Below are 67,888 nucleotides of genomic sequence, written 5' to 3' on the forward strand. Positions count from 1 at the left end.
TTTCTTAGTTGCTCCAGTAGTTGCCTAGGAGACTGGACTGAAACTCTGACTGTAGAAAGCTTAGGTTGCTTTATCCTCCCTCCTGCAGAAGAATTTGTGAGTAAATAGACCATGGAGTAGGGGCAAGGCTGGTTACAGAACCCTGTGGACTCTGGTGTGTGAGTTTGATTTCTTTTATCCCTGTTGGAGGGTAGAGAGACTCTGAGCCATTTGAATGGAAACTGCAACAAAGGATGTGAGATATTTTCCTCTCTCCTGGAGACCTGACCAATCTAGAGAAAAGACACGTCCTGAATACCACTGACACTGGTGGGCTGTTGCTAGGGCATGACCTTGTTGGCATCTCTGAAATTTTGCCTTGCCCTGCAGTTTGTGAAGAGAGGAAAAGAAGATGAGTCTTCTCTGTGTACTCCCTTTGTCTGTAATATACTTAGTAAGAGCCAAGCAGATTCGCAGCTTTGCAGATGGTCTTAACATAAAATGAGACTGCTGGTGGAGAAGCTGTGTGTTTGCGTGTAGGTTTGTATGTGTAGGTGCTCAATGCTTGCTTAGCTGCTGCAGAGATGAGATTTAGCTGAGTATAACCTGCGTGCGGTTAGGTGATGTGCACTGTGGAAACTCAGTTACTAGGATAGCTACAAATATCAACTAAAGTCAGTGTGGTTTTCTGCTTGCTGGCCTTTTGATAAAGCAGTTAGGTTACCACAAAGAATTAGCAGTAATTTTGTGAGCCTCTGAATTGTTTATTCCTCTAGCTCTTGTCTCAGAGTTCATTCGCTTTGTGTGTCAGCTCTGCAGAGTTCAGATTCTGTTGCGACCAAACAGCCATATGTGACAACAGGTGGATGGAATGGGGCTGTGTTTGTAAATGTGAAAGGAACAATTTCATGGTGCTGTGCCAGCAGAATCATTGTCTGCATCCTGCAGGTGCCATTCTGCAGAAATGGCCCCAGGCAGTGATTTACACCAGTTTATCTGTTGCACCAGGAAAGGGTGAGGGGCAGCAAAGTAGTGGTAGAAAAGCTGCAGTGACACGGCATTTCCTTTTCTGTATAAAGCTAGGTAACTATTCTATATGTTAGTGTGCTGAGACTGAAAAGCTTAGTTTTTTTATTGCTGAAGTTTAGGTGAGGTTTGCCCCTGGCTCCTTCAATAGCTGGTTCAGATGTGAAATAAGGCTCATAAAGCTTGAGACGTGGTCGGTCATGGGTAGAAGCAATGAACGAACAACAAAGATCAGGATCATGTTCCAGCGTTGTGGAAGCTGTGGAGTTCCCTGTTCTCTACTTTATCCTCTTCCCAGCACTTGTAATGCTATCTAACTGAGCCTTAGGCAGGTATTCTTTTGGCCTGAGGATCTGGGCAATTGCCCTATCTTATCAGTCTTAAACCTGGTCTGTGTGTGCAAGGCACTACAACAAAGCTAATAAATCTGGCTGAGATTCACTGATGCCTTCAAAACAGCTGAGGTTTGTGGACACTTGTGCAGACTTGCCCTTCTCAAATTGTCGCCAAAGCCCAGAGGAGTTTAGTACCTTGCCTTCGGTGTTTTACCTTCTCTTTAACATATTAATGCCTCAATTCTAAGCCCAGCTTGCTGCCTGAGAGCTAAAGATCTGTAACTGATACCCCCAAAAATTAAATGCTTGAATAGCTATGGCAAAAAAAGAAGAAGGAAAAAAAAAAGACTTAGTCTGGGATTGGAAGGGTTGTGAAGAGCATAGAAAGGCCTAAGAGCTCTGTAACCCGGGCATGTGAGATGCACAAACACAGGGTAGCATGCCTAGCAAAGATGCTCCTGCAGTACCTTCCCACTTCTGCCCTTAGGTAAGCCAACATCTCATAGGAACATCATTAACATCTCATTGCAGAGATTTAGGAAATTGAATGGCTGTAGCAAGTGGAAAAGGTCTCCAGATATATTACAGTTTGAAATAGAGTCTTCTGTACAGTAACAACAGTGAGACGTGGATTTCTGCTGAGCATGGAGGAGTGAGGCGGGTCTGAAATACCTGCATTTCCTTTGAAATTTTGGCTGCATAGTAATATTCAGCTCTAGTCATGTCTATTCAGAATAGAAGTTAAGAAATAGTGAAGAGGCACAGCTATGTTTAGAGGCTTAGTAGTGGCAGTATGTCATCGAATGAAAGATTAAACTCAAGGACTCCCTTGTGATAGGACCAGTAAGATGTTTTTAAAGATGTAATTTAAAGAAATTAAGACTAGAGAGCTGTGTGTTCTGTGGGCTGCAGCTCTCTGGGTTATGCAAAGAGGTAAATGAGTGTGAGGCTTAGATCTCAAGATTGTGAGAATTGCTGTGCTTCATGTAGCAATAACTACTCAAGCTCAAGCATTCTCTCTCTCTCCCTTTTTTCTAGCTGTTGGTGAAACACTTCAAAATTCTTATAGTGAAAATGAGAGTTGCTCAAATTTAGCTTCAGTCCTGTGTGATTATCCTGAGAAGGTTGCTGCTCATTAGTATGCAAGAAAATTTCTTCTGATTTATTTTATCCTACAAGACATGATACTTAAATACTAGAATACAATGTATTTGAAATGGAGTTACCTCATTTTATACAACATGAATTTCCTATTGCATATATGTTAGATTTGGTTTTATATAAAAAAAAATGATACTTGCATGAGTAATAAGAGCATCTATAGTTGCACTAGAGAGATAATGGAAGACAGAGCTGACAAGGCTCAGGTAGGATCTGCCCTGCATGCCATGTTTCTGCACAGTTACACCAGCTGCATTGCAGATATTTGCTTCTTTCTCCTGAACGCTTTGGTACTGGTAAGTCCCTGCTGCATGTCACATTGCTGACTGAGGCATACTGGGAGTTTCCTTCATCTCTGCTCAGGTGCTGAGTTAGAATTAGGCCCAGACAGCTCTGCAGATGGAAGATTCCTTGGCTTATACTGGCTTCTCATTGTTCTAGGAAACAAGACACGAATACTGTAAGTGTGAGGACAAGGCTGTTTGGGAATGCAATTTTGGGCTCTAGGAATGTAAGAACAGAATTCCTCCCCTTTATTTGGTAGAGAAACAAAAGAATGTAAGGCTTTATATCTGATCTCACATGAACATGACCAGAGCTGGCCGTGCTCCAGCCGGCACCAGACAGAGAGCTGCCAAGAGCCCCGGCAAAGCGTGAAGCTCAAGTGACTTGAACACAGTCGTTAGTTCTGCCTCTGTGGTGTTTGTACTGTAATTCTGGGCAGCAATTGCACCTTGTGACAGACAGGCTAGCTCAGATAGAGTAATCAGCCAAGCTGCCAGACTGCCGCCAGAACTCCTGAGCAGTTACAACAGCAGACCTGTTCTGCTCTCATGCAATACTTCCTGCATTTCTACATTGGCCCTGCCTTCCCTGGCTTCCTTTGAGTAGGAAAAAATGCACCAAAAGTCTGGCTCCAAGCTCAGAAAGTTATTTTGGTGCCTCTTTAATCTTCATAGCCTGGCAATCTTTGTTCATATCCCTCAACTGGGTGGAAAAAACTAACCATTCCCTTTGTAATTTTGCTTCTGAAAGTAGTATGACAGCAGGAAGGTCTCTAACACTCATGTATGGACTCCCTCCCCCTCTGCCCCAGCTGTGGTGTTATAGACCTCGGACAAACCTCCATGAACATGTGCTGAACTGGTGTGTTCATGACAGACTGAGGCGACCACACATGACATGAACTAGTATCAGAAGCCCTTCTAAACTTCCCCAGGACTGGCCAAAGGGGTTTGCGTGTATCATGTCCCATACATACCTGCTACCACAGAAGGTGTAGCAATGAAGTACAGCAAGCAGGAACAGGAGGCCGAGGAGACTAGCAAGGCTGACGACACAGTGGAGAATCCATGTACTATTACCTAGAGAAACAGTTGCTCTTCTAGGTATCTCGCAGACTGTTTACCCTGTGCCTCTGTCAGGATGGCATCTTCTAGACAATGTTCTCTTTGTGCTGTACTTTGGAGGTCGAGCTAAGTTAGCTGGAATACAGCGCCAGGCACAGAACTAGGACTAAACAACATGCCCCTGCGCCCTTGATGGAGGAACCTTGTCTTTTGCTGTATGGGCACTAATTAGATCCTCCTCCTCACCACTTACCATAGTCCAGCTGCAGGCCTTGCACATGTATCCCATCAAATTTCAGCTCTGATTCTCTTCCAACTGAGTACTTTGGTGAAGTACATACGATTGCACACAACTTCCCAGCTATGTCTTCAACTTCACCACCTAAAGCCTTCACCTACCAGCCACTCTTTGGAAGCTATAAATTGGCTTTCAGTCTTCCTGTCACAATATATCTGTAATCCAACAACTAGCAAGACATAATGGTACCACTGGATTACAATACATAGATCTGGGTGATCATACCATTGACATCTTTGTGTGTCATGAACTTCTGAATAAACCTGCCTTTCCATTCCCCCCTGTTGGTGGAAGGGAAGACCACTACATCCATCAGCTTTCCTAGAATTTCACAAAGGACTTTACAGTTCTGACAGCACTTTTGTTTATCCTTCCCCCTCCTGACAAATTTCCCACTCGAAACTTCAGCTCAGCTGCACAGTTCCTGCTGCAATCCTGCCAACGCTACTGATGTTTGTCTTAGTGCATGAACAGAGGGCTGAATGGGGTTTTGAACACCAAACACACAAAGGGAAGCTTACCTGGGGGATGACAGGCTATGGTCATGCTCTGGTTCCCAGCTGGGTGGGACACAATGCAGGTTGTATTAGTCACGTTGGTGCTGTATGCGGTGAACGTGCTGAGAACAGTCACTGTCCCGTTGTCATGGCCTTCTTCCTTGGGCGTGGAGTTGCTCTCTAGGACCCACAAGATCTGGGCAGCCGGCTTCCCCGCCATTGCCTTGCACATGGGGTTCCCGTGGTCATCACAGTACATGGTCAGCCTTGGGGGCACTGCACAGCGTCAGGAAGGGGAGATGCATGGAGTTAGTTGGCCACCGTTGGGATAGGATGTTTTTGTTCTCTACCCAGAATGAACACAGTGAAAAGAGGAGAATAAGGTTGGAGGTGCCGTCCCGTTACAGCGGCATGGGCGAGAGACACAAGAGGCAAAGATCGTGCCTCTTTTTTCCTTTTGGACAACTCTCCCCCATTCAGGCGAGTTACCACAGCCGTGTACCATTAGAGGAGGTTTCCCTGGAGATGGCAGTAGGGAATTATCCCAAATACAGGGCTGAATTAGGCTTTTGTCCTAAGCAGCCATCACACGCATGGTTTAAAATGTACTGGAATGCCAGCGTAAGAGGAAATGGGTCCATTCCTACTGTCTGGATAAGAACATCCCATGTTTGACAGAGTATCTCAGCACTTGGAAGTGTTACTCTCACATGCTTTAGTTCTCTTAAATTAGGGTATTAATGATTGATTCTGCAGGATAACCGGAAGCATATGCAGAATCCTCTGTTGGTATACTGGAAATTGCTTCACACCTGTTGTTTCTAACTAGACAGTGGAAAAGGGGGCAGCAGCAGGGAGAAGAGTTTTGGGAAATAAGGAGAAGGGAGAAATGGAGCTACTATCAATGAAATGCATGACAGTTTATCCCAGCAAGAAAGCTCCTCTTCTTTCTGCGTACTTCCTCCGGTACATGGGGCGAGGAGCTTTGTATGTCCAAGCCCAGATGTGGTCCTTTGGAGAACTGTAAAATGAGGAAGGAGTCCCTTACCTAGCACGGTCAGGTGGTACGTCGTGTGGAAACTCCCTTCTGTTGCTACTACTTCACAGGTGTAGTTTCCGTCATGGTCTATTCCTACTTGCCATATCTCTAGGGCAGGATCCCAATCTGGTCTGAATTTCCAGTTCATGCTGTCACTGCAGTTTGTTCTGTCTGTCTTGTTCTGATCAGCCCTGTAGCCCAAGGTGCAGGGGCCTCCAACCTTGGGGCTTATTTTCCATGTTACCATAGTTATATTTGGTTTGGAAGGACAGGTGAGCACACAGCTGTTACCTACTGTCGCTGACACGCTGTTGTTCCCTGAAGGAGAGAAAGAAGAAGGATGTGTCAGAAGGTGCCCAGGGATGTCACTCATAGCCTTGGAGTTCTGGTCTGTGCTTCACAGAGAAACGTCTGCACTGTTACACGCCAGCGTGAGGCCCTGTCTGTGGCAGCCCAAGAGCTGTGTCTCTCTTCTTAGGTGGGAACAGATCTCCAGGTTCGTGGATGTGTTCGCATACATTGGTCCTTGTTTTCACTCCCTCTGTGAGGTCCTCTCCCTAGGACACTGGATAAATAGCATGACCGGGAAGCAGAGTCTGAATGAGCTGCAGAGCCCATCTATATGGGGAGATCTCTCAGGTTGCTTTTCCCTCAGTATCACTGCCCAGTACAGCAGAAAAATGAATGTTTGAAGACATTCGCCCCACTTTTGTGCTGGATATAAGCAGCCCTCCTAATCAGGGTAAGTACAGGTGGCAATTTCTGCCCTGCCACTCCAAAGCTTAGATGAACCAATTTCCCTGATTATAGTGGTGGCAGATGAAATAGTAGAGTATGACATTTATCTGGAAAGAAAACATATTTCTGTTTGCTGTTAGATGCAGAGATCCCTGATAGATTCAAGATCACTACCTTGTGACCTGCCTCACCTGTCCTAACAAAAACAAACAAGAAAAACAAACAAGAATTTGCATAATTCATGTAGAGTAGGGAAGAGAAGGATTACAGCTGCATTTTCAGATCCTGCATTTTTGGAATTAGCTTTTCTAAGTGTTTAACTGAGTTTGGAAAGGGGAAAGAACCTTCCCATTAGGTCTTATTAAAACTTCCAACTGAATCAAGTGTCGTAAAATCCCAGTATACTTCATTTGTCAGGCCAAGTCACTGATACCTAAGAGTAAGGCTTGATGGGGTGCTCAGACTGATCAGAAAACCTCCCATCAAACATATTTAATAAATCTGTTAATTATCACCAAAAGTATCATACTCCAAGGGAATCATTACCAGTTGTCATCAAGTCATTGAAGAGCCCAAGTTCAACATCTTATTGGTTGACTATGGAAAAGATACAGTTGCAGCTAGTAATGTTCTGATTTTCAGGTTCCTAGTTTTCCATCAAAAAGGCCTTTCAGCAATTTGTAAAGATCCCTTCTCCTAGATTTTTTTCTGTCCCAAAGAAGAACTGAGTAAACATCACTCTGATACATTGTCTTTTCCTTCTCTGCCCTTAACAAAGAGTTGGTACTCAGAAGTACCTGTAGCTCCTGCGACTGCAGTGATGGTGAGCAGAACGATGGTGTACGTGGTCTTCCTGACAACTTTCAAAGTAGCTCTTGCGTCTGTGCATGATGTGGGTTTCTTGCACCATCCAGCTTGCTGTGAGCTCCCTGTCATCCCCTGCCAGTGATCCTCAGCAGCCAGAGTCACTGCTCTTTCTGTGCTCCTGGAAGCCCTGCAGTGCAGCTACAAAGAGGTCGTTGTTCTTCTAGCACCTGTTCTCCTAGCACAAAGCTTCCTGTGCTGAGAATTGGTGAACGGAGAGGAAACGGTTTTGGTATTTGCTTTCTGACCATTGGCCTTCTGCATAGTGTTACCGTGGGAAGACAAACTCTGCGGAAGAACTTGCACGAAGTCTAAGCAGTGTGATTTTTCATGTCTGATTCTGATCTTGCAATAAGAATTTTATCATTGGGAACTGGGGGAAGGATATTCTTAGCTTACCACTTAAAGGATGCTCAACATCTTAAAATTCCTTTTTCTCCCCACTCTACCCTTCCCCACATACCTAACAGCCTAAGACCTTTTCTCTAAAAGGCACTGGCAATCACTTCTCCCCTGCAGGGAGGGAAGGTAGATAGGTACATTGTACATTTATGTTACAGCTCTATTTCTCTGATAATAGTACATCTACAGACAGTTAGGCCAAGGTGGCTTTTTTTTTTGCACCACTGTTTTGTTTGTTTTTCAAATTCTTCTGGTACTATATGCCCCCCATACATACACAAGTGAAGACTGAAGGTTGTTCCAGTGGTGAGCTGCAGGATTTTGTTTAGAACCAGAAGAGTCCCTTAATTTTTACAAGGTCCTTAAAGACCTTTCCCCAAGCTACTACTGTCCATCTTCTCATGTGATTAAGACTGCTGTCTTATACCAGCAAAGACAGATTCCCTAGATATAAGATGAACCTCCCTGGAAATTAATGCACTGAATTTAATTTTATCAGAAAAATGTTAGCCTCCCCAAACTTTGAAGCCACCCAGCTGAAATGAATTGGTGACTATTTGCCTGTTCTAAGAACAGAACTCTCCCCCACAACTGCTGTCACAGCAGATTTATGTGTTTCCATGGCTGTGCTGAAATGTGCCTGGAAGGGCTTCAGTTCTGTGGTCAAATAGATGCAAGGCATCCACAAATGGAGGGAATCACTGGTCTGCAGGCAACCATGTGTCTTCCCCTCCCGCCAAATAGTGGGTGCCATTTAACTGAGAAGAGGCATAGCACCCATTAGTGACTTGAAGGAAAAGCTGGGTAAGTTCAAAAAGAAAGTCAGGCAACCTGTGTTCACAGTTCGTATATTCAGAAAAGCCAACAGCAGCAATATAATGAATCTTCATCTCTGCTGGCTGTTGTTGCTGCAATTACACTTCCTGCAAGTCACTTTGTCAAACAGTTTCAGACAGCTAGCTGCATCTTGGTCAATGCAGCTTCTGCTTCAGTGCTGTGTGGCTTGGCAGTTCAGTGCAACAACCATTTCTCATGTTTAGCGGCAGGTCCAAGATGCAAAGATCACATTTAGATCCCTGCAGCGCGAGACATACCATAGTTTCAGCCACAGAATCTGTGGGTGACGTAGCTCAGCACTAAATGGCAGACGCAGCAAGAAATAATGGTCCAAGTAATGAAAATCAGAAGCTAATCAGGGTCCTAATTACTTGGGGTTTAATTGGGAGCAATGCAGCCAGGCACCTGGAAGAATCTAGGGTCATTTTAGAAACTAAGACAGGAAAACTCATGATAAATGGAAAGGGATAATTCCCTACAGCATGTGATGCAATCTAGTCCAGTTATCTTTGGGGTGAGGCCTGATGTTTTGGGGCTTGGGGTTTTTTTTTGCTAAAGATTCCACTTGCTCTCTGATAGAGAAATGATGACTGAAAATCATGTTTGTATTTCTTTACTTAGCCTTTGGGGTTTTGAGTCTTTGGATTATGGTCTGGCCACAGCACAGCAACTTACTGCAGGACTATGAAGAGTAGAAAGGTTGTATGTGAGCGATTTGACAGGGGCACGGTTGATGGGTGTTTTTATTTTTGGAAGCTCAAACTCTTAGTCTGACACTAGAGCTGGATCCGAACAGCATGGTGATATTGTGGCAAGAGCACCACTGTGTGCCCCAGGCAGCTGATCCAAACAGCTGAGCTGTTGGACCTGGATGTTCTCCATCCACCTCCAGCACAGCCCTGGAGCTGGTTTTAAGCGTCCTTCAGTGTTCGATTGTTTCCTCCTCAGCTCAGAAGACTTCTGTGTTTTGAGACCCTGTTTTACTTGAAGCGGTAGAGTGCCATGAACGACTGCATGATATCCTGTTTCCTTTGTGTCATTTCTCACTTGCTACCTGCCTTTTTTTTAGCCATTCTGCAAGAGCTCTTGTAAGAGGCTCTGTATGTACATCATACCTCTAGCAGAGGGCCTTATCCTCCCCCCTCGTTCCCCCCAGTTACCGATGTACCAGACGCTGGTTTTAGCTACCCTCGTGGGTGTTTCAGAGCATGCTGCTCAGTAGTTGCTCAATGGTTATTTATGGCTCAGCCCCCGGGAGAGCAGGGCTTTGCAAACGTTGGCTTCATGCTGCTGCTGCTGTGCAGCCCCTCCGTGAGGGCTTTGGTCAGGGTCCAGGCTCCAGCTGCGCTTTCCTCTCCACCTCGTGGCCAAAGCAAGCAACAACGCTCACCCGCCACCACCACCTTTTTTTTTTTTTTTTTTTTCTTTCTTTTCCCAATGATCACCTCTATCCCGTTCAAAAGAAAGCACTTCATTTTGTTTTTAGGGATGTTCTTTGTTGCTTTCTAGTATTGATGTGGTAAGTTTTGGTTAACTTCTAAATGGAGCGTTTTTAATTCTTGAACTACGGCATTTCCTTTTGGGAGCGGAGAGAAAGGCATTTGCTGAAGCTATTGCTGGATTTATAAATGATCACACAAATACTTTGCCTGCATCAGAAATACTTTTGGGCCAGATCATTAGAGAATATTGTAATCTGAGCAAACATGTGGTAGATCTGCAAGGACAGAATGAGACCATCCCCACCAGCTCTTACAACATAAAACTCAGAACTGTGGGCTACGTGAGCCACCAGTACCCCTGAATTATGTCACACGACAGCCTTTGGATGCTATGCCCACAAAAACTAAAGTATGCTAAAAGGGGGCAATCTCAAACAGGTGAGGTAATAAGATTACATTTCTTGATGATTATTATAAACAAAACAAAGATAATTTGTGGGATCTCAGCCATGCAACACTAGGTTCTTGCAAAAGCTGGTACTTTGCTTGGAAATTTGTCACACGATTGATATAGTTTGAGCCTTTTTTTTCAAGCCACTGAACTGTTTTAGCACAGATATGAATTGTATGAAGGCAGGAGCTCTGCTGATAAACCTGGTTAAGGATGTGGAGTACACAAGTGTCCTCACATAGCTTTGTCTGACATTCTGAATGTCTCTGCAATAAAATCACTGTATGATGTGAGGCACAGCACGACTGGGAGGAAACACATGACATTGTCCTCCTTCTTTACCAATTCCTTTATCTCAAGATTTACCTGCTGCTACCATGGTCCTGGTCATGGCCATAGCAACCGGCGTTAAGGAAACAAAAGTTTATCTCAAATCAGTTCTTGATTATATGGTTCTCCATCCCACCTGGACCGATCACGGGGAGCCTTTCCGTTTGTCAGCATGTTCACCAGTCAGTGTTATTGGCACTACTATTTTTTCAGCCCAGATTCAAGGGGCTTCTAAGAGATTCAACGCCCTTAAGACACAGAATTTCCTCCTCTTCTGTGTATTCACAGCACTGATTCTTGTGCTAATGACCAAGGCCAACTCTGAGAAAATGGATGGAGTGTCTTCTGCTCTTTGCCTCTCCTCAAAGGCCAAAGTCAAAACCAAACTCTGCAGCAGAGGTCAGACCAGGTACAAATGGAGGAGATTCACCAAATTTGAGATGAATATCAAAACGAGAATTTCAGTTCTGTGAAGCCAGTGGAAACTACTCTTCAGCTAGGACTAGAAGTGTTTGCTGTCACATGAACAATGATGCCTCTCTTTTCCATTACTTTACTCAAGAACTTTTCAAAAACTTTCCCACTAATTAGTAATATTATTTTATTTTATTTTTACTTTTAAATTATTTTTGTCTTCGAATGTCCAGCCCTTAAGAGGTTTCTGGCTTTGAATTCCTTCTGGAGGCAAGAGACACTTCTCCCCGCCCCCTGCTAAATAGAATAGTTTGCATAGAGGAAAATGCAGAGCTTCTTTGTCCTTTATACAAGTAATTCAGCCTTTAAAACTGTCTATCCTACTAACTTTAGTTCCTAAACCACCTTCCAAGTGGAAAGAACATAGGCTGTATTTTAGGCGAGAGCACAGATTTGGACACGGTCGGTAGTGCTGTGTCACAAAAAAGCAGAAAGGTTGGTGCATGTGCTCTGTCCTTTCTGGCATGCTTCCTGGTGACAATATTTGGTCTCAGTTCCTCTTCCTGGAAATGAAGCTGAAAAGCCCAGTTGGCTTTGGCTTATGGGACCCAAACCCACTGCCCCAAATGCACAAGGAGCTCTCACTGCTCTCCCAGAATTCCACCTCCAGCTGGTCTTGCAGCTACTCTTCTTTGAGAGGTATCTGAAATGAATGATGGTTTGGCCTGTTGCACGATGCTGTGAAAGACAGGATCTGACCAGACAAGACAACTGATGTCGCTACTTCCTACTAGCTCCACACCATTCTTTGGGATTTAGGCCAGTGTCAATGGTTGTAGATCCCTCTTTCATACTCCAAAGGAATGATTGTCAGAGTTTTTAATGTGGACCAAATTACTTTTGTAGTCATTCCCTAATATCTGAGCTACATAACCTGCAACCGAAAAGAGACATCTGCTGCCACAGACATGAGCCATAGGCAATTTTAGTCCAAATGCCTAAAGTTTGGCAATAAAATGTGGAATAGAAAGTAGAGTCTTTCAGGGGAGATACAAAGCAGGCTTAAATGCTGGTATTTCACCAGCTCTGTCCACAGTAACCTGCCTCGTCCAGTCTCCATATGGTCTGTCCACAGAGAACCTAGACTGCAGTTTAGTCCAGGACACAAAAAAACCAAACCACCTTCCACTGAAATGCACAGGTCTGATCTTCAGGTTTTAGATGTGGGTCTACTGGATGCTCCTGTTGATCCAGCCCTTTGCTAAAATTAGAAGTATTCAGAAGGTTCTGTGCCATTTTAATTTGTTCCTGTTGCCTGTGTAGGCACATTAAAAAGGGAGACTTAATTAATGGTTAGGGCACTAGCCTGTGAGCTGGGCACCTCTGTTCACATCATCACGCCTGCAGATATACCGTTAAATGGGCCAGTTGGTTTCTCTGCCGCCTTCCCTCCTGTCTCTGGCCGGCTGTTCTGGGAGCGATGTGCTGGAGAACGTGTGCTTGGTAAGGGTAACTAATGTAATTGCGAGCAGGCAAGTCTGCTGCTAGCAGCAGTGAGCTGCAAGGGATGCTGAGGTGAAAATACCTAAGAGCATTTGCTCTGTTTTGCATGTCACGGTTTGGCATAAAAATGTGGAAATTGGCCAACTGGAGTGGTTAAGAGCATAACCTCTGGCCAGTGTGGTTTTTCTGTCGCTAGATTCACCACAGAGTTCAATGAAATCCGGTTGCTGCATTACCACACACACAAAAAAAAAAAAAATTAGTAGTGTTCCTGAGGTAGTTCTTGAACGGTTTATTGTTCTGCTTTATTTCTCTGCATGTACCTGTGGTTATTTTCACCTCTGGGGGTGACAGGAGAGGGGCCTGCTCTGTACGTTTCAAACTGGTTTGGAACCAAATAAAGGTCATTTGTAGATTTATTTGGGAGCACTCTTCTAAGTATGCACCTAGCAGCCAGTGATTGTGGTCTGTCTTGAGCTGTATGCATTTGAGCTCTGTCTTGCTGTGAGCCAAAGCAGATTTTCAGAGGACTTAATTTGCAGGACTAAGGTAGAATGCAGTTTTTTTTCCCCTAGGTTTACACCATTAGCCTAACTCTCACCAGTAACTGCTTTCACTGATCATAAATTTGAGAAAAAGCTCATGGATTTCAGTAGGAGCTTGTCTTGTTACAAAAGATTTGAAGGTATCTCTGAGAAATGTGTAGGTTGCTGGCTGGCCTTTTCTTAGGGGATAGAAGTTCCCTCCCCATAGCTTTGTAACTGAGCTCAAGACAGGGAAAGTAGGATATAGCCTGTGTCGTCTTCTAATGGTCCTTCCTGGCCTTAAATCTATTCATTGTAATGATTAAACCGACCAGGTTTACAGAGCTTTAAAGAGAGGACTGTGACTGCAGAAGAAAAGTGGGTCTCTTGTCTCCAAGAGGAAGCAGCGTTCCCCAGGACCCTCGGTCTTGCCTGGGCGTAAGGTCTAACCGACATCGGAACAGCCGCTGGAGAACCGACCGTGGCGGCAGGGGGACTGAGGGTGCCGAAGGCCGCCGCTGCTTTGCCCCAAACAGAGCCCGGAGCAGCTCGGCGACGTTCCTGGGTTTGGCTCGAGTCTCTAAAGGACCCGAGATGAGCAAGAACGAAAAGCAACGAGCCGAGGCTCTACTGAAAACCCGCCGCTCTCCAGGGGTCCCGTGAGGACCAACGAAGGCCTTCCAGACCGGCCACCGGCGCTCCCGGCCTTCGGCGAGCCCCGACCGCGCGGGGGCAGCCGGGGCCCGGCCGGGCCGCGCTCCGCCCTGCGCCAGCCGCCTGCCTTCCGGGGACGGGCCTGGGCCGGAACGGGCCGGGCCGTACCGTACCGTGCCGTACCGTGCCGGGATGCTGCTGCCGCGGGCGGGCGGGGCGGCGGGACGGTCCCCGCCGGCGCTGGCCGCCCTGTCCCAGGTGCTGCGGCTGGAGCGGAGCCGCCGCACCGGCGTCGTGTTCCCGCTGGAGAAGCTGGCGCGTTCCCTGGCTCCCGGCGCCGACACGGCGCGGTTCCGCCTCTTCCAGCCCGGCCTGGCCGCGCTGCAGCGCGCCGAGACGCTCTTCAGGGCCGGCCGCGACCACGCCATCGACTACGTGAGCTCCGCCGTCCGCATGGACCATGCCCCGCCGCCGGCCCTGCCCGAGGTCAGGACGAGCCCGGCGGGCCCCCCCCCCCGCCTCCGCCTCCCCGCCGTGCCCTTCAGCCCCGGGGCCGTGCTGGGAGAGCGGCTTCCCGGCGAGCCGCGGGAGATCAACGGGCCTTGGCGGCAGCCGCGGAGCTCCGGGGGCGGCAGCAGGACGCGGCTGTCCCGGGCGCTGGCCCCCAAAGGGTGAGGGCAGCGGGAGGGGAGCCCCCTGCCCAGGACGGCTGTGGAAAGGCTCTCTCTGCCTCTCCTGCCGCAGGTGTGCTTCATCGGCAGAAGCAACGTGGGGAAATCGTCTTTAATCCGGGCCTTGTTTTCGCTGTCTCCAGAAGTGGAGGTCAGAGTGTCAAAAACTCCGGTAAGCGATGTTTTTCACTTCCCTCCCTCTTGGTCCGAAGCTGGTGCCAGCCCAGAGGATAGGGCCGAGGAGGGCGGGAGGAAACCAGCTCTCGGGGAACTTGAAGCGGTAGGAGAGCGTGCCGGCCGCGGTGGCCGCCGGCTCATGGCTGGCACAGGCCTTGCTCTGGCAGAGGACGAGGTGGAAGGAGCCCACCTTAGCTCTTCGGCCAGGACTGGCACGTGTGCCAGACAGAAGAGCGGTACAAGCTGAGCAGACGCGATGCAAAGCTCTTTGAGAAGAACCAAGCACAGAGACCCGCGAAGGTATTTTTAGTCTATTTTAAGGACAGAGGCTCATAGGATTGCTACAAGGGTGGGAGACTAGACAGCTTAAAGCACCAGTAGCGTTTTTGCAGCCTTCTGGGGGTGGGGGGGTGGGGAGGCAGGTTACGATACAGAGATGGTTTGTGGGGCATCTCCTAGTCCACTGCTTAGGGCAACTTTTTAACCCCCCCTTTCCTCCATCTCTCCCCCCCCTTTTTAAAAAAAAAAAAAATGCTCTCCCCAGGGCCACACCAAGAAGATGAATTTCTTCAAAGTAGGGAAGAAGTTTACTCTGGTGGATATGCCAGGATACGGCTACCGTGCCCCACAAGACTTTGTGGAGATGGTGGAGGCCTATCTGCAGGAACGGCACAAGTAAGGGACTCAACTGTACCTCCACAGAGCAATGAAAGCCAGACACCTATATACGGTGTCATGTAATCAGGTGAAAAAAGGTAGGAGAGGTAGCTACTTCCAGTGGTAGTATTGATGAATTCTGAAGTTGTTTTCCTGGAAAACTCTGTGGTGTCACCACACTCAGATCAAAACAGCAGAACAGGTTGAGGTGCTGCTCTGGGCTGACCCTCAGCTCCCTGAGTGGCTTTTCTTGGCTCTTCCTGTCCCCAGATACCATGTTACTTGTTCTTGCTTATGAATTTGGAAATAGCAGAGCAGGCATGAAATAACGATGGTGATTACTGTTGCTTGTATTTCTGACAGCTTGAAGAGGACTTTTCTGTTAGTTGATGGTGTAGTAGGACTCCAGAAAACAGATCATATTGCAGTAGATATGCTGGAAGAGTTTGGGATTCCTTATGTGGTAGGTAATGCTTCATTCTTGTGTTGGTTATAAGCTACAGATAATCTATAAAGGTGTGTACCCTCTACCTGAGCTTACGCAAGTTGTCCTACCTAAGTTGTAACCCCCCCCCCCTTTACTGTTAGTAAAATAGGCCTAAAATGTGTTGAGGGGGGCAAAGGGGATTTAAGGGATTTTTTGCTTGATTTATTAAATGGACACTTTTTTCCCAGTGCTCAGCTTGAGGAGCTCGAAAAGCTCCACTCCATATGCATGCTATACAAGTGTTTTGGTGAATTGTATTATACAATTTTTCCCTCTAGATACGACCCAGACCTTTCAGCCTGCCTTGCAAGGTGGTTCAGGACTCTTAGAGATGTTCCGGGCTAGCAGCAAAATAATCTTTTCCTTTTTTAATCCTTCCTTTCTGGATCCATGCAGATGGTGTTAACAAAAATTGACCGAGCTTCCAGGGGAGTGTTGTTAAAGAACGTACTGGAGACCCAGGAGTTTGTAAAGGAGAAGACTCAGGGATGCTTTCCTCAGCTATTCCTGGTCAGGTAATGCTCTTCTCTGTTGCTGCCATTTCCTTTCAAGTGATGATTTCAATAGGGCAAATTACCTGAAACAGTCCATCAGCTCTAGAGGTGGCACTTCTCTGCACCCCAAGGATGGCGGGTGGGCTGCTGATGGGGAAATGCCCCTTTCCTTCTTCCCCTTCCTCTGCAAGTGAGTGGAGTTCAGTTTTCAGCTTTGGCCTTTCTCTGAGGGGGGCAGCAGTCCCTATGCTAGTGGGCTTTCCCCTTCTGTTTGGAGCTGTGTTAACAGTAGCAAGCTGTAATTGTTTGATTACATAGCTGAAGTGCTTAATCTACGACGGTTGTAGTGCACTGCGGGAGATGTTACTTAACACAGCCACTGGCTAAATTTGCTTGTATTACTCCAAGACACAGCAGCATCTGGCACTGAACATCCACACGTTTGTTTCCACAGTTCTCTGGAGTTTTCAGGGGTTCACTTGCTAAGGTGTTTTGTAGCCCATGTTACTGGAAACCTGCCTACTGTAGACGCCAGCTGAGAAGACTGACTCCTGATCTGCTCAGCTCATCCAGAACAAAAGGTACCAAAACCAGAGGTCTGGATTTTTGTTGTAAATAACCCAAGGTACTAGAATTTATTTAATTCAGGAAGTTTGCACTATGAATGAATCCAGGTTATTATAAAACTGTTTTATAAAACCTACATGATTGTGCTAAGGAGAAAAAAGCAAAGAGAACCTCCAAAGAGAAGCTAAGTCTTAATGCAGCATTTCCTCTCCTGCCAGAGAAACGTTCAAAAAGCTACCACTGCGTGCTTAAGCTCTGCTATATTTAGGATACTAGAGATAGTCTAGTAATTTCATTAATAAAAAGGCATTTAGTTTAGAAAAGAAAAACTATAGCCCTAACATGAAGCAACCTGTACTTGCCCAGTTGAATTGAATGATACACAGAGGTTTACTTCTCTCAGCTTATGTAGCAGGGACCAAAAACTAGCACCTGTGCAATCTGCCTGCTCTAAGGCGATCTGGAGTGGACATAGCCAACATGTTGTCTGTGCAGGTGTTTGGGACTTCTTGTGTAGTTTCCTTTTGTAACTCTTCTGCATTGTGTGTCCAATAGGTGCAGCGTGATAGCATGCCTTGCTTGCACACCTCGAATTGTCCCTGTTCCAGGTGGATGAAGGAAAGGACACATCTTTAATGGGATCTGCTTTTTGATTACTGTCGGCATGGAACAAAAGACTGGCATGTAGGGGAACTCCTTCTGCACTTTATCGTCAGTCAGTGCTGCAGCTACCTCCTGTTTTAGATCCAGCATGAAGTCCTGCAGCTGTACTCAGATGAATTGCCACAGATAGAGATGAGACACACTGTCTGTTATCTGCATCCTGTTCTACCCTGGCAGCTGAAGTAAAATACTGATGTCCCATAATCTTCAGGGGCACTGTAACAGCTGGCAGAACTGTGTCCTGCAGCAGCTAAAGAGCACCTGAAGTTGGCTCATTACAAGGCATAGAATTAGAGGGGGGGGCAGGGGGGAAGACTGCCATCAGTAGCAGTAGTTGTTAAAAGAGAATTTAACCCAAAGCTGTTAAGTGCCTATGTCAAACTCTGGCACTCAGTCTTCTCATGTCTTAACATTGTCAAATGTGTGTATGCAGTTGTCAAAAGTTGCTTAAATCAAGTGTTTAAACCTCAAGAAAAGGCAGGTCTTTTGTGAACCACTCTGAGGTATTTTTAGTGTTTTGTTTCATTATGGAATTTTTTGTAACTCTTAAGATTAAACATGAGGTGAGGTCTGTTTTCAGTATATATGTAAGGGGGGCAGGGGGATGCGGTAGAAAGATGCAGATCTCTAGTTTCCACAGCTTAGCAGAGATCAAACCTGTAATTCTCTAATATTTTACCCCTAATCCGTAAGTGTCCCTGAGCAAACCAGCCCATAGGATGCTTGATCCTAGGGGGAAGTGCAGTAGTATCTAGACAGATGGAACAGGTGCAAGTGAACACTTCAGGAATCTTTTTTTGGTATCTTAAACCCAGGATCTTCCAAAAGCATCAATCTTGCCAAGTCTGTCATTTTCAAGGCCTCAGCCTTGACTGAAGAGCCTCTGAAAATAAGTCTGTGTATGTAAAAGAAAGTGCAGTTCTGTTTTTAGTCCCTCTTCAGAACAAAACACCTTAACAGTGCCGGGAAGTCTTTTATTAACCACTTAAATACATTAAATATGTCTGGTAAATCCATTTATATAAAAATTGCTTTGAAATAGCAGCAGACTGTGAATTGGACCCCATGATCCTTGGGGGGGTGTATAGTTGCCACGAGGTGTCCTTAGTGGAAGCCACATGGCACTAGATCATAAGTTTTTTACAGCTGTACTAGAAACAGCAGGTACAGTCTTACCCTGAAGAACCAGTTTTACCTCTGGACATACCTGGATTTTCTGCTTTATTGGTCAAAAGATCTTCATTCACAAATGCTTCCAACACTGGAATTACTCTTGGATTTTCCTCAGCCATCTGCAGGAGGGAACATCACAGTTTTGTTACATGCAAGAACCAGTGCCCTGTGACAGGTAAGGTAGTAAATAAAATCGAGTCCTCTCCTTCACTTAAACTTTAAACCTTACATTTCAGTGCCTTCATGGGAACATGCTTTGGTTAAACGGGCATCTGACACAGGAGCAGACTTTCTTGCCAAGTTCTTGAGGAACATGCTATGTTGTGGAGTAAGGAACTGCACTTCCCCAGGCCAGGGACACAAAAGCTCTCCCTTTTTTCCCCCACTCATTGATCAAAGGAGGGACTGGCAGCATACTGAAGCAGTAGAGACCATTTCAATTTTAAATGCTTTTGATGTCTTAAATTGTTTGCAGGGTGTACACCACACTGCAAGCAGCCAGCATTACCTTGTAAAGCTTTGCCTCTTCTGCACCTGTTATGTACAGAAGTGATGTTGAGTACAGGCTTCTATGGAAAAGGAATTTACCTTGTGCATCTCTCTGGTCTTCCAGCAGTACTTCCTCCTTTTTCTTCCTCTACAGCATCTGGTCTAGTCTGTCACCATAACCCTGGCATTACACAGCCAGTATTTTGACCGTATTCTTGCAACAGTCCCCTAGAGTCACTGTAGTGTAGAATAATAGAATTTTAGTAGGGACCCTGACCAGATGCTACATCAATAAATCTATTAATATTAATGAAGTAACCTAAACAGGTTTCTTGGGTTATTTTAAAAAGCAGGGAGGGGGGCTCACAGACATTTTGGATTTTAGCTCTCTATGAGGCATTTACACAGAGAGGCAATGTGCACTAAGGCAGAAAGAGCTCTGGTTGACTGTCACTTTGAAGGTTGTTTTGGTGTTGCCTTTCACTCTTTTTCTTGTCTAGTCTTGCTCCTTGGGCTCAGCATCGTTTTCAGACTCTGCTCAGAACTAGGATGCACTGCAGTAGGAGCACTGGTAGGTACGAAACAAATTCTGGATGCCAAAGAGAACACGCCAAGTGTTGAATACAGACAATTCATTCTGCATTAAGTGGGGTGGCTGCCCATGAGAAGCAAGATACTGCTACCTCAACTATCAATGTTCCTGGCAAGAGAGGAAACAGAAATTTTAGCAGCTGCTAATGTTTCCAGTCTGTATCACTGGCTAATCCTACGCATGCTTGAGATTACTTTTAATACCTGCTCATCCCAGCTATAACATGATACTGTATTTTATGGAGGAATTGTAGCTGTTTCTGTGCAAACAGGGACAAACCCAGGGAGACATACAGCTTCTTAACATCACCCTCCTGCTTAAGTGTTTTGGAAACAGAGTAAAACCAGAACCCATTTACAGAAGAGGCAGAGGAGGGAGGAATAAGTTGTGGTTTTGTCCTGTGCTACAAACAGGACACAAGATGAGAGGAAAGGAATAGAACTAAGAAAAGCCAAACTGGTCTTGCATTACATCCCAAAATAAAGATGGTAAGTTAATAAATTGAGAGGCATCACAGGTGAATTATTAAGAGAAGTCATTATTGTGGGATCAACCAAAAGGTTTTATTAAACTGATTAAATGAGGATTAAATGATGATCAGACCGTGGTCAAACACTCTATTACTTACTACACTTCTAATAATTAAGCTAGTTTGTATACAATATGCTTTAGACCTAATACAGAATGTAATTTACCTTGCTGTAGCTATCGGATGTCAGGTAAGGAATCTCTCGACCTCAAGGACTAACCTTGAGAGGTGTCAAGGGGAGATCCCCACCATGCAGCCTGCTGCTGTGCAAGGGAGCTCAATAGGCTGTGGTGGCTGCAGATATTTATAGTGTAAAGTGATTGACTTCTCGTCAAACTTCCCTTTGGTCTACACGTAACTGTGCAAGCCCAACAGCTGTACTGGCCAGTCCCAGCTCAGGCTGGTACTGTTAGCTCCTGGTAAGACACAACCTAAATTCCTTAAGTTCCTGAGAAGATACGGCCTAGCACAGTTTCTCAAGGTTTGTACAGCAGGGCTGACTTCACTCAGGCCTACTTGTAAGTGATGCAATAACCAAAGTACTCTGAATTCAGAGTGGTTGACTTACCTCTATGGGCCTCTATATAAGAAGCCACCCTCTCCACAATATGCTATAGCCAGTCCTGTAACTTCCTTTTCTTCTCATCTGATGCATTCACAGCCAGTTCGTATCTAAAACCAACACCAATAAAAAGTAAAGTAAGCAGCCCTTCTTTACCTACACAAGTGATTTTAATACTGGGTTTGGTAACTGCAATTTAATCTGCTCTTAAGAACTAGCCACAGCATTAAGCCTGTATGCACAAATTAATTTTAACCTTAATTTAACACTGTCCAAGCACTTGTTAGAGATCAAGTATTTAAGTACTTCAGCTATAACTACTTACAAGCACCTCTTATAGAAGCACCGAAAACTGTTTTGCTCAATAAGGTAATTATTGAGCAGCTATCAACTGTTTAGGTAAATATAAAGCAGATTTTTTCCAGGGAAGGTAGTTCACATTTTTGTATTCTAATAATCTACAATGGTATTTGCACACTGTGTGGCACGTTTACGAAGTTTATACAAGACAATAAATCTACCACTTGCACAGATATAGCTACTTAAACGAGCATTTTCTTTGAAAAACATTGAGAACAATGGAAAACATACTATGCCAATAAGTAGTAAGGGGCAGGGGGGAATAAATCTTAGCCCTATTCCTGCTAATGCTGTTCCCCAATAAGTTACTCTCCACTGGTTCTCGTGTGATGAATACAGCACTGCTGGGCTGTTGCCCTCGCCCCTGGTGTAAGCGCCAGAATGTGGTGTCTTGGGATGGCACCAGCCCCGAGCTCCGCCAGGGAAGGCTGTTTAGACTCAAACACCGAAAGGCGCTGTACTCACTTCTTCTGAAGTCATTCCTTGGGATCCTTCCGTGCTTCATCTCTGGCTTCTACTCTCCAGTGTGTTTTTGTTTCTCCAGTGTCTGCACCTCAGCTGCATCTTTTCCTTCTTCCTCTTCAGTTTCCTAGAGAAAAACCTTCGTTCAAACTTCACTTTGCAAGGCATTTACTACACTAGAAGAGTGAGCCTCCTACTGGAGACATAACGGATTTTTCTTCATAAGGAAAAATATAACAAAATTTTTTTCTTAAGGCAAAACCTGACAAAGGCACAAGAAACTTGTATTTCTCAAGCATCAGCAAAACTAGCTAAACCACTCACAACGATTTGTAAAGGATATAAGCTATTGTACAGTTCAGAAGTATTATTTAAGAGGGCAAAACAAATGCACTCGGACCAAGGCCCATGTAGATTGGGTAAGACTTCAGAACCACAGCTGTCTTTGTGGTCAAAGACAATAAAAACCACTGCACTGATATTTAGATTCTTTTTCTTCCAAAAAAACAGAAGGTGTGGGAAATCTAGTACTCAGCCCCCAGTTACAAGAGACATTTCAGAAATTCTAGAACTTGATGATAGGAAAAATAAAATAAGGAACAACACCAACAAAACTTGGGAAAGAGCTGGCAGGTAGATCTGTAAGCAAGCCGAGCATGACTATGGTTTGCATGCTGTCAGAAGGACCTGCTGACAGCTTTGGCCCACAGCAGCCAGGGTTCAGGTGGACGAAGTATTTACAACATTTCGGATAAAGGAATAGTTTTGGACAATTTTTAAAGACCATTATAACAGAAAAATATTTCTTTTACTCCCTCCTTAGTGGCTCCCCAATATGACTCCTAAGGCATACTTAAGAGACATTTGTTCTAAACCTAGTATTCTAAAGGAGTACTTCTAAGAAATTCACCAGAAATATTGAGTGCAATAAGCAACTTAAAAGTAATGCAATAAAAATAACAAGAAACATGTTTTTACAGTATAAAGCATTTCAAGGTTCAAGTTTGTTTAAGACATTAAGAAACACTAACAGGTCTCCAAGTTGATGAGGATAAATCTTGTCCAAGCCTTAGATGTTAAGTTACAAAGAAACACAGATCTCCTTGCAGCTGCAGGTGGGAACTTAAGGAAAATACAAGTTAAACAGCATGGGGCATAGGCCCTTCTTTTATAACCTAGCTGAAAAATACATTACTTACTTAAGCAACTGATCTGTGTTCCATTTCCACGGGCCAGGTCAATCCCAAGCACAAATACAGGCTGGGTGGAGAATGGTTTGAGAGCAGCCCTGCAGAGAAGGACTTGGGGGTGTTGGCTGACAAGAAGTTCAACATGACCCAGCAATGTGTTTGCAGCGCAGAAAGCCCACCATATCCTGGGCTGCATCAAAAGAAGCGTGACTGGCAGGTCAAGGGAGGTGATTCTCCCCCTCTACTCCACTCTCATGAGACCCCACCTAGAGAACTGTGTTCAGCTGTGGGGCCCCCAGCATAAAAGGGACATGGATCTGTTGGAGTGAGTCCAGAGAAGGGCCACAAAGATGATCAGAGGGCTGGAGCACCTCTCCTATGAAGACAGGCTGAGAGAGTTGGGGTTGTTCAGCCTGGAGAAGAGAAGCCTCCAGGGACACCTTATAGCAGCTTTCAGCACCTAAAGGGGGCCTACAAGAAAGCTGGAGAGGGACTTTTTACAAGGGCAGGAGCAACAGGACAATGGGTAATGGCTTTAAACTGAAAGAGGGTAGATTTAGATTAGATATAAGGAAGAAATTCTTCACTGTGAGAGTGGGGAGGCACTGGAACAGGTTGCCCAGAGAAGCTGTGGGTGCCCCATCCCTGGAAGTGTTCCAAGGCCAGGTTGGATGGGGCTTTGAGCAGCCTGTAACTTCCTAGTGGAAGGTGCCCCTGCCCATGGCAGGGGGATTGGAACTAGACGATCTTTGAGGTCCCTTCCAGCTCAAACCATTCTATGATTCTATGACTGGGTGCCCCTCCTCTGACATTTTTGACCTAGTTTAGGCTAACAGCAAGGAACATATCTCACCAAAAAAAAAAAAAAAAAAAAAAGGGAAGAAAATAATTGTTTATTTAGATGTTGACAGAAGTCAAGTGTTATTATACAGAATGGAAAAAAGGATCTACAAGTCACATTGTACTTAGGGGAAGTCATTCTGAGCCATGCTTGGCCCCCTGACAGTGAGGGACTGCCACAGTGAGAGACATCTAAATACCAGTGCAGGCTCGCAGACTGAACGCTCAGTTACAGCCAGAAGCAGGCAGCATACACAGAAGTTACCACAACACACTCGCGTTGACTTAAGTCCTGCTTTTGATGAAAGAGTGTACTCCACCCTCTGAATTAAACTCAGTTTCAAAGTTGCCGGCCATGGGAAACTGCCATGCTTGTGGGGATTACCTTCAGTTTCCAAGTTGTTTGGCCATAGTCAGTCAATTGTGCGTCAATCTGTGAGAGCTGGAAAAAGGTGAAACTTAACTGAAAAGGCTACACATCCATTCCTGTTTCCTTAACTCCGGAGCTCATGAAGAACATATTTTCTTTTTGGATTTCCACCCTCACTGTCAAGAACAGCAAGAGCATCTAATTCCATCTCTTCACAACTGCCAATAGTTTCACTCACCAGCTGTTTGCCCTCCTGCTCTCAGAGTCATCAGTTACTTCACTGAAATAAAAGACTAAATCCAATCCCCTTTCTGTATGTTATTTATTATTAAAAGCATAACCTCAAGTTTATTGATCTAAAATAATTTAGCATGTGTCATGGTTTAACCCCAGCCAGCAGCAAAGCACCACGCAGCTGCTCGCTCACTCCTCCCTCCTCCCAGCGGGATGGAGAGGAGAATCAAAAAAAAAAAAAAGTAAAACTCATAGGTTGAGATAAGAAAGGTTTAATAACTAAAGTAAAATAAAATATAGTAATAACAATAATGATAAAATATTATAATAATAATTGTAATGAAAGGGAATGTAACAAAAAAGAGAGAGAAATATAACCCAAGAAAATACAAGTGATGCACAATGCAATTGCTCACCAGCTGCTGACCGATGCCTGAGCAGCGATCCGCCCCTCCTGGCCAACTCTCCCCAGTTTATATACTGAGCATGACGTCCTGTGGTATGGAATATCCCTGTGGCTAGTTCGGGTCACCTGTCCTGGCCACGGTCCCTCCCAGCTTCTTGTACACCCGCTTGCTGGCAGAGCACGGGAAACTGAAAAATCCTTCATTTAGGATAAGCGCTACTTAGCAACAACTAAAACATCAGTGTGTTATCAACATTATTCTCACACTAAATCCAAAACACAGCACTGTACCAGCTACTAGGACAAAAATTAACTCTAACCCAGCCAAAACCAGGGCACCATGTTAGAAAGCAAATACTCTTCATTCACAGTGTTCAAATTCAAACCACCTAACAAGCATGGATGCGTGTTTATATGGATACATGTAAAGCAGGAAGGAAGAACTTACCCAAAATCGTGCTAAAAGCAGACAAAAGTAAAGCCCCATCTTTTGCCTCAGCTAGGCCAAACTGGTTCTGCATGCAAGCAATGAAACAACCTGTCCTCTTCTCCCTTTCTACCTATACTTAGCCCATACTTAAAACCTTAGCGTGTTGTAAGAGCATGTACCAGTGCCATCAGAAAATGAAGAAAAAACAAGTTTACTTTAACTTTTTTTTTTTAAATGGTCTAAGAGCTAGTAAAGTCCTAAGTATTTAGAATCCATATAGATTACAAGGACATTTACTTCCACGAAGCCTTTTTCTGACAGAGCAAGGAACTCGGTGCTGTAACTGCACTAGGATCTTACCTTATATTGTTAAGTTTCATCTTCAGCTTCTCCTGACCAGAGCTGGGCATCAGCAAAAGTTTACGTGTTCTTTCCCAAGTCACAGATGATCTGAAAGGGAAATTCCAGAGTTCATTTGAGATCCCTTTTCCATAAAACCCTGCCACAAAGCAACCTGCAATTTTTCAATTTCTCATTACTGGTGGGGAGGGAGGAGGAGAAACCCACAGACTTTTGTATGACACCCTAGCACTCTTTTTCCTAAAATGAGAGTCAGCAATGCAGAATACACAAATTCATACTCAACATATTACAAGTGCAGAGGAACTCAGCTTCAAGTTACAAACCAACTGCCAACCAAAGGCAAAGAGGAAGTTGCTCGCACATTAGCTGTTCCATAATTATCTGTTTCAAGGATAAATGTGCCTTCTTTACAAGCTTCAGGACAAGAGGAGAGGCCAGTAAGGGTGACAGCATGGTGGGAGTCTGTTACAGACCACCCAGCCAGGGTAAGAAAGTGGATGAACATTTCTCCCCTCTTTAAGCAGCTCCAGGAAGTCTCTGTATCAGACTGGTTCTCATGGGCGACTTGAATCTCCCTGACATCTGCTGGAAAGGCAACACAACGAGACACTAGCAGTCAGGACTTCTGTGGCGTGTCAGGAACAGCTTCATGATATGGGTATTGGATGGGCCAGCTGTGGCTGACACACAGCTGCATCTGCTGCTCACTAACAAAGGAAGAGCTCACTGGGGACATGGTAATCAACTTGGCCTTAGTGGCAATGAAATAGGAGGGGAATGACGAAAGAGTAGCAGATCCTGGACTTCAGCTTACTCAGGGAACAACTACATGGGATCCCATGGAAGGTGGCTCTGATGAGTAAAGGAGCTCAGGAAAGCTGGCAGGTCTTTAACGAGGGCATCCTCCAAGCACAACAATGGGCCATCCTCATACTTGGGAAGACAAGCAGGCATACTGGGAGATCACTTTGGCTGAACTAGGAACCCATGATGGAGCCCCAACATAAAAAGGCAGCATATAGGAGGTGGAAACAGGGACAGGCTGCAAAGGAGGAATTTAGAAACTTTCCCCAGGTGTGTAGGGATAGTGTAAAGAAAGCCAGAACTCAGCTGCAGCTGAGACTTGTCAAGGACATCAAGGGCAACCACAACTTCTGCAATTACACTGATAGTAAAAAGCTGAACACAGCAAACATAGGTCTACTGCTGAGTGGAGTGGGTCATACATCCTAACACCTCTGCTTGTCTTTACCAAAAAGGTCTCACAGGCCTTTGAAATATGTAAAAGTGTTCCAAGAGGAGAGCTGCCAGCAGTGGATGAGGATGAAGCTAGGAATTACTCAAAAAAGCCAGACCCCTACAAGTCCACAAGACCTGACAGGCTACAGCTGAGGGTGCTGAGAGCGCTGGCCGATGCTCTTGCAAGGTGGAGGTCTCTGACAACTGGAAGAAAGCAACTGTTGCACCCATCTTCACAGATGCCAAAACAACAATCCAGGGAATTGCAGGTTCAGCCATCCTTACCTCTGTCCCTGGGAAAATCATGGAGTGAGCTATACTGGAGCCTATTTCTGAGCATGTGAAAGAGAAGAAAGAGTTTGGAGACAGCATTAATTTACCAAGGGTAAATCATGCCTGACCAACCTGACTACTTTCTATGATAAAATAACTGGATTTTTGTATGAGGGGAGAATAGCAGATGTCATATATCCCAAATTTAGCACGTTTTTTCACACTGTCTCCTGCATTATTCTTGTATCCAAATTAGGACATTAGAGTTTGGATAGGTGCACAACTAGATCAGTAAAAACTGGTTGGATAATTGGGCTCAAAAGGTAGTAGCTAGTGGGTCACACTCTACCTACATGGCAGTTACAGGTGGAACACTGTAAGGGTCTATCCTGGGATGTGTCCAGTTTAACATCTTTACAAGCGATCTGGAAGAGGTGCGTTCCTGCCAAACGTGCATATGGCACCAAACTGGGGGGAACAGTTGACACGCTCAAGGGCAGGGCGGCCACTCAGAGTGACTTAGGAGAGCTGAAGGGAAAGGACTGACAGCAACCTAATGAAATTGAACAAGGGCAAGTGCAAGTCTTGCTCAAGGGAAGGAAGAGCTGCTGGCAACCACACAGGCTAGGGACTGGCTGTTTGGGAAATGACCACCTTTCTGACCTCATGGCTGACCCTCTTTTAGGTAGGAGAATGGACCAGACACCTCCCAAGTTCCCTTTCAAACCAAATGACCTGACAACCTAATAATGAGTGTAATATACAGATTTAGGAAGGGTCACCAAATCCATCTTTGAGTAATTCCGTTGTGCCACAGCTTCAATCTGAAAGAAGTACAACTTTTTTTTGCTGGGGTGAGAGGCAGCAGCCCAACCCCGTGTTTCCTTCCATTCATCAAACCATTTCTCAGGCAATGAGAGCAAGGGTTTGTCTACACTGGGAGGTGGTTACACAGCAAACTGGTTACTGTAGGCAGAGAACTGAAACAAAACCCCAGGTCTTCACTGACAAAGGAGAATTAGACTTTACGATTTTTTTCCCCGAGGAAAATGCACTCTATTAAAAACCTACTGACATCAAAGTGAGAGAAAAGGGGAGTGAAAAGAATCTCAGTAGATATAATAAAGGGGGATGAAAGATGATGTTTAGCGCTTACATTGTTGAAATTAGCTGAGGCAGAGACAGTCCCTGATAAGAAGAGCTGGCCCCAAGAACCAGCCAAGAGGCAGAGACAGTTCCTGATAAGAAGCAGGAGCTGGCCCCAAGAGCCAGCCAAGACTGGTCTTGCGGCTTGGGTGAATACCAAGAAACCACTGAGCCTGCGCAAGAAAAGAGGTTACTAGCGGTGACGAAGAGGAGTCGTCTATCTTCATCTCTGCGACCACCAGATGACCACCATAAGGAGGCCCTGCGCAAGCACAGCTGAGAGGAGACTATGGAAATGACCTCTCAGAGCTAATTTTAATACGAAGCAGGGATAGGTCATGCATATATATAGGCGTATTGTGAATATGTAACATTTGACTGTATAAACTTGAGGCAAACTGCCAAGTCGGGCGCGCACGACTTTGGTGGGACTACCCCCCCGTGCTGCCCAGCGCTGAATGAACATACCTACTTTACAGTCTCACTGATTGTGGAGTCTGTTTCCGCACATCAGTTTTGGCGAGCCAGCCAGGAGACTCTCTGCTCGGCTGCGGGACCGACAGCCGCTCACCGCGGGAGCAGACAACCACGTCCTGAAGCCGCGGACCAAACGGTATGTGTCACAGAGGGAGCGTAAATCGTACGGGCCGGGGCAGCTGGTAAATCACACAGAGACATCTGGCGTGCAGCGTAGACCCCGTATGGGAGGAGGGTACCCTGTATAGGGGGATTTGCTGACTGAGCGGCCGCTAACGATCTTGGGGGTAGATCGAGCAAATCCGGGGTGACTGCTGCATCCCAGTATCAGGAGCCAGGACGGACCTGTCGATGACTGGTATATAAGAGGCAGGAGAAAGGTAAGCGCACCCCCTTGCAATTGCACTTGGTACATTTTTGGGGTAAGCGGACCCCCTCACAATTGTGCTTGGTACATTTCTGCAGCTGCTGAAAGGCTGTCAACTGGAGCGATGATTGTATGATATGAATGTTTGGAAATTTTATGTTAAAGATTTTGTGTGGGTGTGTGGAAATGATATGTTGAAATTTATAGGTGTATGTATGTTTGTTAATGTGTGAATGTCTTTACGTACTAATAGGGGTGACTCCCTGCTTTGTATGTGGGCTTGCAACTGGACTACATAATAATTGGCATCTGGCTTGGGTTTTGTTGAAGTGTAAATCTTGTGGGAGAAGGTGGTACTGTACATCTAGCAGATGGAAACCAGACTGCCTTGAGTGTTTTCCCCAAATTCCACACTTTTATGATTGAGAAAGAGCTCACTAGGAATCCAAAATAGTGAGATTGGTGTGCGTAGGGGAAAATTTAATTTCAGAAATTTGGATTTGAAGTTAGGATCAAGGAAGGCCGAAAGCCGGTAAGAATTAAACAATATCCCCTAAAGAAGGAAGATAGAGAAGGAATCCGGCTGGTGATAGAAAAATTTTTGCAGTTCGGATTATTAAAAGAGTGTGAATCTGAATTCAATACCCCTATATTACCTGTTCGGAAGCCCGATGGGTCATATTGGGTGGTCCAAGACTTACGGGCGGTGAATAAGTTAACTGAAGATCTTTACCCGGTAGTGGTGAACCCATATACCCTGTTGACCGTATTAACACCTGAATTGACTTGGTTTATTGTTTTAGATTTGAAGGATGCTTTCTTTTGCCTCCCTCTCCATGAAGCCAGCCAAAAATTATTTGCATTTGAATGGGAAAACCCCAAGAGTGGTTGAAAGACCCAGCTCACTTGTACGGTGTTGCCACAAGGATTTAAGAACAGTCCTACCATTTTCGGCAATCAGCTTGCAAAAGACTTAGAATCCTGGGAAACCCTGTCTGAGGAGGGGAAGCTGTTGCAGTATGTGGATGATATCCTGATCACCACCAAAACAGAGAAAGATTGTATGACATGGACGGTGAGTCTGTTGAATTTCCTGGGACTCCAGGGGTACCGGGTATCCAAGAAAAAGGCACAGGTAATGCAACGCAAAGTGAATTGTTTGGGCTATGAAATTAGTGCAGGACAAAGAACTTTGGGACAGGCCCGTAAAGAGGCAATATGCCAAACTCAGAGACCTCAGACAGTAATTACGGACTTTTCTGGGAATGACAGGGTGGTGCCAATTGTGGATCTATAATTATGGATTGCTTGTTAAACCACTGTATGCGTTGACAGCTACTGAGCAGAAACACCATGAGTGGAACAAGGAGACCAAACGAGCCTTTGAGCTACTGAAAAAGGCTTTGATGTTGGCCCTGGCCTTAGGACTCCCAGATGTAAGCCATTTCTTCTTTACTCTCACGAGAAGCAGGGCATTGCCCTGGGAATATCAGCACAAAACCTGGGTCCATATCGACGGGCAGTTGCCTACCTCTCTAAGCAGTTAGACACGACTGCAAAAGGTTGGCCTGGATGCCTGTGGGCGGTTGCAGCTGTGATACTGAACATACAGGAAGCCCCAAAGTTTATTCTGGGCCAGAAAATGACTGTTTTGGTGTCCCACACAGTATCAGCAGTACTGGAAGCAAAGGGTGGACACTGGCTCTCTCCGCAAAGATTCCTGAGATATCAAGCTATATTGGTAGAGTAGGATGATGTGGAGATTGTAGTCACTAACATTGTCAACCCAGCTTCTTTTCTCAGCGGGAACACAGGACAACCCGTACATCATGACTGTTTGGAAACCATTGAAGCAACCTACGCCAGCCACCCAGACCTGAAAGACAGCCCCATGGAAAACGGGGAAACTTGGTTCACAGACGGAAGCAGTTACGTCCTAAATGGTAATCGACATGCCGGATACGCCGTCACCACCAGCCAAGAGGTAATAGAATCAGGGGCTTTGCCCATGAACACCTCCGCACAGAAGGCAAGAATAATTGCTCTAACCCGTGCCCTGGAATTGGCCCAGGGCAAAGTTGTGAACATTTATACAGACTCAAAATATGCCTTTGGAGTTGTACACGCACATGGAGCAATTTGGAAGGAGAGAGGACTATTGAGTTCCCAAGGGAAAAATATCAAACATGCAGAAGAAATTCTGAAGTTACTGGAAGCTGTCCAGCTCCCTAAGAAAGTAGCAATTATGCATATTAAGGCACACCAGAAAGTGAGCTCAGATTTGGAAAAAGGGAATAAGCTGGCGGACAGAGAGGCAAGACAAGTGGCCAAAACAAGGCTAAAAATAGAAGGGGCCTTAATTCCTGATAGGCAGATCTCCCTAGAAGGTAAGCCAGAATACACCAAGGAAGATCAGAAGCTCATCACAGATTTACAAGGGTCATATAATGAAGAGGGGTGGGCTCATACCCCACAGGGAAAGTTAATTGTTCCCTCTTGCTTATTATGGCATTTGATACGGGATGAACATAGGAAAAGACATTGGGGAACAGAGTATAATGTATATATATGTATAATCTGTATAATCATTTGATAAGAGAAATTGTGGCTAGAAATTTATACACCACAGTGAGACAGGTGACTCAACAGTGTGATCTTTGCCTCCAGACTAATCCTAAGAATACCCCCAAGCCGGAAATGGGCCAGATTGGAAAAGGCAATGGGTCTGGACAACAATGGCAAATTGATTTTACAGAACTTCCAAGAAAAGGGGGGTATCGGTATTTATTGGTATTAACTGTTACCTTTTCACGTTGGCCAGAAGCATTCCCAATAAGAACGGCTAAAGCTCAGAAGGTAAGTAAAATACTGGTACAAGAGATAGTACCACATTTTGGGGTACCAGCAACCATATCTTCTGACAGAGGACCACATTTTGACTCAAAAATAGTACAACAAATTAGCCGCCATTTGGGTATAGATTGGCAGCTTCATACTCCATATCACCCCCAGTTGAGTGGTCAAGTGGAAAAAATGAACCACTTACTTAAACAAACAGCAAATTGTGAACTTAGGACAAGAAGCAAATTTGACATGGCCTCAGTCCCTCCCTTTAGCCCTTCTGCGTATATGAACAAGACCAAGGGCGAAAGAAGGACTGAGCCCCTTTGAAATCCTGTATGGACAACCCTATGGGATACAGAGAGGGGTGTCTGTACAAGCGGGGGATGAAATTATGCCTTCTTACATGGTAGCATTAGGTAAGCAACTTAATAAAATCAGGAAGCATGTGATAGGGACTCAAGGGAGAGGTTTGGATGGGCCTGTACATAATATACAACCAGGAGATTATGTGTATATAAAGTCTCTTACAGAAAAAACTCTGGAGCCGCAGTGGGAAGGACCATTTCAAGTACTACTTACCTCCTTCACCGCAATTAGGATCAAGGAACAGAGCGCCTGGATCCATCACACTAGGGTGAAGAAAGCACCCAAAGGACAATGGACTTCACAAGAAAAGGGACCTTTGATGCTCAAATTTGTGAGACATTGATTGTCATGCTCCTGAGCTGGACCTTGCCCAAGGGGCAGGCTTGGGATCGAAATACTTATTTAAACATAACAGAGAGTATCTCAAAAGCACTAAATTTATCAGACTGTTGGGTATGCAATCCCCTTCCTCGGGGGAACATGGAACTCCCCTTTTTAGGAATCCCGACCACAAATTGGACATCTCTTACTAGGGACGGGCCAGACAGGAATGGATCATGCCCTTATGGAAAGGGAAATACCCAGCGGGGACCCAGCTTTGATCTGGAGGTACCTGACCCTAAAGAGGTCTTAATTACTGGCCGTTACTTAAATATTACTGATAATATTTGGGGAGACATGGACAATTGTAGCCTTGCAGAAAATCTGGGAACTTTTGATAAAGGAAAACTAGAACGTCTTGGACTGAACTTAACTATCAGTTTCTATTATATCCGGAAACCAAAGAGGGGGCGAGGACAAGACAGAAGCGAGTCGCATCTAGGTCCAAGATGCAACATAGGGCCCAGATACTGGTGGCTCTGTGGGGATGGCAGGGCCAGAAAGAGTTTACCCCAGAACTGGAAGGGACACTGTGTTCGGGGGTACCTCACACCTCAGACCAGTATATTCAAGGGAGCTTCACCTCCCCGAGGGCTTTTGAGAACACCTTGGCTCCGTGTAAAACGGACTGAAAACCCACTAATTATTCGAGGTACTGGGTACCATAGTTTCATCCGATGGTTAATCCCCTCTTTAGCGAGGGTAAGCAAATTGGAGAAAGCCATTGTGAATATATCTGCTACATTAGAGATTATAGAAAATGCTACAACTGATGCGATTCGAGGGCTGCAACTGGAAATACAATCCCTAAGTAAAGTAGTACTCCAAAATAGAATGGGATTGGACATGCTTTTAGCAAAAGAAAGGGGCTTATGTGTAGTTATAAACCAAACTTGCTGTACCTATATCAATCAAAACCAACAAATTGCAACAGATATTGAAGAGATATGGGAAAAGACTAAAATACTACATGAAGCTTCCCAAGATGACACTTCTTGGGGCTTGACAGACATATTAGAAAAATTAACCTCCTGGCTGCCAAATTTGGCATGGCTGAAGCAATTCTTTGTCACTACAATAATCATCATTCTCTTGTCTGTGGTCCTTTGCATAGTGGTTCAATGTGGCTTTTGGTGCTCTAAGAGTACAGGAGACTCTTACATTGAATGGAAGAATAATCAATTACAATGGGAACTCGAAACCAACAAATACTTTGACAGGATGCTAGATAGGGAAACAATGTATTAGAAGTACTAGGATTAGATATAGTAAAAGAATTTACTATTTTCTAGAAAAGGGGGGACTGAGACAAGGGGAGTGAAAAGAATCTCAGTAGATATAATAAAGGGGGATGAAAGATGATGTTTAGTGCTTACATTGTTGAAATTAGCTGAGGCAGAGACAGTCCCTGATAAGAAGAGCTGGCCCCAAGAACCAGCCAAGAGGCAGAGACAGTTCCTGATAAGAAGCAGGAGCTGGCCCCAAGAGCCAGCCAAAACTGGTCTTGCAGCTTGGGTGAATACCAAGAAACCACTGAGCCTGCGCAAGAAAAGAGGTTACTAGCGGTGATGAAGAGGAGTCGTCTATCTTCATCTCTGTGACCATCAGACGACCACCATAGGGAGGCCCTGCGCAAGCGCAGTTGAGAGGAGACGATAGAAATAACCTCTCAGAACTCATTTTAATATGAAGCGGGGACAGGTCATGCATGTGTATAGGCATACTGTGAAACTCTATGTATATGTTAACATTTGATTGTATAAATTTAAAGCAAGCTGCCGAGTCGGGCGCGCACAACTTTGGTGGGACTACCCCCCCGTGCTGCCCAGCGCTGAATGAACACACACCCACTTTACAATCTCACTGACTGTGGAGTCTGTTTCCGCACGTCAAAAGCGGCTGAAAAGGACGCCGGCCTTGCGAGCAACGCCTGCAGTCGGCGTTGTGCCCCCACGGCCGCGCTCAGGCGGAACGCCAGCCGCCCCTCGCCCCGGCCGAGCCCGCAGTACCTTCTCGCCGGCAGAGCAGCCGTTTCCTCAGAGAGACCCGCGCGTTCCGGCACGCCCGGCCTGGCTCCGCGGCGATGGATCTCCAGAGGAGAGCGGAGCGGTAAGGCGGGACGGCAGGGCCTCAGCCCTCCCCGCCGCCGCCGCCGCCACCGCTCTGTGCGGGAGTGCCGGGCGGGACAGCGGGCCCAGCGAGGCGGGGAGGGCTGCGGGAGCGGAGCCGGCACCGAGAACCCGCCGGGGAGCGCGGCCGCGGGCGGAGAGGAGCGGGACGAGGCCGGGCCGGGCCGGCCCAGACCCTCCGCCGCACCACAACATGGCGGCCCCCGCGCTGAGGGGGCTGAGGAAGCGGAAGCGCTCCCGCCCCTCCCGGAAGCGACCCCGCCCCTCCCGGAAGCGCTCGTCGGGGTCGGGCGGCCATGGCTGACGAGGAGGAGGACGCGCCGGTGAGTGGCGGCGAAAGGGGGTCGGGAACGCCGGACGGGACGCTCCGGTCTGCATCCCAACCGCAGCCGGGCAGCCCTCGTGTGCGGCGGAGGGGCGGCGGGCGGCCCAGGCCTCGCCCCGGGCCGAGGGGTAGAGGGAAGGGGAGGGAAGGGGTCGGGTCCACCCGCCGCCCCGGGCGCTGACGGCGGCCTGTCCTCCGCTGTGCCCGTTCTAGTTTGAAGAAGACGCGGAAGAAGCCGGCGGGGGCCTGGACGGCGGGCAAGGCAAGAGGAAGAGGCTGTTCTCCAAAGAGCGTGAGTCGAGCTGGGTCAGAAAGCCGTGCCCAGCGCTGGCGGGTTTTAAGGACGGTGACCTTCGCCCAAACGTAGCTGAAATTCTTGAGGAGGCAGCTATGGAGTTCCAAAACTCGGTTTTCCTTAGCAAAACAACGGCTTTCCTTCTGTACCCCAGCTGGCAGTGTAGAAAGCTGTCGTGTAGACCTCCCAAAAATACTGCTAATGCATCCTCTGAACCTAACTGTGCCAAAAGTCACGCGGGCAGTGTTCAGCCCTTGGTAGGCTGAATGCATATTTAGAGTCTGTCATCAGACATGCTCATCTGTACATACAGCACCAGGCTTTTGTTGGAGTCTGTCTACCTGCTTATTTCCTGTATGTTTGCTCAAGGATTGTCCTGCCCAACCGACAAGAGTGCCATCCCGGTGCATCAGTGTGGAGGCTGGTAGCTAACTAGATGCATGCTGCTGACAGTGCTGAATGGATGAAAGCAGCCTCACACTGAGTGTTTCTTTCTGCAGTAAGATGCATGATGTATGGATTCGGGGATGACCAGAACCCTTACACAGAATCGGTGGACATTCTCGAGGACCTGGTAATAGAGTTTATCACAGAAATGGTAAGTCAGCTCTAGAGAGCATGGTCAAAACATCCTTGCTAAGACTTCAGTCTTCTGAAGGTTAATATTTCTGACTCAAATACTGCATTATCTCAGGCCCAAAACTCTGATGCTAGTAGGAAAATGCTAAACTTAAACTTTGCTCTTCTGAGATTAAGGCAAAATTCATGCATCTTGCTCCAAGTGGATTTAGAACAGTGTCTGAAGTCCTTAAGTAGCAGTTAGATTAGTATTGGTGGTGGGAAAATACATGGCTGACTTTGGGGTTCACTGTGGCATCACTATATGTGCTGCTAACAAAAGACAAGGCTCAGCTTTGAAAGTCTATTGACTTTTTGTGTAGTCCCAGTATCTTTATGTGGATAGGAACGTAGCTCTGTGCTACAAAAGAAATGCAAGCTTCTGGGGCCTGAAGCCATCACTATTCCAGACATTTAGATACTGTTTGAAAGTTTATTTTGTTTTTTGAAAGAAGTTATTCCTACTGTTTGTGGATCCCCTTTCTTTTGAAAGGTTGGCCTTGCCTTCCCTCATCAAAATGCCCTAAACTGTCCTGTGATACAGGTACTTCACACTACTTTCAAGTTCTGCCTGATGCTGTTCATCTATAAGCTCTCTGCAGGTTGGGTGTCCTATGTGTAATCTGGCTTTAGTTTTGATGCCATTACTGTTATGTGTATATAGTGGTATGTGCTGGGTTTAAGTGACAGGCAGCTGGGGACAGCAGAGCAACAGTAAGTCCATGGTTTACTTGTGACTAGGATGATGGTGCCCAGATCCTGCAATTGCTTACTTTTTTATTATAAAATGACAGGAAATAAAGTGGAATTGAGAGCTTAAAAAACATTAAGGGGCAAAGGAACCCTGCTGACTTTTTTCTTTTTCTCTAACAGACACACAAGGCCATGTCAATTGGGCGGCAGGGTCGTGTACAGGTTGAGGACATTGTCTTTCTAATACGCAAGGACCCCCGGAAGTTTGCCAGAGTTAAAGACCTCCTAACTATGAATGAAGAACTGAAACGAGCCAGAAAGGCCTTTGATGAAGCAAACTATGGATCCTGATTTTATGCGCAAGCTGTACTGGGACATTACTTGGGCACTTGCTGCCCAAAAGGAAGGAACATGATGTGTGGTGTTTGGAGGGGTTATTGAGGATGGAGGTCACTGCTGGGATGTATGCCCTCGCTCCTAGCCTTTTCTGAGAAGTATTCAAGCAGCTGAATGTTATCTGATTGTATGTGGTATACTTAGGTATTTTTATACTGTTTTATGAAATGAGAAAAGAGCTCTAAGGGTTCTTGTAATGGCAGGAAGTCTGAAGTAGGACTGTGTTGAATCAGATATCTAGAGGGCTAACAATGGATGATTCTCTACAACTATTTCAGTTATCACTGGGTATTCCTGTGACAGGAAACATAGAAAATGGATCTTTGTTAACTGGACAAAGTCTTCAAGCCCAAACAACTCTAGAAGTTCTGCTCTTTGCTCTGTATATGTTCTTTGAATAAAACATTTTAAGTTTGTGCCCACTCCTCATAACTAAAATTACATTGATCAATTCACACAAGGTGCGTAATACAGGGTTTTTAGCACTTAATTGGCTAGGAAGGTTATTTTTAATTCTGTCCCAGTGGGCACAGCTCTTCTGTTGTCTCTCAATAGTAAGCCTAGGAAATTGAAGTTAACCTATTCCCGATTTACTTGCACTTACAGCCTTTCCTTACCCCTGTTAGGCTGGTGCTCTACAATAAAGCAGATTCCTGTTCTTCATTGAGACAATTTTTTCTTTGTATTTGCTGGTGATCCTGATCTTGGGACTTAGTTACAAGCAAGAGCCTGGCAGAAAGCACTAACCCCAGTGCTTGTTCTAATGTTATTTCATTAATACATGTTGGAGTAGCTGTGCTTTACATTGCCAAGCTGGCAGAAATTGCACTTACTTACATTAAAAAGATTTCAGGACAGTGAGAAACATATTCACCAGTCAGGAGTTTACTATTGCAGGCCACAGCTGTGCTCTCCTCTGTTTCTGGAGCAGCTCAGAGGCAGTAGGTTCAGTTAACTCCTTATTTCAGGACAAGGATAACAACTGCTGAACAGTGATAATACCGCAAGTCAAGGCTGTCCCCTATACAAGCAGCACAGAAGGAAGGGTGTAAGACTGCTTCTTTGGAAAAGTGGCAGCAGGTCTTTTGTCCTAAGCACCAGTAAGTGATCAGCTGCAGCCTTCCCCTGTGGATGGTAACTATTTGCACTGTGGATTTGACAGCAGCACATAACATGGTTGAGCAATAGAGAAAGGACACTGAGTGAGGATAACTCAAAAGTCAGTGCTCCTGGAAAAGGCTAGGTAAAAGGATGAAGACTAGTCAACTGTTTGGAACACCCTTCCATTAAAAAAAAAAAAGCTGTTTTACAAAAACATAATAAAATAGTTACACTCTGAATTCTAAGAAAGTAGCAAGTTACCAAGACACCATTAGGGTTCTGGAGGTTTTACTTAAAAAAAAAAATTACTTGACCCCTTCTTGCAAGTCCAGGGTCAGACACCCATTACTGCAAAAATAGAATCAATATCCATGTTCTCAGTAACTTCTTTCCACACAGGGCCAGGGCTTCCTTCCAGGAGCAGCTGCTTAGGGGTCCCCAGTGTGCTTAGTTTGACACAGCCTGTATCAGTATTGGAACATCCTTCCTGACTCGGAGGCCCATCCTGGTAAGCTGGGAGGATGAGTGATGCACTATTCTCGCAGACCCCCAAAATCTCAGGTTTTTGCCGAACAGTCTTCAGAGTTCTCTTCAAGCGCGTGGATGATTTGATCCTCCTTCGACAGAGCCATGCCCTGAGGTACTGCTTTGGCCAGTGTGCGTTTTGTGACCCGTATAGGAGGTATTTACAGACAGATGTTTTGACACAGCACAGTTTTTTCTTCAAGCTTAAGGGGAGGAAGTTGCACAAAACATAACTTTATCAGCTGCTAAAGTGTTACTTCATTTGAGGTTTGGAGATACTTGGTTATTAGCCTTCTCTACCGTTTATCTTTGTCATGCCAAGGAGATACACCACCACCTTGTACAATATAGTAGCCAGGGCATTCCAAAGACAGACAACACCCCTTGCATCATATAATCATTACCATTAAACATGCACATGATTTAAGTTGCATTTTCATCCTCCCTCTTAAGTATTTGGGCATTTGTTAGCCTTTTAAATCCTTTCACAAATGACTGAAGCTAAATAGAATGTTCATGTCAGAGCATCCAGTAACCTGAAGCAGTGATCCCATTTGAGTTTGAAAAGAGTAGGTTAGACCACTGCATTTCTCTACACTGTAGCAAAATAGATAATATTAAAATGTAAAGTGTCAGATCCAGAAACCCCACACACATGCAAAATTACCTGCATCCTTGAGCCTCCACATGGTGCAGCCGGTTGCTTTTCAACAACTTGTTACGCAGAAAATAAGCTTCTGTTTTGAATTTGTTGCCTTTACACCACAGAATAGCTTTTCTGAGTGCCTCTGACAGTTCCCCAAATGACGTAGCTGTTTGAACCATCTGTACAAGAGATCCAGTATGCTGCGATTTTGCTATACGAGAGGAAAGCGATGCTGACTTTGCTTTAAAAGATGTTGACGCAATGCTTATACCCTGAAATAAAAAAATTACAGAAACGGTCTTTCAAAAACATGACATGCCTGATCCTCTCTGCTGAAGAGGAGCAGAGCACTGATGGTTTTGTGATAACATTCCTTATTTCCTAAGGAGAAAGTGAAAGAGCAGTCTTGTTTTGTGGAATACAAAAAGAAGAGGCAGGCAATTAGAATTTGTATTCCTGTCTATTACTGACTTGCTCGCTGATCATTTCACTTGACATACCAACAAAAGCTCAAATTCCTAAGCAGGAATTATAAGCAATTTTCAGTGCAACACTTCCACGCTAACTTAGGTTATTAGACAAGCAAAATTAAGGCAGGGAAAGGGGACATTTTCAATCAGGGATACCATGTTTTGAGTGTTAGGGTCTTTAAAGTAAAAAAAAAAAGCATGAAACAGTACCGTACAAACCTCTTGTGTTGGAGGTCTGGATGGTCTAAGTAAGCTCTTCACATCAAACCCCAGGTGCTTCCCTACAAAGTGAGAGGAGAGTTCCCATTACAAAGTAAAGACAGTTTTAAGTCTTTGCACAGAGACACCACAATGCTTTGCCCTGCTGAGTTCTCAGATCACCTGCCATCTCAGCAGGCTCACACTTGTACTCAACATTTCCAGGCAAACTCAAGGGGACTACACTCATTTCACATGGCAGCTGGCAAGGTATGAAGAGGATGCAGAGATTCGCAGATGGCTGCAAAGGAGAACTTAATGGGTAAAAGCTGCACACAAACATCCGGATGCCTGCAGTCACTGGCCATAGCCCTGACTGCAGGGGAAGACTTGGGCACAGCCCAGAACCAGCAAGCACAGTATGGACTGCAGACAGTGCTCTTAGCTTTCCTCACTGTCCTTGGTCCCCATCTATGCAGAAGCAGGAAAATACAAAGTAACTGTTCACAGGATCTGTATACTGCATTCATTACCTGCTTTTCTCCATGCTGTATCACGTTTAAAAAAAGAAACAAAACAAAAAAACCCCCAAACCTCACAATACTGACATTATCCACAGCTATATAAAGGCAAGGCTATGTGCAGCATTCTCTTCTTCCAAGGACAGAAAAGGGGAGTTTGTACTAGAACCACACTCTGTTGGACAGAAGTTGCAGTCAGTCTCTGAGATGTCAGAAACCAGTAGCACTGTAGCACAAGGCTTTACCTTTGCTGGCTCTGGTCACCGGAACTGGCTCTCCGATGTCCACAGGGCATGGGACACTACAGTTGTTCACAGCACTCATGCAGGTCACAGAATTTCTTGTTTTCCCAACCTCTGACACTGCTTCTGGCATTGTTGGGAAGAGCTTCTTCAGCCAGCTGGTAGGTTTTTTTGTTGTAAGCATTCTAGCCTTTTGCTTCTTCACCTCATAAGAAATGTTAACTCCAAGGAAGTTACTGATATCAGAAGGGAAGGTAAACCCCTTGATATAAGGCATCTGTTGGGTCTCAGATACCAGATGAAGTGATGTCAACAACATGCCATACAAAGACATGAGGCTCTGCAATACACATCTGTACTGAATCCTAAAGAGAGAAGACAGAAAAGTCAGGAGTCTTCTCCTGCAAAACCTTGTGCTCACTGAAGAACTACCTTCAGCTCAAGCAGAAAAGCTGATAGAAGAGATTCAAAGCTGCCCTTTCCCTGTTCCCCCTCAATAGAAGCTTATCTTTTTACACTGCATCACCAGGCTTTCCTTAATATTAGTCTGAGCTTTAAGTAACTGTTCAAGATCAGATTGTAGGAGGGAGCTTCCCTAGAGCTTTGCCAAGTGCCACACCTGGGACTCATCAGGTTGTCAGATCACATCCAAATCATTTGACATAAGCTCTTCCCCTAAAAGCAATCTGTACCAACTCGGGACAACAGTGCTAGCATGGATGCCATACAATCACCTGCTCTACATTTACCAGGGAAACAGATTTCTTGTGCCAAAGAATGTTCTACTGAGTTGTTCTACACAATGCTGTTACTCCTTCAGCTACAGACAGCAGTTACTTTCTCATATTGAGAGAGACCAGAACACTGATTTCCCTGGAAAGCTCAGCAGTTACCATAGAACAACTTTATCCCAGCCATTCCTTTTCAGCACGAGGCGGGACTTACTGCTCACTGCAAAGAGCGCCAGATGTTAGTGTTTGTGGCAGGCTCGCATTAACACCATGATTTTATTAGTGCTACATAAAGTTTGCTATGAACCAAGAACAAAGCCTTCCATAACAGCACATAAGAAGTCTCTCTCCACTTGGATAACTCTTCAGGTGCTAGAATCAAGTCCAAAAGGATGCAAGGACCCCCCTCCCCCCTCCTCCCAACTGAATAAAGCTCACTCAGCAGCAAGGCCTAATTACAAGCTGTTCTCCCTGACAGGCACGTCAAACAGACAGACAACAAACAACACAGACTTTTGAATACACAAACCATAGCCGGCTCAACAACCCTGAAGCCACGGTGTTCAAAAGTATGAATTCTTCCGAGCAGAGATGTTTAACGGACAAGCTGAAGATTACACCAGTTAAGGATAAAAAATAAACAGCATGTAATGAGACCTGCTGAACACACCAACCAGGGGCAATTCACAAGGCAATATTATCCTGGATAATTTGTGAGATGAGTATCCAAACTTTGGGTTGCTCAAGGCTGGAACAGCAGCCAGCCAACAGCCTGAGGTCCCTACATAATAACTTGAAAATAAGATGTTTGGCTATCAAAGAAACTTCAAGTTGCACATACGAATTACACAGTTGAATCCATCAGCAATACAGGGCCTACAGCAGACCTAGTTTTGGTCTCATGAGGTGCTGCTGGTGAACTGTAAGAATGTTTTCATGGTGAAAAAAGGATACAGAAAAGCTTTACAGCAACAGTCCAGTAGACGCAGTATGAGCTTGCAACCTCCCAATACCTTCAGAGCCACTGTTTCCAGCATAGGCTGGCTGGGAACTAAGCACTCTGCATGGGCTTGGGATGTACTTTTCCTGTGTTGATATAAGGATGAGGAGATGGTTATGATCTAGCATTCCCCCCCACTTTAGCTCTGCAGACTCAGTTAACGGATAGTATAACATACGGGATCGTGATACATACTTGGGAATCAGTTCCACCAGAGTTTCAATGCAGCCCAGCAAGTTCATTTTCCATAGGCGCTTCAAGCATTGTTCTACCTAGAAAAAAAGAAAACTCCTTTGATTAGTATTTTGAGAGATGGGAATGCCTTGGTCTAAGAACTGTCACTATATTAAGTGACACCTTCCGCTATTCAGTTTAACAGCATAAATTGCAGGTTTGCATGATGGAACGTTCTAGTATGTTCCTATACCTGCACTATGATGAAAAATATCCCTTTATCACACTATTGTGGATATGGAATTAAGTGAAGGGCTGGAGTAAGCCATTGTTAATTGGTGCTGCATGGTTTCCTCTGCTGTATACGTTTCCCCTGCCTTTGGTACTGGCCTTCAAGAATGAAAATGTATAAACAAATCGAGAAGGTAAGAACAATTCCTATTCTATTTCAAAACAGCTATTTGAAGATACTGACAATCTCTTTACCAGAAAACTGGTAAGGAGTTCACTTTTCATCTTAAAACTGAAAGTGCCTAATAGCGTAGCCTAGGATTATTCTTCCCCCTTCCCATTATTACAATTAGTTGAGAAAGAAAAACCCATATTACTCATACCTACTATTCAAAGGTATGGAATTGTACCTACTGCAGGTCGCAGCGTGTGTATGAGAGACCGAGTATTGGGTCCCCGGGGCCGGAAAGCACAAATTGCCCTGGCTGCACAGTGCCATGAAACCCACTGAACTGAACTGTGAGGAGGCTTAAAGCCGGCGAAAAGGCACCTGCTCCAAACCGCTTTTTGCGCGATGCTCCGGGCATCGAGCGCTACTCCGAAGGCCTTTCGGGGACTGCTGACTGGGGGCCGGGGCGCAGGGACCAGCTGCCGGCTACCTGCCGGCCAGCCGGGGCAGCTCCTCACCTGCTGCAGGGCCAGGTAGGACCGGTGCCGGAGCAGCCTGTGGTGGTAGACGTAGAGCACGGCCCGCAGGACGCGTCCCTCGGCGGCCAGGCCCGTCCCCGACAGCCGCTTGCCGGCGATGTCGCACCGCCGCCGCAGCGCCGGCAGCCACCTCACTGCGGGCGGGAGACGGGCACCGCCTCAGCGCCCGCCTCAGGCGCCCCCCAACGGTCCCGCCTCCCGGGAGCACCCACCGACCGACCGACCGACCCACCGACCCCCCCGCCGCAAACGCCGGCGTCCCGCACGGCGCCCGGGAGCGGCTTAAAACGCCTCCCGGCCCCCCTCGGGCCCGCGCCCCAGCTCGGCCCGGCCCCCGCGCCGGGGACCTGCAGGGTGTTCGGCCGCCAGTGCCACCGTCGCGCTGCTGGCGGGCCACGGCACGTCCAGCCGGTTCCACGCCGCCTCCGGCGCCGCCATCTTCCCCGGGGTGGGGCGGCGCTGCGCAGGGCAGGAGGGAGGCCGGACGCGGGCGGGACCATGTTGGCGGGGGGGGGCAGGCCGGACCAAGTCACCCCGGGGCGGGTGGGGTTGCTGCTCTCCGGGGCAGGTCCTCCAGCCGGGCGGCCCGGTGGAGGGTGCTCGCCCTGGGCTTCGCTGCTGGGTCCCCGGTGCCTGGCGTGCCTTCGCCCCTTCCCCGCACGGCACGGCTCGGGTGCTGCTGGGTACCTGGCACCGCGGAGGAGAAGGTCCCGGGCTTCCCCAGCCACCCGTGGCCGCGGGGAGCTGCGGGCGGGAGCGGGAAAGCCCCTCTCGGGGTCCCGGCCAAGCACCGTGGCACGGCTGGTGCCTGGGGCCGGGCAAAGGCCGCGGGGCAGCCCAGAAAACACGGCCCGGCCCTGAGCCCCCCGGCCGTGCTGCCTGTGAGCACCCACCACATGGCCCGGAGATGCCGGGGCACGCTGGCCTGGACACCTCTCCAAGGCCCGGGGCCTGCCTGGCGCACCGTATTCCCAAAATGTCAGAAGTGGGAAGGGAAAGAAATAGGAGTGGTATTCACACTTTTAAACCTCGCGGTTCTTCAGCGTCTGCCTCAGGAGTTCTGGCCGTTCAGAGCCAGCAGGGCAGCAGCGGAGGACCCCCGCAACAGAATCCTTCAGGGGGTGACCCCCATCACAAGCCATGCAACCATCCCCTCCCATCACATCACACACATACAGAGCCCAACATGCAAAAAAAAAGCTGGGTAACTGTCCTGGTTAAACCACAACAGTAACTTAGTTCACACCAGTAGCAATTTGTATCGCATTTTGAACAAGGAAGGGTGTTGTGGTTTCACCCCAGCTGGCAACTAAGCCCCACACAGCCACTTGCTCACTCCCCCCGCAGCAGATGGAGGAGAGAATCAGAAGGGTAGAAGTGAGAAAACTGGTGGGTTGGGATAAAGACAGTTTAATAGGTAAAGCAAAAGCCACACATGCAAGCAAAGCAAAGCAAGGAATTCATTTACCACTTCCCATCAGCAGGCAGGTGTTCAGCCATCTCCAGGAAAGCAGGGCTCCATCACACATAGTGGTTACTGGGGAAGACAAAACACCATAAGTCTGAACATACCCCACCTTCCTTTTTCTCCCCCCAGCTTTATATGCTGGGTATGACATCATATGGTATGGAATATCCCTTTGGCCAATTTGGGTCAGCTGTCCTGGCCATGTCCCCTCCCAACTTCTTGTGCCCCTCCAGCCCTCTTACTGGCTGGGCATGAGAAGCTGAAAAATCCTTGACTTAGTCTACACATTACTTGGCAAAAACTGAAAACATCAGTGTGTTATCAACAGTCTTCTCATACTGAATCCAAGACATAACACTATACCAGTTACTAGAAAGAAAATTAACTCTATCCCAGCTGAAACCTGGACACACGGGCCTTGCTGCCCTTGCCCTGGGTGCCCACCTGGCCTACCTCATTCATCCCTGCACGTGTTGCTCCCAGCCCCAGCTGTTGGGATTTGCTGTGGCAGGGCCAAAGGGTCAAGGCCAGGCAGGAGTGGGGCCTGTGGTGGATCCAGGTGCCCTGTAGAGTTGATTGCTGTAATGTATTAATACTCCCAGAATAATTTCCCATCAAATGGGTTGCATTTTTGTGGGCTTCTGTGAGTTCTCCTCTGAGTATAAGACATTATTTCCTGTCTCCTTCCCTCTCTGCCTGAAGTTCAATGTACTCTTTTCTTACCTGCCAATGTTGGTATTCCAATTAATACATTTGTTAGAAACAATGGACTTAAATTGAGCATAATTTTTGTACAGTTTTATCTTCTCTTTAGATTCCATTTTGTTGTACACTTTCTGTTTTCTTTCAAGGAGTCTCATACAAATACAAATTAAAGTGGTGTCCCTTTAAAAATATAGAGCAAAATTGGCATTAATGATCGCACCTGTGGGGAAGAGAGGTGAGAGCAAACCAAGAGGCAGAACTGATAAAAGGCTGCGAAGAGCACTTGCTTGTTGTGGAAAGGGGGGGTGTTAAACTTCCTAGGCTAAGAGTGGAGATGAGTGGTAAAGGTGAAAATGGAGCCTCCACGGTGTGAGCAGAGGATCACAAAGGTCTCTCTAGCTGAGATTCTGAGGTGTTTGGAACATCCTATAAGTGAGGAGCAAGCCTGGGCTGTCTGCTTTCAGTGTTGCCGTAAAATGGAGCAGTTGGCTCAGGGGCTGTGCTCGCCGCTCCATTCTGTATTCATAAAAGGTCCTGGAAGCATCTTTATCCATGCTGATGGTACTGCTTCGTTCAAGGTGTACCACAAGTCCGGTAAGAGCATAGGTAGCTGTGGATGCCAAGGGCTGTTCCTGTAACAGGCTGAAATGTGGGGACAAAGTGGGGAGTTGTTTGGGTTTTTTTCCCCCTCTCCTCTCTCTGTATGTTGTCATGAAGCTATTCTGCTGGCTATACTTAATTTCAAAGAACTGTAGATGAGTGGTAATACAGATGTATGGCCTAGTAATTTTTCTAATAGTCCTCTAGTGAGTCATTTGGTTCTAGGGAATAGCTGGGATGAAAGTTTGTTACCGCTTACGTTATTTGAAATAAGTAGTCTGAGGCTTTAGTATATGTCCTGCTCTGTTCATCTTCCAATGTATAGTTGGTTCCTTTGTTATAGTAACTCTCATGACAGATCTATGATTGACAGTTTCCCTCTTTTGTCACTATGTGTAGCCAGCAAGTGGCAACAGTTTGTCTTATGCACCGCTTGGTTGCACTGCTGTAAAGGTCAATGCTAGGCTAACTCTACAGGGACAAGAGCGGGTAATAAAGAATGAAGGCAAAGATCCAGTGCCTTCCTTGCAGTTAGTTATCTATTAGCAAACAAAAAAAGTACACAGTAGCAGCTAGTTTGGGGCTAATGCTCACAATAAGAGTATCCTGTGTTGCTTTCCAGGAGTCCCCAAATATAGGCCTACTTTCCCCAGGTGGGACTGACATTAGTAAGGGGTGTTTGTTTCCTTATTACCAAGAATTTTTCCTGTTTCTCTCTCTTGACAGGGATTCTAAAAGCTCTTTATCAATGCCTATGCAGTTGTCTTTCTCCCCCTCCCCTCTTTTTTCTGTTTCAGATGTTGGCAGTGTTCAGCAGTCAGAGGATAAGGTAAACCTGCATCTTTACGTTCGTTATGTGTGCAGGTATAATTCTGCTGTAGCAGAAGGCCAGCTAAGGAGATGCAGATGTCTTTGGAAACTATCAGGGTGCTTAAATTTGCTGTGCCCTATGAAAGTGACGCTGTCCCCTGCAATCTGGAAAATGAAACAAAATGCTAGGATTGAACTCACATAAGACAATGGGACTAGGAAACAATGTGCGCAGATGCTGCCCACTGTGGAATAGCCCACAGTCTTTTTGTCTTAAGAAGAGATAACTTAGAGGTGCTAGATAAGGGCATTTAAAAAATCTTAAAACAGCTTATTTAGGGAGTATCTCGGGCTACCTGATGAGTATCTAGCTGCCTTTTGGGCCCTTCTCATCCTGAGATGTGCTGAGCCCTGAGGGGCAGGGGAGGGTATGCACATGGCTGGCAAAGTGAGAGCTGTGAAGTTCTCCACAATGCTTTGTGCTGCACTGCTTTCTTGGTCTCTGTCTGCAGCTGTTGGAGTACTTGGGAATGGTGATCTATGAAGCCCTGGACTGGGGAATCGACAGCCAAGTGGAGCGAGAACTGAGTGATACTTTGGAGAAACTGCTGTGCCTCATGTTGAAACTGGATGATGAGGCAATGAAACCAGCAGTCACTCTGCAGGATGTTATCAAGGTTTCCTTCTTCCCACTTAGTAAATATAGCAGCTTAGAGGAGTTGATGGAACAATGCTGTTAACCAAGGGGCAAGACCATTTCCAGGAAAAAGCTGGGTAGCTTGTTGGAGGACATAGAGGGAGCACATGGCCTTCCCATCAGAGGGAAAAGGCAAAACCATATTAGGCGTGTGCAGGTGCCTATGGAAAAGAATGAAGAAGGAAAACTGAGCATGGCTTTCACACAGCCGTGTGTACAAAGTCCTTCTGTACTAGTCTCCAAATTTGATACTTAGAAGACTATGGATATTTTAAAAAGTCACTTGTCCATAGTATTCAGTTTCTGCAAGAGCTGGGATTTGAATATCTCAACTCAAACACTTTCCTCTCAACCATAATTTAAAGGTATGAGAAACTTCCCATCCCTCTGTCTGATCAGGGCAGGGGAAAAGAACAGGGCAAGTGACTCCACCTGCTGTGGTTTTTTGTGCTTTGTCTACACTGGAGACTTCCCCTTTCAGGTAGTTATTTCAAAGCACACCTTATGGAGAAGAAGATATATAAATTACATAGCTACTTACATGTTTGTACATGTAAGATTGGACATCTTGCTTTGTTTCTCTGCATCTGCAATAGAAAAAAAAGATACTAAGGGGCTGTGAAGAAGTTGTTTTTTAACCATGGATTGAGAAAATTGAATCTTGCTTTATTCCATCCTACCATGTTTTTTCATTTCAAGATCTCTTTTAAATAGCTGTACTTCTTTCAGGCCTGCAAGGAGCACTTGTCCAGGCCTTCTGAGGCTATCAGCCATTATGAAAAGACCTGTAGGAGTCTGTTTACTGAATACATGGAACTTCAGAAGCTTGTGACCATCATCCAGACCTCCAAAGAGGTACATTTGGATCACCCTTTAGCTTGCTATTCCCTTCACACACTCACCTAGTTCTAAAGTAACCTTCCCATTGCACTAGAAATGGAGTGCCTAGCTGAAGGTCTATTTCACGATGTGAAATGCTGCTGTCTCCACATCATATTAGTAATTTATGGTAGCTTTTGAAAGTTTGGGTGTTTGGGGCTTTTCAGATTAATATTATTCATACTGGATAGACAGGAAATCACTGAAGAGTGCAAGGTAATGACCTCATGTGCTTGCTTCTCAGAGTCTGAGGAAAATGGATGTGGAAGCTTTGGTGGAAAATCCCCTTCAGAAGAAGGAAAAACACTGGGTAAGGGATTTAATTTCTTCATTATGGGAGGTTCGGGGTTTTGTCTACCTTGGGTCTCTGAGTCTTTCCATTGACTTCTATGAAAAGTAGAGCTTGAACACAAATTAAATTTCTTAGGTTGTTCAAGAGCTTAAGTAGTTAAAAACTTGTCTGCAAAACAAGCTGGGGAGTGAATCTGAAGTTAAACTATTTTGTGTGTTAACCTCATGCAGACATTTATTCTACACAAAGATTGTCTTTGTGGTTCAACTTAAACCACTTCTAAAAATGAAGTTGGAGGCAGTCTTTGGAGTAAATGTCTACAAGTAGTTACTCAGGCTGATTCTTCCTGCAAATGAGCCCCAAACTCTAGCTCTTGGCAGAAACTGACACCTGCCAAAAGCAATCTGTTCCTTTCTGGTACCTGCACTGAAAACTCCCAGAAAACTGTTTTGTTGGTGGTGATACTGGGGTGGACTAGTTCACTCTTATGTGGGATCTGTGCTGGTTCAGGGCTGGAGGGGACTGATGGCCAGTAGCCCTGTCCATCTTTGTGGTTGTGCAGCTCCAGCAGCTCAAACAAAGGGGTGAAGGAGGGTGAGGTTGATGTAGCTCCTACCTTCTGCTCACTGCCTTTCTTGTCTTTCCATTCTGTCCTTCCACAGATCTTGGACTGTGTGTTTGGGGCAGAGAAAGCAACTTATTCTGTTCTTTTCAAGGCCCTACACAGTCAGGGCTTAATCAGAAACAAATAGCTCTTCTGGCTGGAGCTCTGCCCAGCATAAACAAATGCACTGTAGTCTGGAGTCTGTGGAGACAAACAGCAAGCCCCGAGAGACTTGTGGGCTTGCTCCCTTTGTCTAAATAGCACTTGCTTTGAAGCGTGCTCAAACTATTCGTATGAAAATGTTTGTGAAATGTGTGTTTGGGCATATTCTCAATTTTGTGATCTATTAAAATAAACTGGCAAGCTATCTCAAACCACAAACTCATCAACTGCTATAGCTCTTTTCTGCAGGGAATACATGAATAAATACATGGGCTTTGCCGTGTGGCCTGAAGGCCAGTGTATTTGGCCTCTGCTCCTTCAGGAGACATGAATTCCAAAAGCAGGATGTCTGTTGCAAATCCTCTGCCTCTAGTTTCCAAGTCCCTAAGCACCAATTGATTGCATCGCTCTGACAAACTCTTGAGTTTAAAATAACTGGGATGCCAACTTCACTGGGATCCCACAGATTAGGGCTGATGCCTTGAGTGGTGCCAAGCAGCTAATGCTCTCTATGGACCGCACTTTTGCATGTTGACTGCTACAAAACAGGCCTTCTGAAACATAGATCACAGCCTGATAGTGTGCAGGGTTGTACGGTTTCAGCAGAGCTTATCCGTACATGTCACGAGACAATCCTAACCTTGAAATCTAAGCAGTGAGACCTCTTAAGAACACAACTGTCTTACCACTCATCTGTTGAACTGAATGTAATATGTTTGGAGTGTTGCAGCATTTTGTGTTGTATTGCCAAGGTGTGGGAACTTTATGTGGAGTTTGACAATACCTGGGATTGCCCAAGTAGAATAATTGCAGTGATCCAGTCAGTAGGGAAAGAAAAGTATGACTGACCTATATCTGAAAAATGTTTTGGGTGTACAAGTTGCTCTGAAATGTCCAGCTGAAGGCAATTCTTGTCCTGAAACTAATGTGGCAATAGTACAGTATAGAAGTCTCTCTTCAGGTCATATCTTTCAGTCAAGTTCTGTCACTGTGTGAAATACAACTCTAGGAAGTGCAAATAGCTCAGGATAAGCTATTTCAAAGGCCTCTAATACTAATCAGTTTGCCCAGAGACTTTTGTGTGTTCTCCTACACAATAATAAATATAGCCTAGGAGATATGGCTAGTATATGGTCACTCTTTGACAGTTCTAGTTCTCTGGAGTTGAGGTATGACTGTACCAAAGCCAGGCTAAAAACATCAAGAAAAAAATCTATCTCCTTGAAGGCAGCCATCAGTCAGAGTTTGCATAAGACTCTTCTGATATTATACCAAGATATCTGAAGGGATAAGTTGAGAGAAGATGTTTCAGACTGCAAGTGGAAAAGGGAGAGGAGTCTAAGTCAGAAACTTTGTTCTGAGGCAGTTTTCTAAAATGTTTTACTTCCCTTTCACTGTTTATAATACAATCACTTGTTCTTATTCAATTTGCCTTGGGATCCAGATAAGCTGTTGACTTAGCACTTCCATTACAATGTTGTCTAAACATGCTATCGAGTTGATTATTTTTTTCCTGTCTTTAACTTTTGTTGGGTTATACTGCATGCCTGAGCATCCTCAGATATTAATACAGGATCAGGATGAGCAGATGTCAGTTACCAGCTTGTACCTCCAGGCTGAAACTGCTAATATATGCTGCTGTGAAGGTTTAAGTAGGAGATCCCTGTCCCCTTATCCTCCTCTTTTGTCTGTGGGCCCTTCAACCCTTGGTTGGTTGTTTTCTAAAAGTTCCGAGGCTTTTAGTGGTAAGATTTGGGATTTCATTCCCAGTGTTTCCTAGGATCCAATAATATGAAAAAACTCTGGCACCTGGAGCACTTGCAGGAAGTAGGTACTCAAGAAAATGGGTCTAGCTACCTGGCAGCAGAAGTTGTGTTTTGCTGAAGTACATTCTTAAAGTTAATGACAAAATTTGGGAATGAACCTGGCAAGCCAGCTCCCAGATCCATCATTGTAAATTAACTTCTGCAAAGAGAAGCAATTCTCTGTGCTGGTACTGTGCCCTGATCTAGAAGTGAGTTGAAGGGGGTGTTGAGGACACAGTTCCCTGTTTCTGAGTTAGTTCAGTTGCTAAGTGTGCCCTATTACATGGAGGGAGAGGATGCTGCTCTGTGCGTTCTAGCCAGCTGTTGACTTGGCCCTCTCTGGTTTCTCCAAGGCATCCCTGTGGCCCAGCGTCATCCGTGAACTACAGAATGGTGTGAGGCTGCGCAAGGCCACTGAGCGACCACAGTGTCACGTGTCTCCAAAAGAATGTATCCGCTCTCCCTATGAATTGCTTTTGGATGATATTCAGCACAAGAGGTACACCCTTCGGAAGGTGAGTGACTAGCTTCAACGGACAACTTTGAAAGCACCTGTTGTACCTAATTTCTAAGCAGTATTTGTTGAGACCTCTTCTCCAAAAGCCTGTCTTTCCCAAAGGTACTTCCAAGTCCAGAAGTGCCTGGGTCTCCCTCTCAGCTGCAGCTCAACATTAGATCACCCTGTTTGTCCACCCAAGTGCTTCACATCCAGTAACTTTTTAAGTCAGGGGTAGCCATGCTTTCATGAAGTTGGATGGTAATTTTTTTCTCCCTCCAGGGGTCAGCCACTCTCTTCCCTGCAGCAATTATGCTGCCTTGCACACAACAGTCTCATGAAACAGACCCTTGCCTGCTTATGCTTTCCACCTTGGATGCTTGTGTCCTTCCAGGCTCCTTGAGCTGGGTTGTGCCTGGCATCTCTTACTAGTTTCCTTGCCTTCTTGGATGTTGTTGGATGTGTGCAAGTGCAAAAGCACTTCTGAGCGAGTCCTTTGCTCAGCCTGAGGCAGAGGCCTCTAGGCAGTGTACGTGAGCTATTGCAGGAGTTTAGTCAGGGTCAAAAAAGCTGACCCTGTTCCAGGGGCATCTGCTGTGCTGACTCAAGTGGTAAGGGGTTTCCAGCAATGTGGATGGTTGCTGAAGATGACCAGATACAAAAATGTCTGGGGTGTCTCTAAAAGCTTGTGATTCTGTTAGCCTGCTGCAGCTTGAGCTGGGAATGATGAGCAGATCTAAAACATTGGCATAAGGCTTTGTGGCATTGGCGTGCTTTGCAAACAGACGTCTTGGCAGAAGATGAGACACTACTCTACTTGCAATAAAGAGTGATATTTTAAAAAGTGAAAACTTTGCATACCACAATAGACATCAGCTTTTTTCTCCTTGTTGGTGCTGCTAGAGTGCAGAGGGTTTAAAAGCCTCAGCTAAACCGTGCACTTCTCTAACACCCCAGCTCTTGCTTGTGTTGACTGTGGCTCCAGCCTTCAGATAAGGCTGTGACATTTCTCTGGAGATGATATCTTGATTGGTATATAAATGAATAGTAGTAGGAAGGAGACAATACCTTGCAATGAACAGAAGTAGTTACAATTTACTGTGTATCAATGAGCTGTGCAGTACAGAACTGTAACTCAAGGTGGCAGGATGAACTGGGTCTTGATTTTATTTTTTCTTTTTTTTTAATCTTTTTTCTGTGGTCGATGAGAAGCACAAACATGTTTGAAGAGTAGTAGTCAGAAATGCTAGAAGAAAGCGTAGAGTGCTACTGCTCAGGTCTTTGTGAAAGCTCTTAAACGAGGATTTCCCCATCTGCAAAGCTATTTTAAAGCCTCTCTAGCAAACAGTGGTCTAATTTGCAAATGAATGAAAGCACAGCTAGCGTGGGAAGCTGTAGTGTTGTTCTACCTGCACTCCCACGTGTTCTGAAGTTGTATACACAGGGAAAGTAAACGGCATAGCCTCAAATAAGAGTAAGTGAACAAGGCAGCTAAAGACATGCATGTGCAATGTGACTTCTTGGTCAGTTCTCCTCTATGCAGCAAGCACAGGGTTTGATGAGAGAGACAGTCTGCCTCACATGAATACCTGCCCTGCAATTCTATCTTGTTATTGTTCCTAGTTTTATGCAGGGCTGTAAGCCAGTCTCTGGGACTCTAGCTTATGCATACAGCTGCCTGCCGCTACAGTTCTTGTTACAGTCTTGTTAACCCATTCAGTTATTCACCTCCCTGGAGCTGAGTTCTCACTGATGAATGTGATGTGACCATGGTGCTTGTCAGGATCACTCCTGACATTAAAATCTTGAGTACAACGTTTTCCAGTGGCTTCTCAGAGCAGTTCATGAGGTGCTGGGGCTAGAAGGCTGTATGCTTCTTGTGCAAGCCTCAAAAGGCTGTGCAGCATTTCTGATTGCCTCTAGCTTGCTGCAGGCAAATCTGTCTCTACCAAAAACCCACGTAGGTAAACATCATCATTCTACACTTCCCAACTCAGCTTTGTTATGCCTTCCCTACCTCCCCCATTCCCAAATCCTGACTTGAAACATTCACTGTGTCACTGAGTGGGAGGGTGTGCCAGGAGTAGAGGAAGAGCTACTGCTGAAGCATCATTTCTGCTCTTTCAGGTGATCATCGAGCAAAACCACAGGACCCCCAAAGCTGATGTAGCTGCCCCCAAGTCTTATCTAAAGCCTGTAGGTGATCTGGTGCTGCCTCTAATATAGCAAAACAAGATAAGTCTGGAGTTGACAGGACAGTTTCTATGAATATAGAGCTAATGTCTTAGCTACTGGTTTGGATTTGGGAGGGTGATATATTAACCACACTTTTGGGCACACTCTCCTGCCAAAACATGAGGCTAGGAAAATGGGAGGTGACATCATCATAGGAGAAAGATGATCAGTCTCCCTACTTCCTTTGCTGCTTCTTCCATTTAGAACATTTTGTGGTCCTGAAAGCAATCCTGGAGTTCTCAGTTTCAAATTTGAGAGTTGCTAAAGTATTCTACCATGCATTATCTAAAGGTTCTGTCATGTGTCTCTTGTGTGCGAGGCCCAGTGCACTCCTGAGTGAGAAGCACTTGTAAAACAGTGCCATTGTTGAAGGAGTAGTTCTGTCACCACTGGTCTCCTTGCTCTATCCACTGGCTCTTTCTGGTGCTATGCTTTGCCTGCAGGTGCTGGAGAGGAAGCTGAAAGAGTGTGTGCCATGCGAGTCCGGCTGGCATGAACACCTCATGGCAGAAGTAAAACAACCACAGAAGCTTCGATCAGCAGCAGCAAGGGAAAATGGGAGCAGGCCCAAAGGTACCTGCTATAAAGTGACCTGTGAAGCATGCAAGTGAAGTCAGCATTGACTAAAAATAATGGATGGCCTTTGAAATGAAAGCCCACTTATCTTTTCTATAGCATGTATAATGCAAGGGAGGTAGGAATGCAAATTTTGTGTGATAGAAATGGTATGGCATAAGAATAGTTCTTTCTAGAAACATCTTTTGAGTCTTAATAAGCCACAAACAGATTTTCAACTTACCTTTTTTTTTAATGGATGTTCGAATTTGTCTGTCTACTAAGTGAGAAAGCAGGATTTTGACCATCATGCAAAACTAAAAAATTATGTAACTACTAGGACAATGTCTAGCCAAATATCAAATTCTGATGTGTGGGTATCAAATTTGTCATTTTCTTGTCACAGCACAATATCTTATCTTATCTTACCTGTTTGGGGGTTTTTGTTTCCCCTCTCCCCTGCAGAAATGCTTGTGACACCAAATATTGTCTTGAAATCTCCAAGCGATAGTTTCTTAACTCTCCAAGACACCAGTACCAAGTTTAAAATTGTCAACACTACAACACAGCAGCTGGGACCAGGAGTTCAGGTAAGGCTTTAAATGAAAGGACTCTGGAGAGGCACAAGTACTTCAGGTATTAGATCTGCACACACACGTAGCCTGGAGCATCAGGTTCAAATCTTAGTGTGGGCAATCTTGTCTCTCAAAAGTGAATGAATGTGGTACTATTAGGTTCACTGAAGTCCTTTCCTCTACAGAAGCTCATACCATATTTAAACACTTCTTTTTGTGGCATAACTGAAGCTTATAGAACCACGGTCTGCTCTGGTTTCTTAAAACTAGATCCTGCAGAAGTTTTAATATGCATAGCAGTTTGGCCAATTTGGGCCGGAACTATAAATGCTCTTGCCTCACAGGGAGGCATTTGATACTAGATGTATTGACATATTTGCATTTCAAGTGGTATGTGAGCTCGTGGAAGGAAAACATAATGATTTATTTTCAGGAAGCAACATCACTGGTCAATTCCCACTATTCTGCCTGTGGAGCAATTTTGGGAGCACCATTCTTCAATAAACCATGATATATAGTCTTTGGGTTCTTTAACTCCTGGCTTGATCATGAAAAGCTTGACTGCTTGGTTCTGGGATTCAGTCTGAGCATATTCAGAAATTCTGTGAACAGAACTGAAGCCCTAACACATCATGTCTAGCACAGATGCGCTGGCATACAAACAGGAATCTGTTTTCTGTAAACATTTCTGTCTGAAATGCAGTTGCTTAACTGAGGAAAACGGATATGAATTAATAAAAGCAGAAAATCTTAGCTATATTTGGACAAGTCTGTGCTACTTGTAGGAATGTTCAGCATTTGAGAACCCTGTGGTTCATGTATTGCTTCTAAACTAAAGAACGTTCATATGGAGACTAATATAATCAAATTTGTTTTCTGCTTTTCTAGATAAGCTAGAAACAATGCTGTTGAGATACAGCATTGGGTTTGAGTTGAGTTAGTGGCGCACAGTCATTGAACTGTTCTCCGGTGTTGCTACATGTGAACTGGAGCCAAAACCAAATGGTTCCCGTGTACTCTTGATAGTTATATAGGGTGGATTTTGTGAAGTTGGTTCTTGAACAGATGAAACTTTGGGACTAGTATCTGCATTGAACTTGGGTGAGAGAAAGAACAGATGAATTTGAAATTTCACTAACTTGGCTGGAGCTTCCTGGTTGTGGGGACAATTAACTTGCTATTACTTCATGGAATATAAAGTTGCTAAATGTACCACATTGATTTCTCTCTCTGCTCCACTTTTGGCTGAGCCTTGAACATTTCTGGTCAGTCCTGGATATGCTGGCTTTTGTTTAGCAGCAGCAGCACTCCTGGGGAAGTGGGCTTGGTGTCTTATATGCAGCTAAAGAACATAATGTCCTCTGGCCTACAGGAAACCACTCCCAAGCTGCCTTCCAGCACCTGGCTTGTCTCAGCCAGGTCATCACTAGTATTCTGCAACAGCACAGGTCAGTGTACTTCTAGCTGCACATCTAAACCAGGTGATAAAAGAGCAGTCAATGGCCTGCAGGGTTCCCAAAGCCTTTGGTTGGGCTCACTGTACACTTTCTCTCTGATGACCTGAAGACACTTTACAGGAGAAGCTCCAACACTAAGTAATGAGTCTGGGGAGGTGCCCTTAGAAAACCATTCCTCTGCAGTTGACTGAGGCTTGTAGGGCTCCTGCAGCTTCAAAACAATGATAGCATGTCCCCAAAGGCCTAACTGGAATTCACAGTAAAAGCTAAATGAGTGTTTTGAATGTTCAAGTAGAAAGTGCACTACTTGATTTTATTAAACTAAATGGTGCTAATGAAGCCTCATCACTGTCTACTGACAAGCATAATTAGTGTAACCTCTGCTTTTTGTGATCTAAGCTGCTGGGGGGGAGCTGTGAGCCTTGCTACCTTCAGAAGGCAGTATAGTGCTCTTGAGCGTTCAGCATTTGGGGTGAATCCTTAGAAGCTGCCAGTTGGTTTTCTGCACCCTAAAACTCTTTCTTCCTATCCAGGTCTTGCTGCAAATTGCACACATCCTCCCATGAGTGCACCCATACTAGGAGACATTAAACATAATAGTTTCCTGAATGCTGGCCAACAGCAGCTGCCTCCGTACAGAGGAAGGTCCAAATCTTTAGAGAAAGGCCTTCAAAGCAAGGAACTTGTAAGTCTGGCATGTCAGCTAGCAAGCCTGGTCTGATACATCTGGTAATGACCAGAGCTTGCACCTTGATCCCCGTGCAAGCAGTAAGCATGTTCTGTGGTTTTTGCCTTAGGCCATATTGTATACTGATCTTAAGTTGGGATATTATTCTTTCCTTGGAGATGGCTTAAGAGAAGACTGGATGCTGTGGTGTCCTTGTGGAGGCTTCCTAGTTTGAATGATATGAAATAAAGTTGTTCCTCATACAAGAAGAGAAAAATACCACTGTATTACTTTAAAGTGTCCATCAAGGCTTCCTCAAGCAGACTGTAGTTGGCAGCGGGACTGTCCTGCTTTCTCCATCTCCCCTCATTCTTTCTAGATTCTGATATGTTCACAAATATCCTTTAAGATGCAGTAAAGGGAACAAGTAGTTGACAAAATGTAGATAGCACAGCATCAGTGACTTTTAAATGTATGTGGTACTGAAATCATCAGGCTCTGAATGACTGTTGTGGGAGCAATGCTGGGTTTTGTGTGCTTCTGTGCAACCTTCTGAATCATGGCCTCACCCTGTTCTGCCCTGACAAGGTGTGCTGTGCCCTTGCCTCCTCCTTTCCTTTTGCATCCCTCCCTGCCCCACTCCCTGGCAAGTCTCTAAACTGACCATAACTCTGTGTGACCTCTTTGTTCAGCAGTGTGGTGCGGGATGCAGGTGGGTTGGACTCCTCACCTGGGGATAAAAGCAGTGTTGTCTCTTTTGGTCAACCACCAGACCACAGCTGCCATTTCTGTGGGGCCTGTGGGTCTTGGGAGAGAGAAGGCAAGAGAGTGTTGTGCTGTGGAAAGGGTTCCTGTACCTAGGAGGGGCCAGGGTGCCATCTGTGCTGTGGTCTGTACCAAAGGGTAGAATTCTCCAGAGACTGGCTCTAGAGATGGTATTAACTACTGTGGTGACTGAGGGACCTGCTTCCCTAATGAGGTGTCAAGAAGCTGCTTGAAAACTATAGCAACCACTAAAACCCCTGTAGTAGTTGCTCTGCTAGTATTCTCAAAGAGTCAACTCGTATTCCCCATCACTGGCAAAACTGAGTTTTGGGGACAAATGCTCCTGAGCCTTTTGGGACCCAATTTTGAGGATGATGTCCCCAAATATCTGCTTCCTTCAGCTTTCTCTGATGCTTAACTTCTGTCTTTCAATAGGACTGTCCCTCTTCTACCAAGTGGCCAACCATTGCTGAGCTGATTGGAACCAGATATGCAATGATGACGTTGGAAGGGCAAGGCTTCTTCCAAGGAGGCAGTGATAGTGCCTTTCCAAGAGCAAAGGTATGTTTCCTTTCCTTTTCTTTGTACTGTCCTTGCCTTTTCAAAAGTTGGCTGGCTTCATGGCCCTCAGTGCTGAAATGCTGAGGTACTCTGCCTCAACTTATCCTGTTCATACAGCTGATCCAAGATTGATGCTAGGCTTTAAAAATCTTTTAATAGTTGTGCTGTGGTGGCTTCTAATCAATATTAAGCTGTAAACTGCCTAGAAAGTAACACAGCCTTTGCTTGATACTTCTTGTCTGTTACTTCCACGCTGGGAGAGCTGACTGCCGTGACTGTTGGCCAGCTCTGAAATCACAAAATAATTAATTGGGATTTGGTACTGCTCAACAGTGAAATGAAGGCTCTTAACTCAGGCTCCCGTACCTGAGTTGTGCTGGCTCAAACCACCTTGCTGAGTGGACACAAAGGTTGGGGAGATGAGGAAGACGGGGAATGACCTGCAGCACAGGACTGTTGGCTGTCCACTCTGCTTAACTGCTGGCTTTTTCACCAAGTCTCCTTTAGAGGGAGTGTTGCAACCAGCCCCTCTAGAGCAGATGTTGCTAGCACAAGCCCTTTGCAGCACAGATGTAAGGAAGTCCGTGCTACTTGGCTTAGAGGTCAGCGTCTTGCCCTCACTTATTTAGCAGTATAGACAGAGCCAAAGGTTCTACTAGCAGAGCTGTGCTACTTGCACAATCTGTCTGATGCTCCTGAGACTGAATCCTTGTTTTCTTCTCACCTTACTTACCAACCCTGCTTTAACTTGCCTGCTCTCTGCCTATTCTAAAATGGCTCTCTTACCCTCTTTGTGTTCTTGCTGCTGAAGTTTTTTTAGCTTTCTCAAGCTCTACTTCTCAAGATAATATCACTTCTGACTGCCAGCTGTGTATGAATGTGTTCTTTTTTATAAAGTTCAAGCGACTCATCAGCTTCCTTATGACTCATTTTTTGCTTCAGGATTGGATTCAAATTTGCCCTGACTTAATCTCTTTGGGATTGCTGCAGTCTACCTCAAAGAATGTCTCTCTTCTTCCCTCTCTCTTAACTAGCTACTGTTACACTCTTGCACAATACAGCTATTGTTTGCTCAAGAGCCTTTTTTTAAACTCCTGTTGTCTGGCAGCTGCCCCAAACCTCTGCATCATAAAAACATTGGCCTACAAGTAAGGCTTTTTTTTTTTTTGCCTTTTTAGCTTTTATTTCCTGTGTCTTTGCTATCCTTTATTGGACCTCTGTTATTGTATGTGGATATAAAGCCTTTAGAAGGTTGGTCTATGTGCTTGCTCTTTGGCAGGCAGTGGATACTGTTGGTACAAAGATATTTCCCATTTGCATTCACAAGTAACTTTCCTTTCCACAGATCTGTTTCAGCTGCCATAAGCAGATGTTTCTGAAGTGGCCTTACAGCTGTTACCTCTGCAGCAGGTGAGCTGGTACAAAAGGACTGAATGAGGAGGGAGAAAATAGTTGAAAGAACAGTGCTGAAAATACTTGGTATTCAAACAGTTGTAGTACTGGATAGGAACAGGTTGGTGAACCCTTTGGTTTTGCCTTACTGCAAAAGCCAGGCTGAAGTGCCTACAGCTGCAGAGGATGTGGAAAAACTTGCCTCTGAAGTGGTATCTCAATTTTAACTCTTAATAGCAATAACCAAATTTACTGTGCAAATATTAGATTCAATTTCTCTCAGAGATCACTCTTTGCATTTTGCTCTAAAGGTTGGATTTAACTTCAGTCAAGGGCTTGAGCAGGTTCTGGGAGAGACTTTTCACCAGAATCTTCTGCTGATGACCAAAAAAGCGAACTCCAGACCTTGTGACTGGGAAAGGAGTTGGACCTACTTGTATCCACTATTTGTCAGAGGTTTTCTGATCATAGGAGAGGAAAAGAGGAACTTCAGCCTCATTAAGGCTCACTTAAATATATCTGAAGCAGTGGTGAAGCACTGAATTGATTACAAGCAACAAGTAAACAACCACTGAGAACTGAGTAACTGTCTGGTGGTACTGCTGGGTGAAAAGTAAAGGGCCTTTGCAGATAAAGCCTTCAAGCTATGGATGCTGACACATTTCAGATGATTTAAACTAGGATAAATAGGAGGGCTGGCAAACTGAATAGGGGAGTTCTAAGCTTGCTTACTTTGCCATCAAGTGATTGTGCCACAATCACAAATTAAGACTTACTTGGGAAAGTCACCCTTAGCTGCAATATTGGTATCTGCAGATGTCTACTCGAATGATAATGCTGGGAACTTTTTTCTCTTAGTGTTGTCTGCTGTGACTGCTGCATCAAGGCAAGTCTAGTCTTTACAACAGCACATGAGTTTTTTACATTTTCTGTTTTCCCTGCATCTCACCTAGTCATAGGAAGCTTTCCTTCATCCACTGATACCTCAAATCTACCCTCTAGCTTGTTTCTAAGCAAATAGAAGAGGGAATATTACAAGGTACAAAAGCAACCAGGGTCCCACAGACATCTCTTGTCATACTCAGCTAAAACAACTCTGGTTCCTCTCTCTTTCATCCTGTGTAAATGGTTGGGATTACTCTGTGCTCTATTTACACAAGGGTCAGAAAGTTCACTGCATTAATGGCTATCTTCTAAGTGCACCAATAAATCAATTGCATGTCATGCAAATTTTCATGCTAAGGAGGAGGATGTGTTTCTCTGAGAATTCAGGTGACTTGTGTTGTGATTCTAGATGTCCATGCCCTTCAGAATGTGTGTACATCTCCCACTTCACTTCCTAAAACTTTTGAGACTCTCCCGAGAGGAGGACCCAGCTACTCAAGAGCAGAAGAGCTCAGAGCTGCTGCATGAAATAGAGCACTGGGAGCGTTTTGGGTAAGCTGGGACAGGGATACTGTGTTTTCACCTTGAAAGACATTACTGGTTACTTGTATATGCAGGTCTACAAACATGCAGACAGCAATATGTATTATTATGCTGGTCGGCTGAATGTTATGCTGAATGACTGGTTTAGCCACGGGTCTAACTAGTCTACAGTTCTCTGGAAGTATTGTGGATTTTAGATGACCAAAAGGGAGGATGTGTAGGTGCTCTGAAATCCATTTTGTTTTTTAGCTATCAGGTTTCTGACATGGATTCAGAAGTGTCCATGTTAGTCCAGACATAGAAGGTTCCTTGTGACAGCTTCATTTGTATGAGGATTTCCAGACCCCATTGTATTCTATCCCCCACAGCTGGGGGTCTGTCACTACAACCCAGGAGTAGCACCTTTATACCTAGAAACAAACTATGCTAATGGTCTCAGGTATAACTGACTGAAGAGTAAAGCCACAAATGGCTTCTTAGTCCCTCTGCACACATAAAGACACCCTTTCCTTTTTGTCCCCAGAAAGGAAACTATTTCAAAAAGAGCTTTTGGTAGTTCTGAGTGGAAAAGACAGACTTTGTGGGTATAAGTGCAATATCTAGGACTGGAAACATACATTATCTGTTCTTTCCAAATTAGTTATATATTCTACTGGGGGAACAGGTGTCTTTTCTCTCTGAGACCATTCTTTAATGTAGCCAAAATAGTGTCACAGCAGTTTCTGGTTCAAAGGCTTGTACTTCTGTTGCCAAAAATCAGGGGTAGTATTGACTACTGAAGTTAACTGTGTGGGCCAGTGGTTTGGTCTGTCTTATAATGCAGGTGCTGCAGAAGAGGTCTGAGTGACTGTATTACTGCCATACTTCAGGCTGGCAAAAAAAAATCCTACAGCATAAGGATGTGGCCATAACCTTGGATCAATCACAGATACCCATTAGTCCTTTGGCTAACATACTGTCAATAGAGAGAAGGTGTCAGTAAATGAAGCTGTTCTGGTGCTCAGTAGCTTTCCTAAGTGGAGCTGACTGCTCTGTTGAACTCATGCATTTAGCTAAATCACTTAGCAGTGTTGGATCATGTGTGGGGAAGGGTGGAAGAGCACCATGACCTCTAACAGAAACCTGGGTCAACTTTCCTGCTTTTCTTTTTCCCTCTCCCACTCCAGTGTACCCATTATTTTGGAACCCCATTGCCTAGCACAGCCTCTGTGCTGTTACACAGGGACCATGGCAGACTGGCTGACTGTAGACATCTGTATGCGGTGTGAGCAGTGTCTGTTGAATATGGCTTCCAGTCAACAGCAGAGCATCCCTCTCAGGAGAACTTCCTGGCCTTGAACCAACCTGGAATGACTCCACCATATATTTCTCCTGTCACTTGTTCTGTACCTGAAGTAAATGAAACAGCTTTATGTACCTACTGACATAAAGGCCTCAATAAAAGACCTCCCTGCTGGTTAGTCTAAGCAGGAAGCACAGTTAGTATTTATGTATTGTAAAGTATTATAAAGCTTTGTGGTTTTTAGAACTGTTTTAATTCTTTTTATGTGTCTTTGGGGAAAATAAATGTTGAAGCACTATCATGCCTCTAGCATTTCCTCCTTTGCACCTGCAGTTGTCGTTGTTCTGTGGCACTGTTCGCATTCATTGCTGAGCAGACTTCAGCCTATGTAATGAGTAGGGGGAAACTTTTAACCCAAAGCCTCTATTCCCGAGAGGCTTGGAAAGTGAGGCTCTCAGTTATGTGATCACATCACCATGCATTTTGTAAACACTTACTCCCTCCTGATAACTCACTAAAAAGCACTTAAAACTCACTGCTGAGATGCCTGTAACACTGTAGTGAAGTCTGTCAGGCAGCTTGCTCAGCCTGCTTGCTTTGGAAGCTAGCTTGTGATTTGGTTGTTTTCTGTGTACTCTCTGTGCTTTGCCACCAGAGCTTTCTAGTGCATGTCGCTGAAGTACCTAGTATATCCCAAAGCCATCATCACCTGAGGGGCAGATGGTTGTTCTTGAGATATTCTTGCTGTTTGTATTGGCCTTAAGTTTTGCCCTGAGCTGAAATGGACTATTATGACGTATGATATTCTAGAAAAATAAAGAATGTTTTGGTAAATTCTTTGTGTGATTAAAACCAAAAGTGGGATATTTGATTCTCCTGTTTCTCCCCAGGAATTGCCTGTATGGAACAAGTGTAGGTGCTCTGATAGAGTTTTCCCTGGTGTGTTTTGCACGGCCTGGATAGACAGTGTTGAAGGATACAATGGACTTGTATTTGGAATGAGTCATGCTGAAGAAAATAATGGTTGAGAAGGGCTAGTGCTTCTAGATAGAGAAGGGAAGAAAGACATGTTTAAGCTGAGCCCAAGGTCTGCATCCAAACTGCCAGAAGGGTCAATACCTCCAGCTGACTTGCACTGGCCCAACTCTGCTTCCTCTAAACTGCCTGTCTGCAAGCTGACACCTACTTGCAGGTTTGGGCAAGCTCTGCAAGTAAATGAATGTGGGGAAGCTGGAGCTTGTGCTTCCTTTTGGAGCAAGTTCAAGTGTTCCTCTTCCTTCAGTCAATTAGAAGGGGTGCAGCCTGCCTGCCCAGGTCCTCTCCTGCATGTGCTAATCACTGGTGCTGCTGGGAGGCACATCCATATCAGGCAGGTGGGCTCCTTGCAGGCTGCAGGGAATGGCAGCCAAGCCACAGCTGCGCTTGCTGGCAAGATGGGCGCAGCATGGGGCCGGGGGCATTGAGGTGCTCTTGGACGCTTGCTGAGTGAGGTAGTTTAGATAGAGCTAGAAATGAGCTGAGATCAGCCTGTTTTGATTAATGTGCAAGCCCAAAATGCATCTCAGAGCCTGGGTGCAGCAGTACAGAGAGAAGGCGTCTGTATGGCACTGAGGTAGACTTCAGCTTACCTGGAGAGCAAAGGTGGTTCTAGGTTCTGCCTCTTGCAGAAAGCCACATGGGCTTTTTTTAACTGGCTTCCCCTTTTCCTATGTTGTTTGTGACCATGAGTGGGGTGAGGAAATGCCCTCACTGCAGAACAAGCAGGCAAAGGGGGTAGGGGGTGGATGCTCAGGGATAGGCAGGGAAGGTAAGACTGTCCCATATCTATTGAGCTGTCAAGAAGACCCCTGTTCCCATCACTCTACTATACTGGTTGCATTGGCCCCTGAGTGGGCTAGTAAAACATCTGTCCCCTGCACAGGAGTGACATCTAGTACTTCTTCAACTCTGGCATGCAACCATTGCTCCTGACCAAGGCAAGTCATGACAGCTTGGGGAGCCAGGCTTACCAGAAATGTACATCTGTTTAAACACAGCCAAAAGAACTTGGTCATCTCCTTTCCCTGGCCAAGGAGAGCCCTTTGGAGGGAGCAGGGCCTAGGCCTTACCTGGGAGCTGCGGAGTACAGGGTGGAGCAGGCACCACACAGGCAGCCTGAGGCCAGGGTGCAGAGTGGGAGACTCCTGTGTGGAACAGACCTGGGACCAAGCCTTACAGGCACCAAGAGCAGTGCTTTCCAGGGGTGTGGAAGTGACTGTGCAAAACCTGTTCTGTTTGGAGCCCCTCAAAGGTGACGGTTTGGAGGAAAGCCTTCCCTCTGCAAGCATATGGCAGGATTTGATCTATTTTTTAGTCTTTTGCTGGTTCCTCTCATCATAAGGACCAGAGCCTTCGCTGCTGAGAGTCAACCGATTCTAGTTACTAGAGTTGTGTTTGGGTGAAACTTGCCTTTGGGCAACTGGGGACCTTTTGGTATTCTCCCACCACCGTAGAAAGCAGTCTGTCTCCAGGCTCTGGCGTTGAGTCCCTTCACACAGCCCATAGCACCGTAAAGCACAGCTGCAGTCCTCGGTTCTATCCTAGTAGTGGATCATGACTGAAAAATGGGAAAAGAAGCCTAATTATTATTACTGGTAATGGTGAGGAGCCTGAACAGGGGCCCTGGGAGCAGAGGAGGGAGATCTATCTAGGCGAGCTTACTTCTCCCTTGTTTCCTCCTCGGGTCAGCTCCATGTCCACCCATCTCTGAAGCCAGCGAGGGGCGGGCAGGACTGAGGTGGGCCACCTTTTATTGCAGCACGGGGCCTCTGAGGAGTGAACCCCAGCTAGGAGCCCGGCTCCGGAGGCGACGAAGCTCCACGCCTCGCCTTCGCGCCTGCGAGCGGGGCCCGGCGGCCCCGGGGAGCCCGCCTGAGGGGAGAGCCCGCCTGAGGGGGGAGCCCGCCTGAGGGGAGAGCCCGCCTGAGGGGGGAGCCCGCCTGAGGGGAGAGCCCGCCTGAGGGGAGAGCCCGCCTGAGGGGGGAGCCCGCCTGAGGGGGGAGCCCGCCTGAGGGGAGAGCCCGCCTGAGGGGGGAGCCCGCCTGAGGGGAGAGCCCGCCTGAGGGGGGAGCCCGCCTGAGGGGAGAGCCCGCCTGAGGGGGGAGCCCGCCTGAGGGGAGAGCCCGCCCGGGCGAACGGCTCCCGCCGGTTCCAACGGCTCCCGCGGCCGCCAACCGCCGCCTCGCCCCGCCGCTCCGGCAGGGGGCAGCCGCCGGCCGCGCTGTCCGGCGGGGGTGACAGGGGGACCGGGGCCGGGCCCCGGGGTGGTCGGCGGGCGGGAGGAAGGTGGAGGTGAGCGGTAACCTCCAGCCTGCCTGGCGGTGCCGAGTTACGGCCTTCGTTATCGCCCAGGTCCCGTCCTTCTTCCAGGAAATAAAAGGTGTTTTTACTATCCTCACTTGTTTCTGTTTTTATTTGTCCGTCCCGTGGCAGTCCCCCGAGCCCCGCTCCTGGGCATTTCCCACCGGCAGACGGGGCCTGGTGGGGAGACGAGGGGTGGCTGGGGTGGGTGCGTGGGCTGAAGACAGCTGGGACAGAGACACAGCAAAACAAAAAGGAGGTTTGAGGTGGGGAGTGGGAGAGGCCTGACTGCAGTAACGTTGCATGGCTGTTGATGCTTGAAGCCATCCGGGAAAACACGCTTTTGCAGAAAGTACGTACAAACCTGCTTGAATAAAATCGCTCAGGGCGCTACCGCCGGCAACTTCTTGTTCAAGTGAGAGGTGGTTTTGAGGGGGCTTTCACCCTCCATCCGATTCAGTTCGGCTTCATTTTCTTTTTTTCTTCTGTTATAAAGGATAAACGTAAGGACATCGCATTTTACGCGTGAAATAAAACTGTAGGTGTGGTGTGGGGCAGGATTAGATGTAAAAACTATGTGGGCGAATTGGGGAAATGGTCTGGAAGAAACAGGAGGCAGTTGAATAAGGATAAGTGGAAGGTCGTACACTTGAGCAGCAATATGAACTCCCCAAGTACAGAGGAGGGACTGATGGGTTAAGAAGCAATTCTTCAGAAAAAGGATCAAAAGCTGAATGCGAGTCAGCTATGTCATGGTGTTGAGGTGATGGAACATAAGTTGAGGGGAGATGTGGGGTAATTGGATCCAGCCCAGCAGAGAGCAGAGAGAAGGAGCGGAAGTCGAGAAACCATTACCTACCAGGGAAGCCTGAAAGAACTGAAATTCTCTAACCCAAAGGAGGAGAGAACTGCAGTCTTTAAGCACATAAAAGGACATAATCTTTGCTCCTTGACTGTGATGGAGAAGAGGAAAAAAAAGAAAAAAGGAGGCTTAAGTCACAGCAGGAAAGACTCAATTTAGATGTTAGGAAAAACTTTCTAATGACAGGGATAATAAAGAATAGACTGCCTGGGGAGTGGAGAGCTCTAAGATCAAGTTAAGCAACATCTGTCAGGGATGTCTGAGGTTTAGGTGATCCTGCCTTGGGTTAGTGGGATGGACTGGTCTGACCTTTCAAGGTCCCTTTCAGCCCTAATTTTTCAGTGGTTCTGCGGGCCCACATTAATCTTCTTAATGGTATTTAAACAGTCAGCAGCTTCTCTTAAGTAACTGCTAGCAAGTCTCTTCTCTTGCCTGCGGTTTAAAATTAACTTAATTTCCATGCATCACTTTCACCCTCCAGCTCTCAAGTCCTGCATGGCCAACCAGCAGCTGAATTCCTTGACTGCTTGTCAGTACCTTCCTTGCGGCTCTGTAGCTATCCACAATGAAAAAGAAGGGATAGAAATGCTGCATATC

At 45.9% G+C, this 67,888-nt stretch overlaps 6 protein-coding genes and 1 long non-coding RNA gene across 16 annotated transcripts; 4 read left to right on the forward strand and 3 right to left on the reverse strand.

Moving 5' to 3' along the window:
• Window positions 1-2,725: 2,725 nt before the first annotated feature.
• On the reverse strand, window positions 2,726-7,358 carry LOC142034098 (cell surface glycoprotein CD200 receptor 1-B-like). The gene is made up of 5 exons (XM_075034808.1): window positions 7,220-7,358; window positions 5,694-6,002; window positions 4,670-4,921; window positions 3,763-3,865; window positions 2,726-2,938 (listed from the first exon to the last, which is right to left on the reverse strand). Exons 1-5 carry the CDS (start codon window positions 7,356-7,358, stop codon window positions 2,851-2,853), a joined length of 891 nt encoding a protein of 296 aa, XP_074890909.1. The 3' UTR covers window positions 2,726-2,850.
• A 6,600-nt stretch (window positions 7,359-13,958) lies between these two features.
• GTPBP8 (GTP binding protein 8) lies at window positions 13,959-18,528 on the forward strand. The gene is made up of 7 exons (XM_075034335.1): window positions 13,959-14,329; window positions 14,588-14,686; window positions 15,236-15,366; window positions 15,712-15,811; window positions 16,232-16,350; window positions 16,784-16,910; window positions 17,452-18,528. Exons 1-6 carry the CDS (start codon window positions 14,036-14,038, stop codon window positions 16,866-16,868), a joined length of 828 nt encoding a protein of 275 aa, XP_074890436.1. The 5' UTR covers window positions 13,959-14,035; the 3' UTR covers window positions 16,869-16,910; window positions 17,452-18,528.
• Window positions 18,529-18,610: 82 nt separating this feature from the next.
• LOC142033843 (uncharacterized) lies at window positions 18,611-34,988 on the reverse strand. Of its 8 annotated transcripts, none has more exons than XR_012651352.1 (8): window positions 34,662-34,988; window positions 25,557-25,646; window positions 24,777-24,954; window positions 24,142-24,198; window positions 21,730-21,853; window positions 20,911-21,014; window positions 19,321-19,458; window positions 18,613-18,851 (listed from the first exon to the last, which is right to left on the reverse strand). It is a non-coding gene; the product is annotated as an uncharacterized LOC142033843 (long non-coding RNA). The 8 variants fall into 8 exon arrangements; XR_012651355.1 differs by having other exon boundaries at window positions 24,777-24,964; XR_012651354.1 differs by having other exon boundaries at window positions 18,630-18,851; window positions 19,241-19,458.
• On the forward strand, window positions 28,812-34,495 carry LOC142033840 (endogenous retroviral envelope protein HEMO-like). Its single transcript, XM_075034334.1, has 2 exons — window positions 28,812-28,830; window positions 30,852-34,495. Exon 2 carries the CDS (start codon window positions 32,563-32,565, stop codon window positions 33,898-33,900), a length of 1,338 nt encoding a protein of 445 aa, XP_074890435.1. The 5' UTR covers window positions 28,812-28,830; window positions 30,852-32,562; the 3' UTR covers window positions 33,901-34,495.
• Window positions 34,989-35,022: 34 nt separating the features above from the next.
• On the forward strand, window positions 35,023-37,530 carry TAF13 (TATA-box binding protein associated factor 13). 2 transcript variants are annotated; one of them, XM_075034336.1, is made up of 4 exons: window positions 35,023-35,104; window positions 35,320-35,398; window positions 35,902-35,999; window positions 36,893-37,530. In XM_075034336.1, exons 1-4 carry the CDS (start codon window positions 35,078-35,080, stop codon window positions 37,061-37,063), a joined length of 375 nt encoding a protein of 124 aa, XP_074890437.1. In that variant the 5' UTR covers window positions 35,023-35,077; the 3' UTR covers window positions 37,064-37,530. The 2 variants fall into 2 exon arrangements, with proteins under 2 accessions (XP_074890437.1, XP_074890438.1); XM_075034337.1 differs by having other exon boundaries at window positions 35,056-35,104; window positions 35,320-35,368.
• A 452-nt stretch (window positions 37,531-37,982) lies between these two features.
• On the reverse strand, window positions 37,983-44,110 carry RMP64 (ribonuclease MRP subunit p64). 2 transcript variants are annotated; one of them, XM_075034333.1, is made up of 9 exons: window positions 44,003-44,110; window positions 43,635-43,789; window positions 42,738-42,814; window positions 42,497-42,628; window positions 42,072-42,149; window positions 40,815-41,176; window positions 40,070-40,131; window positions 39,402-39,652; window positions 37,983-38,937 (listed from the first exon to the last, which is right to left on the reverse strand). In XM_075034333.1, exons 1-9 carry the CDS (start codon window positions 44,091-44,093, stop codon window positions 38,544-38,546), a joined length of 1,602 nt encoding a protein of 533 aa, XP_074890434.1. In that variant the 5' UTR covers window positions 44,094-44,110; the 3' UTR covers window positions 37,983-38,543. The 2 variants fall into 2 exon arrangements, with proteins under 2 accessions (XP_074890434.1, XP_074890433.1); XM_075034332.1 differs by having other exon boundaries at window positions 40,061-40,131.
• A 2,071-nt stretch (window positions 44,111-46,181) lies between these two features.
• Window positions 46,182-63,610, forward strand: LOC142034053 (protein spire homolog 1-like). Its single transcript, XM_075034760.1, has 16 exons — window positions 46,182-46,422; window positions 47,226-47,257; window positions 47,751-47,915; window positions 48,665-48,790; window positions 49,059-49,124; window positions 51,995-52,192; window positions 54,301-54,369; window positions 54,852-54,981; window positions 55,429-55,553; window positions 56,911-56,986; window positions 57,529-57,680; window positions 58,863-58,988; window positions 60,334-60,398; window positions 61,239-61,266; window positions 61,675-61,817; window positions 62,975-63,610. The coding sequence occupies exons 1-16, from the start codon at window positions 46,182-46,184 to the stop codon at window positions 63,144-63,146; spliced, it is 1,914 nt and encodes a 637-aa protein (XP_074890861.1). The 3' UTR covers window positions 63,147-63,610.
• Window positions 63,611-67,888: the final 4,278 nt, after the last annotated feature.

Source organism: Buteo buteo, chromosome 8 (assembly GCF_964188355.1).
Source record: "Buteo buteo chromosome 8, bButBut1.hap1.1, whole genome shotgun sequence".
NCBI classification, from domain to species: domain Eukaryota; kingdom Metazoa; phylum Chordata; class Aves; order Accipitriformes; family Accipitridae; genus Buteo; species Buteo buteo.

What these genes read in the sequence shown, in the direction of transcription:
- LOC142034098 (XM_075034808.1), bottom strand. Translation starts at nt 7,358, where the DNA reads ATGACAGGGAGCTCACAGCAAGCTGGATGGTGCAAGAAACCCACATCA. An exon ending in TGCAGTCGCAGGAGCTACAG is followed by an intron (nt 6,003 to 7,219) that starts GTACTTCTGAGT and finishes TCTCTCCTTCAG; the next exon opens with GGAACAACAGCGTGTCAGCG. An exon ending in CATAGCCTGTCATCCCCCAG is followed by an intron (nt 3,866 to 4,669) that starts GTAAGCTTCCCT and finishes CTGTTTCTCTAG; the next exon opens with GTAATAGTACATGGATTCTC.
- GTPBP8 (XM_075034335.1), top strand. Translation starts at nt 14,036, where the DNA reads ATGCTGCTGCCGCGGGCGGGCGGGGCGGCGGGACGGTCCCCGCCGGCG. An exon ending in TATCTGCAGGAACGGCACAA is followed by an intron (nt 15,367 to 15,711) that starts GTAAGGGACTCA and finishes TATTTCTGACAG; the next exon opens with CTTGAAGAGGACTTTTCTGT. An exon ending in CCTCAGCTATTCCTGGTCAG is followed by an intron (nt 16,351 to 16,783) that starts GTAATGCTCTTC and finishes TTGTTTCCACAG; the next exon opens with TTCTCTGGAGTTTTCAGGGG.
- LOC142033840 (XM_075034334.1), top strand. Translation starts at nt 32,563, where the DNA reads ATGGACTTCACAAGAAAAGGGACCTTTGATGCTCAAATTTGTGAGACA.
- TAF13 (XM_075034336.1), top strand. Translation starts at nt 35,078, where the DNA reads ATGGCTGACGAGGAGGAGGACGCGCCG. An exon ending in ACGAGGAGGAGGACGCGCCG is followed by an intron (nt 35,105 to 35,319) that starts GTGAGTGGCGGC and finishes TGCCCGTTCTAG; the next exon opens with TTTGAAGAAGACGCGGAAGA. An exon ending in GAGGCTGTTCTCCAAAGAGC is followed by an intron (nt 35,399 to 35,901) that starts GTGAGTCGAGCT and finishes TTCTTTCTGCAG; the next exon opens with TAAGATGCATGATGTATGGA.
- RMP64 (XM_075034332.1), bottom strand. Translation starts at nt 44,093, where the DNA reads ATGGCGGCGCCGGAGGCGGCGTGGAACCGGCTGGACGTGCCGTGGCCC. An exon ending in GGCGGCCGAACACCCTGCAG is followed by an intron (nt 43,790 to 44,002) that starts GTCCCCGGCGCG and finishes TCCCGCCCGCAG; the next exon opens with TGAGGTGGCTGCCGGCGCTG. An exon ending in TGTTGCTGTAAAGCTTTTCT is followed by an intron (nt 42,150 to 42,496) that starts GTATCCTTTTTT and finishes TGTAATCTTCAG; the next exon opens with CTTGTCCGTTAAACATCTCT.
- LOC142034053 (XM_075034760.1), top strand. Translation starts at nt 46,182, where the DNA reads ATGGAGCCTCCACGGTGTGAGCAGAGGATCACAAAGGTCTCTCTAGCT. An exon ending in TCATCCAGACCTCCAAAGAG is followed by an intron (nt 48,791 to 49,058) that starts GTACATTTGGAT and finishes CTTGCTTCTCAG; the next exon opens with AGTCTGAGGAAAATGGATGT. An exon ending in AAATGGGAGCAGGCCCAAAG is followed by an intron (nt 54,982 to 55,428) that starts GTACCTGCTATA and finishes TCTCCCCTGCAG; the next exon opens with AAATGCTTGTGACACCAAAT.